This window comes from Mauremys reevesii, linkage group 21, assembly GCF_016161935.1.
Source record: "Mauremys reevesii isolate NIE-2019 linkage group 21, ASM1616193v1, whole genome shotgun sequence".
NCBI classification, from domain to species: Eukaryota; Metazoa; Chordata; order Testudines; family Geoemydidae; genus Mauremys; species Mauremys reevesii.
Window position 1 is genome coordinate 2,365,210 of NC_052643.1, and position 70,792 is coordinate 2,436,001.

The 70,792-nt window shown below is 50.2% G+C and overlaps 2 protein-coding genes and 1 long non-coding RNA gene across 4 annotated transcripts in view; 1 reads left to right on the forward strand and 2 right to left on the reverse strand.

Moving 5' to 3' along the window:
• Positions 1-17,728: 17,728 nt before the first annotated feature.
• Positions 17,729-41,094, forward strand: LOC120387923 (kinesin-like protein KIF17). 2 transcript variants are annotated; one of them, XM_039509325.1, is made up of 5 exons: positions 17,729-18,200; positions 23,161-23,262; positions 28,504-28,693; positions 36,335-36,787; positions 40,922-41,094. In XM_039509325.1, exons 1-5 carry the CDS (start codon positions 17,970-17,972, stop codon positions 41,035-41,037), a joined length of 1,092 nt encoding a protein of 363 aa, XP_039365259.1. In that variant the 5' UTR covers positions 17,729-17,969; the 3' UTR covers positions 41,038-41,094. The 2 variants fall into 2 exon arrangements, with proteins under 2 accessions (XP_039365259.1, XP_039365260.1); XM_039509326.1 differs by lacking the exon at positions 40,922-41,094 and adding an exon at positions 37,455-37,557.
• Positions 41,095-41,786: 692 nt separating this feature from the next.
• LOC120387924 (uncharacterized protein DDB_G0287625-like) lies at positions 41,787-43,216 on the reverse strand. The gene is made up of 2 exons (XM_039509327.1): positions 43,071-43,216; positions 41,787-43,040 (listed from the first exon to the last, which is right to left on the reverse strand). Exon 2 carries the CDS (start codon positions 42,887-42,889, stop codon positions 42,161-42,163), a length of 729 nt encoding a protein of 242 aa, XP_039365261.1. The 5' UTR covers positions 42,890-43,040; positions 43,071-43,216; the 3' UTR covers positions 41,787-42,160.
• A 27,113-nt stretch (positions 43,217-70,329) lies between these two features.
• The window catches only part of LOC120387678, a 3,544-nt gene continuing 3,081 nt past the window's right edge, over positions 70,330-70,792 (reverse strand). The window contains exon 3 of the long non-coding RNA XR_005590293.1: positions 70,330-70,581. This is a non-coding gene — a long non-coding RNA (uncharacterized LOC120387678). The remainder of the gene's footprint in view (positions 70,582-70,792) is intronic.

A 70,792-nucleotide genomic window follows, 5' to 3' on the forward strand; every position in this document is an offset into this window, starting at 1 on the left:
GGCAAAGAGGGAGTGACCATCCCCTCCACATACCCCCGCCTCCAAAGGAGGGAACCGCCACAGCTGGGAGGTGACCTGGGAGGCACAATGACTCCTGGCTCTGGGTGTGAGCTGCACCGGGGTGTGGGGAGCCGGGTGGGAGGTCTTGGTACCTGAGGTTGCACATGGCGACCACGGAGTTGGAGAGGACGGAGCTGGGCGCAGAGTCCAAGGGCAGCAACTCAATCAGCTCCTGTGGGACCCCAAACATTGTGTGAGATTCGGGCCCCACTAACCCCCAGGCACTCCCAGAGACGACGCTGCCAGCACCCTTACACAGCCAGCGGGATCTCCCCAGCACAGCTGGGCCCTGTCCTCCCATATCCCTCCCTCCTGTCAAACTTACCCCCTCCCAGCCACCCCACATCTCCTCACCCTCTCCTTCAGCTGTCCACCAGCCCCATGAGTCCTCACCTGCCCCTAGTGATTATGCCCCAAATTTCCCCTTCGTTGATGCCCAGTCCTCAGCCAGGCAGGCCCTGCCCTCTTCTGCCCCTTCTAGCCCCACCGATCTGCCCCTTGGCCCATGGAAGGCCCCTTCTCATTCCATGTCTCCTGCCTTCCCACCAGGTGCCCGGGCTGTGTTTTACTCACTGCAATCCCCTCTGCCAGGGCAGCTTTGGAGCTGGGCAGCACATGCAGGGTTGGCACAAAGGAACTGGATCTGCTCCGCCATGTCCTGAAACTAGCAGGGTGGGATGGGGACAGCCATGCAAACTGGCTCCTGGGCTCACACGCTCCAGGGAAGGCTGGAAACCCCTCCCCAGCTCCCATAACCAGCTCCTCCTCCAGCACAGGCAGTCAGGAAACAGGACAAGGCCTATGCAGGGATGGGACCCCCGATTGTACGGGACAAACACATCCTTCTAGGGGTCCCGGATCCTAGGGGATAACCATTCCCATTGGGGCTGTGGATCATCTGGGACAAGCCTCCCCGTAGGGAGCTGGGATGGGATGAGGGGCAGGAAGTACTCGGTTCCCGCTCCGCTGTGTAATGTTTGTATCTTGTCTCCACCTTGGAGATGGTCCATGACGACCCTCCAGCCAGCTTCCACCATAGTCAGATCGTTGTCGTCCTCTGGGGACAACTTCTCTGACTGGTCTCTGAGATCACTGCATCAGGAGAGACTCCTGCTGCTGGGGGAAGGAAGGGAAAGGACAGGGTACGGCAGAGAGAGATGGGTTAATGTTCCCTTCTCCCATGTATGGGCCCTGTGGCAGAGAGGGTCTCACACTGCTTCTCCCTCAGACACCTCTGCCCCAGACCTCTTCCACAGAGGGCTCTGCACTCTCATGTCCTCCCTGGGAGATGCCACCACCCACTTGCCAGCAGCCCCCCACCATGCCCTGCTGCAGGGGCAGCTGTGCAAATCCTGCTGGCATCAGTAGGGTCGCATGGCTCAGACCAGCCCCCTTGGCTGGGATCCCCCAACAACTCTGACAGAGCAACAAGGCACAGGGTATGAACAGTCTCTTACTTCTCCCCATGCCCAGGGTTCTGCTCACCTGCAGTGGCCTGCAGGTAGGGAGCTGCAGCTGTCCCCTTGGGATCAACCACTCTCCTGACCTGGGGAGGCGGGGAGGTGTCCAGGGAGTGGGCAGAGTGATGCCTCCTGCTGGCCCACTGGGGCTGGGCTCCCGGGGGCTGGCCTTGAAACAGAAGCAAACCCAGGGATGTGTTGCCTGGCTCCTGTCATGGGCTGGGTCCTGTCTGCCTAGCCAGAACTTGGGCCACCTCCATCTCTGTGTGAACGCCTCCCCCCACCCACTTCATTCACTGCTCCAGGAGCTGGTATCCTGCTGCTCAGGAAGGCCGGGCATGTCCACCTCCTGGACTGGCCAGGAGCTGCTTCCCCATCATGGGGGACAAAGGAGGCCGCTCCTACTGGAACCGCTGGCAGCTGCCTCCTTGGCTCCAGGGCCACCTGCAGAGCCTTCCTCCTCAGCATCCACTTTAGCATATCCATCCTGGAACTGAGCAGGGAGCAGCTGTGAGTCTGGGGCAACACAGCCTTTTGCCAATGGGACTGTCTGCCCTCCAGGTGGGCACTGGGATCTGCACACATGGCAGCAGCTCACAGGACAGGCTGCTCCCAAAGCTCCCCCACACCGTCCATGGTGCTGGGACAGCAGAGTCGCATCCATTCAGAGCAGTAGGGTCAGGGACTGACACCTGCAGTTAGTCAGAACAAGCAGCTCCCTCCTCCAGCCCCAGGCCACACTCCTCCATCCCCCCAAGCCTAAGAAGGAATAGAACCCAGGAGTCCGGGCTTCACCTGGGAAACTTCCCTGGCTCCGATTCAGAAGGTCCAAGCCATGGGCTATGGAGTGCCTGGGTTCCCATTGATTTCAGCCCCTCGCAGCATCTGGCCCCCCAGCCTGGGGAACAGCCTCCTACAAGGGAAGGGCTGGGAGCCGTATACCTGGGACATTTCCAAACACACTGGAGCTGGCTCTGGAGCAGGGGTGGGCAAACTTTTTGGCCCGAGGCCACATTGGGGTTCCAAAACTGTATGGAGGGCCGGGCAGGAAGGCTGTGCCTCCCCAAACAGCCTGGCCCCCGCCCCCTATCTGCCCCCTCCCACTTCCTGCCTCCTGACTGCCCCCCTCAGAACCTCCGACCCATCCAAACCCCTCCTGCTCCTTGTCCCCTAACCGCCCCCTGGGACGCCACCCCCTATCCAGCCCCCCTGCTCCCAGTCCCGACTGCTCTGATCCCTATCCACACCCCTGCCCCTTGACAGGCTCCCCGGGGCCCCATGCCTCTCCAACCCCTCTGTTCCCTGTCCCCATGCCCCTATTCACACGCCCACCCCGACAGGTCCCCACAGGACTCCCACGCTTATCCAACCCCTCCTGTCCCCTATCCTGACCACCCCAGAACCTCCCCCATCCAACTGTGCCCTGCTCCTGTCCCCTGACTGCCCCAGAATCCCCGCCTCTTGTCCAACCCTCCGGCCCCCTTAGCATGTCGCTCAGAACAGCATGTCTGGCAGTCGCCGCCTGGCGAGCAAGATACACTGCTGCTCTGCTTGGCAGTGTTGGAAAATCATGGTGCTAATGAAGCCTGTTGCTATTAGGCCTGAGTAAACCAAAGTTATGCTATGCTTGTCCAAACTGTGTTGGAAAGCTTACAGAACTTATTAGACTGAAGGCCGTGTATCTACCTAAGTCAGCTATTTCGCTTATCAGTTTTGTTTGGCTCCCCAAGTATATGTTGGCTCCCCAAGTGTGTGCAGCTGTGTTCACATGTATGCATCCAAAGTATCTAGTACAAAGGGTCAACGGATGTATCTTGTGTCCCCTTCAGAATGACAAATGTATCCTCAACAGATGTATCTTGTAGCCCCCACAAAATGATATATGTATCCTGCATATCCAATTATCCCTAATAGAGACATGTACAGGGTCTATAGGTCAACCAAATGACGTGAGACAAACGTAGGCTAAGTTGTTTGTTACCGGCTATAAAGGTAGGCCGCTTGGCCATGAAAGGTGTGTCTCTTTCTCTGGCACTAGCCGAGAGGAACACCCGCTCAGCTGACCGATCAATAAAGGGTGTGGTACTTGTCTTCCTGTCTCCGTGCCTCCTTGGTGTAATTAGGTAAGCTCCAGGGAAACGAGCCCTTTGGCTAACAGCAGGACCGCGCAACCCGCCGCCCAGGCGCTGCCTGCGTGGCTGCGGGGAAGGGGACAGCAGGGGAGGGGCCTGGGACTAGCCTCCCTGGCCAGGAGCTCAAGGGCCAGGCAGGACGGTCCCACAGGCCGGATGTGGCCCGCAGGCCATAGTTGCCAACCTCTGCTCTGGAGAATACCCTGCAGGAATGTTCTGCTCATGTCCCCAGTGAAAGGCTCCAGAGGGCTGTGCTTGGAAATCACTCTCTCACTGGGGGGATGCCCCCTCCCATTTCTGCCCCACCCCGGACATAAAGGGGAAGTGACTCAGGAAACAAGAGCCGGTGCCAGGCCTAAGCAGACTAAGCAATTGCTTAGGGCCCCAAGCAGCTCAAGGGGCCCCCCCATGTGCTTTTTATTATAAGAACTTGCCTCTTTTAGTGGCAGGGGGCAAAGACATTCCTGCTTAGGGTCGCCTGGCTAGCAATGGGCTAGCACCCACTGTGAAGGACATGCTGAATGGCGCTCACTTGCTGCAGGAGATGGAGTGCTGGGGCGGATGTTCTGATGCACTCTCTGCCCCCCTCCCTTCTCCTCGCTCTCCGACCCCAGTGCGGGCTGGAGGGGGCCCTGCCCTGGCGGGTTACACTGCCTGCCAGCAGGGCAGGGTGCAGACGACAATGTCAGTGAACACAGAGCAGGGCTTATTGCCGTGGGACAGGTAAATTCAGGCCAGCAGCATGGGGCCAGAACACTGATCCCATGTGTGGGGGGACGACCCCCCCCATCTCATGAACCCCAGCACCTGACACCCATTCCTGAAGCCTCCCAACCTCTGGGCTGTAGGGAATGGGGACCCAGTCCCTCTGATGGGAAATTGTGGCCTGGGTTGGAGCAGCCACTGGCTCAGGGTCACTAGAGGAGCCAGTGACAGAGCCAGGGATGGAACCAGGAGTCCTACTTTCCAGGTCCCTGCACTAACCCCCACAGCACACTGCCTCCCAGAGCCGGGAATGGCAAGCAGGCCCTTACTCCCTCTCCTCCTGGCTTAGAGTGAGGGTGGGATCTACCGTAGTGCCTGGCGCGGGGATCGGGGGTCAGCACTCCTGGCTTCCACGCTTGGTTTCATTATTGACTTGTGGCCTCTTGGGGAACTCACTCCCTATCACTGTGGCTCAGCACCCATCTGTAAAATGGGTTCTGATACTTACCTGCTCTTGAACGAGGCTGTGAGATTCACCCAGGGGAAAGTGCTCTTGGTGCCACACCCAAACACATGGTTTTATCGGCTTTTGTAGCAAGAAGGCGCGGCCTCCCACCTGTCAGAAGGGGAGAGACCCGAAATCACCCCCTAGTGGGCAGAAACAGGCCACTTGCGCCCTCCCCAAAGCAGAGGGGCGGGACAGGAAGCAGGACTATAAAAGGCCAGCCTCCTAGCTCAGTAGGAAGAGAGCTGCCAGAGGAGTAGGATGTCTCTCTCTTCCTTGCTGCCGGAGCCTAGAGCTGAAGGAGATGGCTGCCCGATGAGAGGAGTTACCTGAATTGCCGGAGACCAGCAACGCCGATGAACTGCCGGGGCTGCCATTGGCTGTTTACCCAGTGGAGACCGAGGACAACCCCGGAACCCAGGTGCCCCAAACTGGGGCGGATAGGAAGGAGCCCAGGGACACTGAATAGGGTTCGATCATGGAACTATTGTGAACTGGCTACTGTGTTGTGGGTGGATCCCCGCTGACCTAGTGGTGAACTACCCTGCCACTAATAGGGCCCTGGGCTGGGACATAGTGGAGTGGGAGGGCCTGCGTCCCTTTACCCTGGGCACCCTACCTGTGAAGGGTGGCCACCTCCCTACTAAAAGGCCAGGCGGCCTGAATCAGCCTGAATCGGCGCCCACCGGAGCTAGCGTGCCAGGAGCATTTGCTGTCGCTCCCGGTTGGGAGCTAATTCCCCACCCTGAATTGCTGGGCCATATTGCACGTACTCAGCCTGAAACGCCCTGATTGAGGGACTGGGGCAGAAAGACTAATTAAGGCCTGGGCTGATTGCTGGCCAGGCCTGCTAACTGCCTTGATTGAGGGACTTGGCAGGACTAACTGTTACTTGGACTAATCACCAGGTGGACTCACTGGCTGTGAGCTGTGCCCTGCTTGCGAAGCAGCGAGGAGGTGCAGCCTCCTGCCCTGTCAGAAGGAGAGACACGTGCACCTCCTTACAGCTTTGGATGGCGACCAGCAGGAAACCAGTCGGGACTCTTGCCCCAGAGAACAGCCATCCGCTGTCCTTCTGAGCTCAGGGGATTTAACGGATCTGATCCAGGCTGGAATAGCAGGAGCTGCTTCAGATCTCAGCGATATTGGCGGAGTAGGAACTGGGCTGGCGACCTGCACTCTTGCTCCCTTCACACTATGCCTGGCTCAGGCAAGAGCATTTGCCTTTGTGCAGGAAAACTGTTTGACTTGATGTGACCAGTGCCCGTTTGGTCTGCGGACAGAGAGAACTGTTGATGTAAATGTGATAAAACAGTGAAGAGAAGCAGCTCAGATGACTTGACAATAAAGTTCAGGTTGAGTGGCAGTATCCCAGGCAACTGATACAGGTTGAGGGCTAGAGACGTTGTTTCTGCCCCTGCCACCACCTGCCAGCTTGGCCTACCACCAAGGTGTGTGACCTTCTAGTACAGGATACTGCTGCTAAACTAATATTTTAGTGTTTATTCACATAGACGCCAACTCCACGGGTGCTCCGGGGCTGGAGCAGAAAAAAAATAGTGGGTGGTCAGCACCCACCAGTCACAGCTGTTTGGCAGCTGGAGGAGAGGTTTGGGGAGGGCAGAGAGCAGCAGGTGGGGGGGGGCCTTGGGAGGCGGAGAGGGGGCAGGAAGAGGCAGAGCAAGGGTGGGGCCTCGGGGGGATGGGGCAAAGTGGAGGTGGGGCCTTCGGCCAAGCAGAGGTGGAGCACCCCCAGGGACAAATAAAATAAAAGTCAGCACCAATGTTAATTTGTCTAGGCCACTTCTCTCCCTTGTTTCATCAGTTTCAGATCACAGTTTGCCCATGACAGTGCCCGTTGTAACACTGCAAATGTGCTAGCAGAGACTTTCACAGCATAGTGTTTCCTGAGGGAAGCTGGCTGGAAGGACTCCGCCTGGGGGACTGTCAGAGAAGCCATGAGGCTGAAGAAGCCATGTTGCAAGCAGCCACAATAAAGCTGGAGTTTGTTAGTTATCCTGGTGTCAGAGAGACATTGTATATGGCAGATGATCCAGACACAGCAAAGCATTACACATGGTGCCAGTGGTAATAAAATCCTGGACAGCAGGACAGACCATTCAGAGCTGCACTTCACAGAGCAGAATACTTCTGCGAGTACACATTTTGTTTCACAAGACAAGACTGGGGTAACAGAAGATAGAGGGGCTGAAGCCTCCAGGGACGTTCATTCGGCAAGCTAAGACTTTAATTCCAGCATGGAAGAGCTGGAATGAGGAATTTAACCTTAATGTTACCTGATTGGAGAAAGCTGGAGAGAGATAAGTGAGTCTCTGCATGGAAATTCCCAAGCTCAATGCACCATAGAAGCAGTTTTGATACAAAAGCCTGTTTTGATACTCCTGTAACTCCAGGAAGAATGAAAGAATGGAAAGATGTAATTTCTTTCCTTGGTATCAAACAGCTGCAGAGGATGTAGACAAGTACAGCACCAATTGAAAAGTGCCAGCAGCCAGCTGCAGTTTTGGAAATTTTTAAGATTCAATTATAAGAGACAAAGAGTCCTGTGGCACCTTACAGACTAACAGATGTATTGGAGCATGAGCTTTCGTGGGTGAATACCCACTTCGTCAGACGCATTATAAGAGACTAGATAGCATGCAGGCTATGAGACTCATGAGTATAAGAACAGTTGCTGATGGAAGCTGGCTTAACTTAGAGGAAAAACTTGGTGATATGCAGGGCAGCAGAGCTATCCACAGAGAAGATTAGAACCCTGGCAGGGCAGTCAGCAGAAACTATCCATGTAATATATAAGAAAGGGAAAACAAAATCAGATACGTCAGCAGACAACTACAGTAGAGACACATGCAAATACTGTAGGAGAAAACATGCAAAACAGAAAGAAGTGTCTGGCTTATGGGAAAAAATGTTGTATCTGTGCCAATTTTAATAGTTTTGCAGCCAAGTGTTTGTGCAGAGAGAAGAAAAACAAACCCAAGGTATACACAGTAACTGAAAAGAGCACCAATGAGTATGAAAACAATTATGTGGGTGACCAAACTGCTGGTAAACACAGTGCAAGAAGACTCTAGAAAGCACCAGAAACTGTGGTCACAGACGATGAGACAGCAGTACCTCTTCTGGGAATCTAGGCCACCCAAGCCATGAACCTGATGAAAGCGCATCATGAGTGACTGGAGATACCTTGGATTGTATTACCTGAGTCCAGAAGATGATACAGAGGAAGTATAGAGACATGTTTCTGGGTGATGGATGGCTAGACAGTGATTATAAAATATAGATTGACACCAGTGTGAAGTCAGTTAAATTGCCATAAAGAAAAGTAGCCATTGCATTACTACAGGCACTGAAGGATGAACAGTGGAACCCACAGAATCATGGAAGTATATAGTCTGTAGAGAAGAGCACCGACTGCATAAGAAGACCTGTGGTGGTAAGAAAGCCATCTAGAAAAATAAGAATATTCCTAGATCCAAAGCCTTTAAACAAAGCTTTAGAATGGAACCATTTCCCTCTGCCTACAATTATGAACATATTACCAGATTTGTCTAAAGTGAGACTTTTTTCAATATGTGATGTAAAAAATGGATTCTGGAACATCAAACTGGATGAAGAATCCACTTAGATGACAACCTTTGCAACTCCATTTGGGATGTACCGATGCTTAAGGATGCCAATGGGAATCAGTCTGGCACCAGAGGTATTCCAGAGCAGACTGACCCAAGCATTGGAGGGCCCGATGGGACTCTCGACAATAGTAGACATTGTGCTGACAGTGGGAGAGGGTGACGATCCAGAACAAGCATAGCAAGATAATAACTACAAATTAAGCAGAGAAACATTAAATTGAACTTAAGGAAGCTCAGGTTGAGAGTAACCAAGTTGCCATATTTTGGACATTTGTTGACCATAAAACCCTGAAAGTAGACCCAGGAAAAGTGAGAGCAATTAGAGAAATACCAGGGATGTTAATGGAGTCCAGAGATTTCTGGGAATGGTCAATTATTTAGCTAAGTTTTGCAACCATCTCTCTGAGAGATTCATGATCCTGAGACAGCTGTCACATCGGGATTCCTTATGAGAGTGGACAGACCAACATGAGCAAGTATTCTGGAAAGTAAAAGAGATATTGGGAAGGCTCCCATTCTGAAATATTACAACCCAGAGGAACCCCAGAAGCTGCAACGTGGTGCATCCAAGATGGGTCTAGGGGATACCTTGCTGCCAAGGGGAAAACCTGTTGCATTTCAAGAAGACCATTGTCCTTGAACATTGTTCATGATGGAGAAGAGATCTGCTCAAATTGAAAAAGAATTGTTAGCAATACTTTTGGAATGAAAAAATACACCAGTGCCCTTACGGGACATACAATCTGACCACAGACCTCTCAAAAGCATTTGAAGAAAGCCATTACGTAGTGCACGAAAGTGCTTACAACAGATGATGTGGTGTCTGCAGAGGTACAGTGTACACCTCAAGTATTGCCCAGGCAGAGAGTTGGTATTGGCAGACATGTAGAGTCAGGCTTACCTGTCAGAAGCCAGCAGGAGGGATCCGTAGAGGCCAAGACGGAGAGAATACAGATGAACTTTTATCTATTTGAGAAGAACGACTGAGAGAGATACAGAGAGGTGCAGAGAGAGACAGAATGTTGCAGACCCTGAAATTCCCCTTGCCCCCCATAAATTGTTAATATATCTTGGAATACTGGTGAAATTCCAGAAGAGTGGTAAGGTGGCAATATTAAAAAAGGCAGCAGCAGCCAGAGCCCCGGGCCCTTTAAATCGCCGCCAGAGCCCCAGGCGGCATGGGCCAGGCAGCACTGAAGGGCTGGCTGGGGGAGGCTGACCCCCCCAGCCCCGCCCCTTCTGCCCAAGGCCCTGCCCCTTCTGCCAGGCCCCCATATCGGTAAGAGTTTTAAGTTACTTTCACCCCGGGTGATGCCATGCCGTACTTAAAACTCACAAGCAAAACAAACAACCATGGGGCCAGTCAGTCTCACCTCAGTCCCTGGAAAAATCATGGAACAGGTCCTCATGGAATCAATTCTGAACCACTTAAAGGAGGGGAAAGTGATCAGGAACAGTCAGCATGGATTCACCAAGGGCAAGTCATGCCTGACTAACCTAATTGCCTTCTATGATGAGATAACCGGCTCTGTGGATGAGGAAAGCAGTGGATGTGCTATTTCTGGACTTTAGCAAAGCTTTTGATACAGTCTCCCACAGTATTCTTGCCAGCAAGTTAAAGAAGTATGGGCTGGATGAATGGACGGTAAGGTGGATAGAAAACTGGCTAGATGGTCGGGCTCAACGGGTAGTGATCAATGGTTCCATGTCTAGTTGGCAGCGGTATCAAGTGGAGTGCCCCAAGGATCGGTGCTGGGGCGGTTTGTTCAATATCTTCATTAACGATCTGGAGGATGGTGTGGACTGCACCCTTAGCAAGTTTGCAGATGACACTAAACTGGGAGGAGTGGTTGATACGCTGGAGGGTAGGGATAGGACCTAGACAAATTAGAGGATTGGGCCAAAAGAAATATGATGAGGTTCAACAAGGACAAGTGCAGAGTCCTGCATTTAGGACGGAAGAATCCCATGCACTGCTATAGACTAGGGACCGAATGGTTGGGCAGCAGTTCTGCAGAAAGGGACCTAGGGGTTACAGTGGACGAAAAGCTGAATATGAGTCAACAGTGTGCCCTTGTTGCCAAGAAGGCTAATGGCATTTTGGGTTGTATAAGTAGGGGCATTTCCAGCAGATCGAGAGATGTGATCATTCCCCTCTATTCAGCACTGGTGAGGCCTCATTTGGAGTACTGTGTCCAGTTTTGGGCCCCACACTACAAGAAGGATGTGGATAAATTGGAGAGAGTCCAGCGGAGGGCAACAAAAATGATTAGGGGGCTGGAGCACATGACTTACGAGGAGAGGCTGAGGGAACTGAGATTGTTTAGCCTGCAGAAGAGAAGAATGAGGGGGGATTTGATAGCTGCTTTCAACTACCTGAAAGGGGGTTCCAAAGAGGACGGATCTAGACTGTTCTCAGTGGTAGAAGATGACAGAACAAGGAGTAATGGTCTCAAGTTGCAGAGTGGGAGGTTTAGGTTGGACATTAGGAAAAACTTTTTCACTAGTAGGGTGGTGAAGCACTGGAATGGGTTACCTAGGGAGGTGGTGGAATCTCCTTCCTTAGAGGTTTTTAAGGTCAGGCTTGACAAAGCCCTGGCTGGGATGATTTAGTTGGGTTTGATCCTGCTTTGAGCAGCGGGTTGGACTAGATGACCTCCTGAGGTCCCTTCCAACCCTGAGATTCTATGATTCTATGATTCTTGCAAGGGCAGGATGGTGCTGAGGCTCCCTGCTCTGGAGTCCAATGGACAATTGGGCTGGCTCTCAGTAGCTGGAGCAGGAGTCACTCCTTCTATTAGTCTCTAGGCTGCTGGTCTGTGCTGAGCTGAGACACGTCAGTGACCCAGTAGCCCGCACCAGAGATCAATGGGAAGTTGAATGGGCACCTCCCAGGTTGCAATGCTTCTCCCTCCGTTCCGCTCCACCAGCAGCCAGCAACCAGCAAAACGTAGCCAAACGCTTTGTCTCTGAGTTGTGGCTTCTGATTGGCTGTGGTAGTAGCTTCCAGTGTGTTCTATCTCCGCCCTGCGTTCCAGGCAGGGGTGACAGAGTCTCCCTAATAGTGGGGGGGCCATGAGCCCCTGTCCCCTCCATGGCCCTGCCCCTGCCCTGCCTCTTCCCCTGAGGCCCCGTCCCCCAGAAGCTGGAGCCAGGAAGGGGAGCCCAGGCCTTCCATCTGCCCCAGGCAGGGGGCCACCCAAGAGCAGCCACCAGCCCATGTCCCCACCCCGGACTCCCAGCTCAGGGCAGGTGGAGGGTTCACGGCGCCCCACAGCTGCCCAGGCTCCTGGGCCACTCTTACCCCGGGCCAGGCTCCAGCTTCTGGTTCTGACCTGGCCGGGGGAGGAGTAAAAGGAGGGGCAGGGGGTGGGCCCATGGCAAAAAGTGGATGGGCCATGGCCCCTTGGCCTGTTCCTTTGCCCCTGATTCAAGGCATTCTGGGAGCGGCATCCTGAGCCTCTGCAGCCACTGCTGCTGTAGTCCAAAGGTGAGTCCTCTCCAGGCTCAGAGTAACATGTCAAGGACAACCAGGTCCCAAAGTGTTACATGTAGGACCTAGGCAGAAACTCCAATCCAAGGGTCAGATTCTTTCCCCATTGGAGCGCAAGGGACAAAGGTAAAGGTGAAGCTGCAGCAGCATGTGATGGCTTTGCAGTGTGCTCCCCCAGAACCTTCAAGCCTCCCATCTCTGATCTGCAGCATTCAAATGGCAGAAACTGGATTGGAGCAGGGGACCATCTGTATTCCACCAAGTCCACCCATCAGTTCCTGAGAATTATCTCTGTGAAATCCATGTAAAAATTAATGTTGCTCCAAAGAGATGCCAAGTGATGTGCAGCTTCTTGCGACGCTGGACAAAATAAACAGCTGGCAAATATGCATAAAACCATAAACCAGTTGCCCTACGTGGGTCCCCCTATTTGTTATGGGGAGGCAGGACCTCGTTCCTTCCCTCCCTCGCCCCAGGGCAATGGGAGAGCTTGGAGAGAACCAGAGGCAGCTTTGTAGAGGGGAAACATGGGTGAACCACAGGAATCTAAGGGGTGTGGCTTATGGCAGGAGAAGCCAGCTGGTTGTTGGGGTGACCAAGGGGGGCTGTTCCCATCTTGCCTCGGCATCACCCCAACATGGCTGTGGAAAAAGTACACTCCTGCCCTTACCCCACTGCTGCTCCGTGTGGGCTGGAAACCAGTGAGCGGAGTGGAGACATTGCCTGTTCAGCAGGTGCACAGGAAAGAATATTGGGAGGGTATGTGGTATACAAAAGTTAAGCAACTGATCTTATAACTCCCAAGAGGGCTGAATTGTTGGGCACATAGCAATTACATGCTCCATTGGCCATAGGGTTATAACTTTTGGAAGTTCTGAGAATTTACAAACATAGTTGACACAGGAAGAAATATTTTTTTTAAATTCATAACCCCTGTCAGAGCTACCAACATAAAGGATTATGCCTTTGAAATATTGTTTAATTGAGAACCCGGCCTTTGTGCATTTGGCCTTTGCATAAGCTCTCAGTCAGGATTACTTCAGAACAATATGAACTTTGCACCACACACCATTCTTTATTCATGAGTGGGCAAATTATTAGAACACTGATGAAAAATTCAGTCTTTCAGTGAATATCAGTTTCAATTAAATTCAGTCTTTCCAAAGAAATTCTTTTGGAACTAACACTAAGGAGGAAAATGTCAGCCCCAAAGAAACCTTTCTGTGAAAGTGCAAAGAGAATATGTAAAACAGCTTTGAATGGAAGCCACCTTTCAGGGTTAACTATGGAGTCACTGCCCAAGATTTCATAAGACATGGCTTTCATGTCAGCTTCTCAGTGATGCACAGCTGATCTGACAGCCAGACATTGCATGGTACAGACCCATGGACACTGCTGACAAAAATCTCTGATCAAGAGTGCACAGGGATGTGCACATGTGGAGTGGAGCACCCTATGGACAAAACATCTTGACGAACTCCAAGTTACTGTACAGGTAAGTAACCTCCCCTTCTTCAAAGTGGGTGGCCAAACTTGGCTCCTCTTGACCAGATCTCAAAGGAGCTTGCTCAGCTGCTATGAAGGTACTTTCCTTCAGACAGGAAGGATGGCCCAGTGCTGATGGTATTAACCTGGATCTCCCAAGTCCCAGGCTTAATTTCTCGCTTGCCCACAGGTTTCTTTTGTGACCTTGGGCAAGTCACTTAATGTCTCTGTGGCTCAGTTCCTCATCAGTAAAACAGGGACAATAGTACTGCTCTACTGCACAGGCATTTCATAAAGATAAATATATTAAAAATTAAGAGGTGCTTACATGCTATGGTAATGGATGGACCATATACAATGAGGACTCAGGTTTCCTCAAAACCTACCTATTAGTGTTACGGGGAAGCTGAGCTCTGTTCAGCATCTGGCCCCAAATGTGAGGCTGAGCCCAAGAAAAATCTGGCCCTGATTTCTTATGAAAATCTGGCTTTATCTTCCAACTGGTCTAAGTAACTGCACAGTTTCCCTGGATTTGTTTTAACACAGGCCCATTAGATACTTGCTACCTTCATTGTGCAGTAGCACTAAATAAAGACCTTAAATGTGGAGTTTCTCGCTATCTCCCTAATCCTTGTTTCACTTAGTATTAGCTACAGTTAAATCTGCCTTAAAATGCTAATCTTTTTTTAATCCTTTTTTTAATTGCTTCATTTGCTGGAGAATAGCTCTGGTGAACTGGGACCTACAGTGTTCTGAGGGCCAGCTGCATAAGCTATTGCTTGCAGGCAGCACTCCTCAAGGTACCAAGTCCAGCGTTGGTTAACTCTCTTTCCTGACATTTGGGCTTGGGAAAGCACACTGGCCGACTGGTGCCCGTCAAGAAGATGGGTCTAGTGGGAAACTGGTTTAATAATGAGATCGGGGCTCTGCACCAAAGGGTGGCGGGACGATGGAATTTGTCTTTATTTTTCTATTGGTAGAACGAGAGCTGAGCGTGTTTGGAGAAGCATCAGACCATGGCCCGTGCATGTGCTTCAGCAGGGCAAAGGACAGCCTGCTCTATAGTCCTAGTCTACTATAATACACCAGCTCCTTCTAGTACAGCCTGTCAGGGTGACCAGATAGCAAGTGTGAAAACTCAGGACAGGGGGTGGGGGGTAATAGGAGCCCATATAAAAAAAAGCCCCAAATATCAGGACTGTCCCTATAAAATCGGGATATCTGGTCACCCTACTGCCTGTTCAGTTCCACTCCTGCAGTGTCTCTGCTGCCTGGTGTGACGGTGCTGCCCGTGGGAGCCAGCTGAGGTCACTCAATCAGGGTGAACTGCAAACCAAACGGGGCAGACAAACCCCAAAAGCTGGTGGTTATTCCAATACTTAGATTTACCAACCAGCACAAAACAGCTTCTACAGTACCTTACTGGTCACTTAGAAGTCCAAACCACACAGTTCCCTTAAAGTGCCCAGCCTCAGGCCTCTGTCCAGACACACCTGTCAGATATGATGATGATTCCTAAGAATCTTACTTCATCATATAAGAGAAAAGGTTCTTCCAATCCCAAAGGATCAGCCACATACCCAGGTCCAATTATAACTTAGATCTTACCCAAAATACACGCTATAGCCAATTCTTATTAACTAAGCTAAAATTTATTAAAAAAGAAAAGATAGAGAGTGTTGGTTAAAAGATTAATCTACAGACAGACTTGAATTCAATTCTTGAGGTTCAGATACACAGCAGAGATGAGCTTGTAGTTGCCAAAAGTCCTCTTAGAAATAGTCCATAGGTTATAGTCCAAGTTCCATATTCAGGGTGGCTCCAGTCAATGACTGGGGATCTCAATCCTTATGGCTTAAGGTCTCCCCCTCTTGAAACCCAAAGCAGATCTGAGATGAAGCAGGATCGTGTCCCAGGCTTTTCATACATTTCCAGCAGCCTTTCGGCCTGAGAAAACAATAGGCTCAACTCCTTCTCCCAAACATCCTGGCAATTAGCACAGAGTAATTTACCCATTAAACAGTTCAGATACAGGTTAGCACAACCTTCAAAGAGACACATAGACAATAATACTATTTTACTCAAGTATCATTATAAATGTTAATATTCCTTTTTTTTGATCTTTGAATTAAAACTATAGCAATGGACAAGACTTGTTTGCTGCCATCACAAGACCTGAGCAAACATCTCCCCTTCTACCTCTAACAATGCAGACTTGCATTTCAAAGCTCTAGTCATTTACATATCTTCCTAACCCGTCCTTAAGGTTCACCCATGGGTCAGGTCAGTCTATGAGTTAATTAACTCTTTCTGTTCCTGTCATCTTTCAATGAGATATTATATCACAGTCATAACGTCACACCTGGGGCTCCCTATTTTATTTTATTTTTTGATGCTCTATGGGTTGCACTGTGAATCTCAACCATTACCATTACACTGTAACTGTGCCTGTGCCCTGTCTCCCTGGCTACTTTTTTGTGTGCCCAATGAGTCTGCACTTCCCAAAGCCCCATTCTTCCCCGCTGTTCTGTATGGCACAGACCTGTAGGATTGCTTCCCTGTGCTCTGCTTTAACTTAGGCCTGATCTACACCTAAGGCTGACCTAGCTACAACACTCAGGGTTGTGAAAAAAATGTCCGATGTAGATAGGGTGACCTAGTGTCTACATTACCGTGCTACACCCATGTTGGTACAGCTGTAGCACTTACAGTGCAGATATTCCCAAGTAAGAGTGTGATAGCAGCCAGAGGCTCCAGGCAGGGTGGGTGCCGTGCTAGGGTTCTGTCTATGCTACCACATAGAACCTTTTTCTGAAAGTGCAAAGAGAATATGAAAAACAGCTTTGAATGGAAGCCACCTTTCAGGGTTAACTATGGAGTCACTGCCCAAGATTTCATAAGACATGGCTTTCATGTCAGGTTCTCATTGATACACAGCTGATCTGACAGCCAGACATTGCATGGTACGGACCCATGGCCACTGCTGACAAAAATCTCTGTTCAGGAGTGCACGGGGACATGCACATGTGGAGGTGGAGCACCCTATGGACAAAACATCTTGGAGAACTCCAAGTTACTGTACAGGTAAGTAACCTCCCCTTCTTCAAAGTGGGTGGCCAAACTTGGCTCCTCTTGACCAGATCTCACCAGGAGCTTGCTCAGCTGCCATGAAGGTACTTTCCTTCAGACAGGAAGGTCTATAAATGACTGGACTCTGCACCACATGCCCTTCAGCATGTAGAGGGAAGGTTCCCTCTGTGCCACCACAGCAGGAGTGTGGCTAAAGTGTGGCCCATATGACAGCTCGCCAGGCCCTCGCTGGTGCAGAGGGTGCTCGCTCCCTGGGCGCTGGAGTGCTGACTGCTCCCAGCAGGGCAGGAGTAGGGTGACCAGATGTCCCAATTGTATAGGGACAGTCCCGAGTTTTGGGTCTTCTTCTTATATGGGCTCCTATTACCCCCACCCCCATCCTGATTTTCACACTTGCTGTCTGGTCACCCTAGGCTGGAGGAAGTGGCCTGGGCTGTCCCTGCAGCTCTTTAATCAGGTTGTGGCCTCCTAGCCCCAAATAACCTAGACAAGCCAGACTTCACCCAGCATCCTGAGGGGTGCTGCGCCGCGCCTGCCCCTTGCACTGGCCACTGCCACCCTGTGCCCTGCTGCACCCCACAGCTGGAGGCTGCGACATTCCCTGGAGAAGCCCCTCACCCCACCCACTCCCCGTAGAGCCCAGGGGGCAGCTCCGCTCAGCCAGACCAGGGGCCTGCCGCGGCATTTCGGCAGAGAGCGGGGATGGGAATTGGGTGACGCTCCCTCGCCCGGCCCCTTGGGAGGGGGGGAGCCTTGCGGCAGAGAGTGCGGCGCGCCGTTGCGCGACGCTCCTGGGCCCCTTGGTAACGGCGAACGCCGCGGCGGGGGCGGGGAGCGGAGCTCGGCGCTGCTGCCCCGGCCCGGCTCCGGCCTGGTCCAGATCGACTCCGCCCGGTTCCCCCCTCCCCCACCCGACCCTGGGGCCATCGTGCGTGCTGCATCCCAGCCCCCCAGCCCGGGCACAGCGCCTGGCGCCCCCTAGCGGGCGGGGCCCGGGCAGGCTCCGTGGCGAGCTGCTCCCTGCTCCCTGCCCGCCCGCTGCTTGGCGCCCCTCGAGCCGGGCTGGGGCGGGGAGCCAGGCTCGCCCGCTCCCGCCTCTGCCTCCCGCCGCCCCGGCCGCCCACGGGGGTGAGCCCCGTGCCAGGCTCGCCCCAGCTCGCCAATGCCCTTCCCACACTCCTGCCACTGCCGCCCCACTGCCCTGAGCGAGGCTTTCTCCCCATGCCAGGCTCTCTCCAGCGCCATACACAGCTGCCCCTGCCCTACTGACACTGCCTCCCCACTGGGGCGAGCTGGGATCGTGCCCCCTGAGCCGGGCTCGCTCCAGCCGTCCCGCGCCGTTGGAAGCGCCTCTGCAGACGGCAAGGTTGTCCGGTGATTTCGGACATGGCCTCGGAGGCGGTGAAGGTCATAGTGCGCTGCCGGCCCATGAACGAGCGAGAGAAGGCGCTCAGCTGCCAGGCCGTGATCAGCATGGACAGCCCCCGGGGCCAGTGCTTTATCCAGAACCCGGGGGCCACTGACGAGCCCCCGAAGCAGTTCACCTTCGACGGGGCGTACTATGAGAGCCACAACACTGAACAGATCTACAATGAAATTGCCTACCCGCTGGTAGAGGTGAGTGAGGCCAAAAGTGATCTATGAGCCACAGAGAGTCTCCATGGAGAATGGGTGGCTTGGGAGATTGGCAATGGCCGGCAAGGCCTTTCCATCAATTACTGCAGAGTTAAGGGCCGGCCCTAGGTTTTTTGCCACCCCAAGCAATTGCCAAAGCAAAAAAAAAAAAGGGTCCGGAATGCCATCCCTGAAATTGTGCTGACCCAAGCACGTGCTTGGTTTGCTGGTGCCTAGAGCCAGCCCTGGCACAGTTTAAACTTTCATTAAAAAATCCTACAAAGTTTTAATCTTTATGGTTCTGAAGAAAACCCACTGAATGTGACCTCATGCTGCACTGTCTCCTTGATTCATAGATTTGAAAGCCAGAAAGGACCATTGGGATCATCTAGTCTGACCTTCTATATAACAAAAGCCATGAAACTTCCCCAAAATAATTCCTAAAGCAGATTTTTTAGAAAAAAAATCAATCTTGATTTGAAAATTGTCAGCGACCCTTGTAAATTGTTTGATGGTTATTTACTCTCATTGTGAAAAATGTACATCTTATTTCCAATCTGAATTTGTCTAACTTCGACTTCCAGTCATTGGGTTGTATTATATCTTTCTCTGCTAGACTGAACAGCCAATTATAAATATTTGTTCCCTATGTAGGTCATTACAAACTATAACCAATCACCCCTTAACCTTCTCTTTGTTACACTAAATAGATTGAGCTCCTTGCATCTACAGTAGAACCTCAGAGTTACGAACTGACCGGTGAACCCCACACCTCATTTGGAACGAGAAGTATGCAATCAGGCAGCAGCAGAGACAAAAAAAAAAAAAAAAGCAAATACAGAACTGTGTAAACATAAACTTCTAAAAATAAAGTCAACATTAGAGGTCCTTTGCACTCTTCTGACAACTTGCAGCCAAAAGGGCTATCTGGACCCGCTGATCTTAAAATGTCTCTTTAGTAGCTGCTGTTCAACATCCTCCTGAGAGATCTAGTAGTGGAATGGAAAGAGTGTAATAATCATCATATGATGAGACTACATCATCTGTTTTTTCCCAAGTACTGAACAGAAATATTTATTGGTAATTTCTACATTATTATTGATAATTCTACCATTTGAATTTAGCAATGAACGAATACCATGGTCAAGATTCTTTTATGCTTCTAATATACTCAAAAAACTCATTCTAACTTTGCTTAAATATACTTGCCATAGATTTCTCTGTGTGTCCCTTTTCTTAACTTCTGGTTTATATATATATTACTATCAACTTCCCCCTTCTTTAATTTATTATGTATTATTTTTTTCATTTTTTATAGCTGCTTTCACTTCCCCTCTAAACCAAGTCAGTTTTTTAATCAGTACGATCTTCTTCCTTAATTGTCGCTTTGGTGGCATCTAATAAAGTGTTCTTAAACAATTCCAAAATATGATCGATCATATTTTTCTAATTAAATTTTTCCTCCCAGCTGATTTGGCAGATAATTGTTTGCAGCTTTGTGAATGTGGCCCTTTTAAAACACAAAGTATACATATTACTGGTTTGGACTTTATTCTGTTTGCACATTATAAATGTGACCAATTCACGGTCACTTGTACCTAAGCAACCATTAGTTTTTAGTTCTGTGATCAGTCCCTCTTTATCTGTCAAGATGAGGTTTAATACAGAGTCCTCCTGTGTTGATTGCAACACTTTTTGAGTTAGGAAATTGTCATCTATAATATTTAGAAATTCCAAGGATGTTTTAATACTGGCAGCCAGTGGGGATTAGCCACTGGGCCAGTGGGGCCTGTGCCCAGGAGTTCCAGCCAACTGGGGGACCCCCGGAAAATCCGCTGCCACCGGTGGAAGCCCAGAGGCCCAGCTGCCAGCGGGCAGGGCTGGGAAGCCCCCGCACCCTGACCCTTCTTCATGGCAGCAGAACAGGGTGGGGGAAGTCCCCACACACACCCCACCACCCCTCCCCAGCAGCAGCTGCTGGGCACCAGGGCAAGCCACCCCACCCAACCTGCCCTCCAGCAGAAGTGCTAGGTGGGCAGGGCGGGAGAAGCTCCAGTGCCCCAACCCTGGTCCCCCATACCTGGACCCCCACTGCGGCCCTGGGACAGCGAACCACAGCCAGTGGGAGTTGCGATCGGCCTAACCTGCGGATGCAGCAGGTAAACAAACCAGCATGCCCCTGGCGCTTCAGGCCAAAGGTTGCCAATCCCTGCACTACAGTAAACTGAAGAACATTAGCATAGTATTTCTCCTCTGCTCACTCAAAGGCATCTCTGAAGCTGGCAAAGGAGGGGATGACCTCAATCAGCAGGGGTCTGGGAGGGCTTCACAGCAGGGGGCTGAGCAATTCACCAGGGCTTTGCCCTTTTCCTCATTTACAGCTCTTCGCAGCCTCTCTCCCTAACCATGTTTCAGTCTCTGGTGAATTGGCATGTGGTTCATTTTTTTCAAAATCTCTGTTTAGTTATTATTGCCATTGCATCTGGGGAATCTTGCATTCAGTTTTTTTAAAAATCAGTAAATCCGTCACCCAGTGGTGATTCGTAAAGTTATATCTGTTTCATGTCTTGCTGAGATGGGAAGGAAGGAAGGAAGGAAAGGTCACTCCAGGGCCAGCTCTGGTTTTTTTGCTGCCCCAGGCAAAACAAAAAAAACAACCTGGCAGGCCTGCTGGAGCGGCGAACAAAAGGAAAAAAAAAAAACCCTGCGGAGCGGCAAAGGGGAAAAGAAAAAAAAAAAACCTGCGGGGCGGCCAGAGCGTGGGTGCAGGGGGACTCCAAGCCCTGCAGACATGCCCTGGGCAGCAGAGTGCGCACCCCGGCTAGCAGGAAGGAGAGAGAGAGAGCAGGGGGACAGCCAGGGCTTTCTTCAGCAGGGCCCTCACCACGCCGCCTGCCAGGAGGGCTCTGTGCCACTCAGGGAAGGACGCAGGCTGCCCTGCTGGGCTTGCTACAGACCTGGCACCGCTCCCAGCAGGGCGCTCCCCTCCTCCGCACTGCCACCCCCTACAAAAAGAAAAAAGAAAAAAACCTGTGGGGGCGGCCGAAGCAGTGAAGCAAAAAAAAAGGATTGGAGGGAAGCCGCCCCTTGGAATCTGCCGCCCCAAGCACAAGCTTGCTCGGTTGGTGCCTGGAGCCGGCCCTGGGTCACTCCCTCCTTTAGCCAGCTTTGCAAAGGATGAATTTGAGTGAGTAGATGAGAAATAACATTCTTATCATTATTCTAGGATGAAGACTTCCCTTTTAGCCACAATCAGCTGGAGTTCCATTTGTTTCTCCGGTCCTCAGAGTATCTTCTGATCTGCAGCAAAAGTATCCTAATTTTCTATACTATAATCAATGGGCCCTTCCTGTTTTGACCACCTCTGTTCTGTCAGCCCCTGGGGTGTGAGAGAAACCAGTGCATTTATACAGCAGTGAAATATATTTTATTTTATTCTCTTAGTCTATGGCCTGAGCTAGGAAGCTTGTCTTTTGCACCTACTTTTCTTCCGCTTCAGGTTTATTTTTCTGGGTTTTGGATGAGATGTAAAACCAAGTCCTTGGTTTGTAGAGATAAAGATCCCATGGGACTTTCCAGAAGAAATTCAAAATTCCAGCTCAGGTGCTTGTGTTCCATCCACCTACAGATGACATTGCAATTTCTTTGCTCACCCAGCAGTTTCTCGCCTTCCCTATAAAAGCACTGTTAGGTGATAGAATAGAATCTTAGTAGCTTGATTCAAAACATGTGAAAGACGAAGATAATGGCTATTATCTTTATTTTTTTCTTGAATTTTCCAGGGTGTTACTGAGGGCTACAATGGCACCATTTTTGCCTATGGCCAGACTGGCAGTGGGAAGTCATTTACCATGCAGGGCATTATGGACCCTCCCACACAGAAAGGCATAATTCCCAGAGCATTTGAACACGTTTTTGAAAGCGTACAGGTATGTAGTGACATGAAATGGCTGCTGTAGCAGGGACTGTAGTCCAGATCCTCAAAGCTATTTAGGTACCTAATTCTCATTGATTTCAATAGGAGTTATGTGCCTAAATATCTTTGAGGATCTGGGTCTATATGTTATAAGCTATTTATTAATAGGTTTTCTACAGTATTCACTGCCATAGTATCTGAGCCCCACAAACATTAATGAATTTATCCACACAACCCTATGGCAAGGTAAGGAAGTATTATCCCCCATTTTACAGATGGGGAAACTGAGGCACAGAGCGGGCACATGACTTCCCAAGATCACACAGGAAGGCTGTCACTGAGCCAGGATAGAACTCTGATCTCTTGAGTTCCTCCTCAGTGCTTTAGCCACATTCTTCCCACCCCAAATTATCAGTAGGGTAGCAGGAGACCTCCTGTCAACTTGCCAAGAACTTCACATGATGAGTACATGAGCACTGAATGCAGTTCTGGTTGGCTGAGTGTGTATGATTCAGTAATGGGCATATGTAGAGTCCAACAGAGTCCTTGAGATTTGGGACTCAGGTGCTGTTTATAGCTCTACCACATTTACTGTGTGACTTCTGGCAAATTGGTGTTTCTCTCTCAGCCTCAGTTTCCATATCAGTAAACCAGGATAATGCCTAAATCTTAGGAAGTTGTGAGGCTTAAATCATTAATGTTTATAAAGTGCTATGAAGCCCTCTGCTGAAGGGTGCTAGAAAAGGACAAGATACTTTTACTCCAAGCTGAATGTTCTCGATGCTGTGTATTTACCAGTGTAAACGAGCCCCTCACACTAGGTCTACACTTCTCAGTGTCTATGTATTGTATGGCAGGAGTTTACAATCTGAAAGGTCCCATATAATGTGAACTAAATAGTTAATCTGCAGACTAAGTATTTTCAAAAAAGCCAAGGGGGGTTAGGCACCCAACTGTCATTGACAGTCAATTGGAGTTTAGGTATCTAACTCCCTTAAGCACTTTTGAAAAACTTCCCCTAAAATCCCATCTCTTGTTTTTGTACAGTGTGCTGAAAACACCAAATTCTTGGTGAGAGTCTCTTACCTGGAGATCTACAATGAAGACATAAGAGATTTGCTAGGAGCCGACACCAAGCAAAAGTTGGAGGTGAGGAGATCATAAAGTAATTATGGCTAAATGAGGATATGCTTTAATTTGCTCTGACTGCTATCAGGCATGCCTAATAGAAATGCGGGAGAACCCAGCAGAAACTTTTTGCAGAAACTGAAACATGAAGCATTTGGGATGTGACAAAAACTGTTCTTATTATGTTTAGTGAGTTTTATCTACAGTCTGGTCCCATTCCCCCAAATCTCATACTTTCCTTTATTGTGTGAGACCCAGTTTGAATACACTCTTGTACATGAAAGTAGAGTGTGCTTCAAATCAATGTTGAAAGTTATCATCAATGTGTTTTTACCCTGACAAAAGGTTAGACTCAGCTGCTCTCCGCAATTGATTTCAAAGTTCTTTATTCTTGATGGTGGCTATTAGAATATGCAACTCACAAGACCAAACTTACTTCTGTTATTTTACGTAGGTATTTGAATTTAACTGAACACGTACAAAAGAATGCCTGTGACTGGTTCCTGCCACCTTTGGCATCAATTTAAAATGCAATACAAAAATAATTACAAAACCACACACACACACTCTCTCTCTCTTGTGGGATCTGAGCCCAGGCCCTGGAAGGGGTGTGTGCATGCATGCATGCATTTTCCTTTTTTAAAGGGGACGCTTTAGGTGGAGCCCTGGCCGGTAGCCACTGGACTTGACCAGAGCCATGGTGGAGTGGCAACTCCTGGTCCTGGGGTTAAAAAATAGCTCTGTAGAACTGACCTTATTATCATTTGTCACTCCACCAATTTTTGTGTGCAAACTTTACCAGCAGTGACATTTTCTTCCAGTTCATTGATAAAGATATTGAGTAGCATTGGACCAAGAACAGATCCCTGTGGAGCCCCACTAGAAAGGCTCCAATTGCGTGATGAGTCCCCATTTAGAAGAGCTTGTTGAGGTCTATCAATTAGCCAGTATGCATAAGGGCTGCAGGACTGGACCCAAGGTCCTAACTTTGGGCTAGGAGGTGGGAATCTGCCTCAACTTTACAGGGAGACATGAAAGGAGTTAGGATGCTGAAAGTGGACACATGGAAAGAAGGGGTCAGGAGAGAGGATACACAAGATCATAGGGAAGGGGAAAGATGTAATGAAAACAGAGATGTAAGAATGAGAGGGATTGTGCAAACCCTTAAAGTGAGGCTGAATTGCTCAACTTAGAAGGAGAGGGGAGCCAGAGAAGGGATTTGTAGGGGCCTGGAAGAACATTAGGTTATGTCTAGTTAGGAATATAGGACACCTAACTGGATGGACCATTGATCTTGTCCAATGTGGCAAGTCCTATCTTACAGTGTCCAGTTCCAGATGCTTCAGAGGAAAGTGCAAGAGGTCCCCAGTGGACCATTATAGAATAGCCTGCACATAGGGGAAGTTTCTTCCTGATGCCCATAAGTTAGTGTCTGGTTCATGCACTGAAGCAGGAGGGTTTCTGTCCCTTATCCATTTTTAATCTTATCTAATGTGACTGTGGATGATCTTCTTATCTTTAAAAATGGCTGATCCTTTATTGACAGGATACTGCAGAGGTACAACTCCCCATTGGAATGCATGGGAAAGGCAGGAAGTTTCAAAGATGTAGTACAGTAAAATTAATACAATTAATTCTTTTGATTGTTGTTTTACAGTAGCTTTGCAAATCTCTGCCCTTCCCATGCATTCTTGTGGGGAGCTGCATGTCTTCTCTTCTAATTTACATGCCAGCAAGATTGTCAGTATAAGGAAAACCAAGGTACTAGCACCATCTGCTGCACAGAAATGTTGAAACTGTGACAGAACTTTAGCATGTGCCTGGCCCTATAGGGGTGAAATCCCTGGTGGGTCCCTATTTCCTCCCTCTGCAGAGAGTGTGTGTGTGTTTAGGGAGAAATAGGGTTCAGTATTTTAGAAAGAGCCTCCTGCACATTCCTGCTTTTTGTTCCACATCAATAATGACATTGGTTTCCATGATGACTGCTGTTGGCACAGGCAGGACAGTGCTTGGGCAGAACTGTTTCCACGGTAACACACGCTGGTGACAGCTTCTGGCTGTAGCTGCTTTAACAGAATAATTAAGTGAGTCAGTGTCCTGTGGAGACCCAAAGCCTAGGCAGATCTTCTGCCCCCTGCAGCCCTACATGTTTCTCCTCTGAGATCCCATTAGTATTATTAATTGTATTTGTTTCCTTTTAATGTTGGTGACTCCTGGCCACCCCTGCACCCCAGGGACTCACAGTCACTTGCCATGAAATAAAGCCCTGCAGAGAACAGGCCTCACTGAGCTCTGCTTGGAAGACATCACACTCAGTTGAAGTGCAGTGTCAAGTGAGTGGAATGTCCTATTCCCCTAGTAGGCTAAGTACAGCTTCCTCCCATGCAAAGCAGTGCCATTCCTTCAGCCGATCAGAGATGGGCATTGGTGAGGACTTCGCCAGGGACTAAGCTTCCACAGCACTCCTAACTTTAGCCATCCCAGTCACCTGATATATCACAGTTAAAAGCTATAGTATAGATCAGGGGTCAGCAACCTTTGGAAGTGCTGCGCCGAGTCTTCATTTATTCTCTCTAATTTAAGGTTTTGCGTGCCGGTAATACATTGTAACGTTTTTGGAAGGTCTCTTTCTATAAGTCTATAATATATATAACTAAACTATTGTTGTATGTAAACTGAATAAGGTTTTAAAATGTTTAAGAAACTTCACTTAAAATTAAATTAAAATGCAGAGCCCCCCGGACCGGTGGCCAGGACCCAGATAATGTGAGTGCCATTGAAAATCAGCTGGCGTGCCGTCTTCGGCACACGTGCCATAGGTTGCCTACCCCTGGTATAGATTGACCTAACCCTGATCCTGTAACTCGGTTACCCAGGCAGCCCAAGGCTTTAGCTTGGTTAGGGAACATGGCTAAGGTCCTACCTACACTACAATTTTTAACTCTCTCATAACCTGATTCTGTTCTATTCTAGATAGGTTCTTATGGTGCATTTATCACAGTAGTGTCAGAGTGCTTTCCAGCAGTGCATTAAGCAAGGTGACTAACATCTGTCACATATCTGAAATCACATCAGGATAACCATGTTGTAGCTTGGTCCCCCGACTCAGTTATTTTGTGGTGTAGATAGGGTCCTAGTTGTCAGTTCAAATGATGATGGCCATAACTGTTTGCAAATGATTTCAAATACATTTAAAAGCCCCAATGAGAATGGAGCCTAAGTGGTGTTTGTGATCCTAGTGGGCTATTCTGATCACTTTTTCCTGTGATGGATTTGATGGATCACGCAAGGCTATAAAAGAAAAAACATGTACTTTAGTAACATCTTTTATGAAAAGTTCCCTCTGCGGGAATTTTAGTTGCTGGGAGGATTCTATTAGAGATTTAATGTATTGGGGATATCTCTCTCCAGAACAGGACTTTGGAGTCACCAAAGAAAAACTGACACCCAGATTTTATACTTGTCCTGAGCATGATGGGCAGGATTTTGAGAGTTTAATCAATGCCGTGTAGATGCCCATGTGGTGTAGAGGGATCAGTAAAACACGTAATATCAGTATCCCTCACTATTGTGTCTCAGGGTTTGTCTACATATGTCAGGGTTCCCTCCCTACTCTGAACTTTGGGGTACAGATGTGGGGACCCACATGAAAGACCCCCTTACGCTTATTTCTAGCAGCTTAGGTTTAAAAACTTCCCCAAGGCACAAATCCCTTCCTTGTCCTTGGACGGTATTGCTGCCACCACCAAGTGAGTTAGACAAAGATTCAGGAAAAGGATCACTTGGAGTTCCTATTTCCCCAAAATATCCCCCCAAGCCCCTTCACCCCCTTTCCGGGGAGGCTTGACAATAATATACCAACCAATAGGTTAACCAGGTGAGCACAGTCCAGACCCTTGGGTTTTTAGGACACTAAAAACCAATCAAGTTCTTAAAAGAAGAACTTTATAATAAAGAAAAAAGTAAAAGAAGCACCTCTGTAAAATCAGAATGGAAGGTAATTTTACAAGGTAATAAGATTTAAAACACAGAGGATTCCCTTCTAGGCTCAACTTCAAAGTTACAAAAGCAGGAATAAACCTCCTCTTAGAATAGGGAAAAGTCACAAGCCAAAACAAAAGATAATCTAATGCATTTCCTTGCTATTACTTACAATTTTTGTAATCTTAGATGCTTATTTCAGGTAAGGTTTTAGGAGATTTTTTTTTCCTTCCCTGGTCCTTCTCTGTCGAGAGAGAAATACAAAGAGAACCCAAACAAAACCTCCCCGCAGATTTGAAAGTATCTTCTTTCCTTATTGTTCCTTTTGGTCAGGTGCCAACCAGGTTATTTGAGCTTCTTAACCCCTTACAGGTAATGGAGGATTTTATGCTACCCTTAGCTGTATGTTTATGACAACATACCACTTAAGTCGATGTAAGCTATGTTGTTTAGGGTGTGAACACCCGAGCAACATAAGTTACATTGACTTAAAGCTGTGTGTACGCTTTGCTATGTCACCATGAGACACTCTCCCAACAACATAGCTTCTGCCTCTCATTGTGGTGGAGTAATTTTGTTGATGGGAAAGTACTTTCCTGTCAACGTAATGCATCTTTACCAGATGTGCTACATCAGCACCGCTGCAGCACGGTAGTGAAGACAAGCCCTCAAACTCTTGATGTAGTCAACTCCCTATAACCAGAGACACGAGCCATTTGCTGTGGCAGATGAAAACCTTGACATATCTTCTTAATGTTTGAAGTTGAAGACGCAGCTATGGGGCAGCTCAGAGTAGGGAGCAGGGCACCATGTGACACTGGAGATGCCTGAGCTAAGCAACAAACTCTTGACTTTAGTTCCTGTTGCATATAGTCTGTTTCCTGGTTACTGCCAAATAGAGCTGCCTGCTACATTACAGCTGTGTAATGGGGTGGGGCAAAGCCTAATTATTGAGCACCTACTGAGCACGGTGCAACCTCCAAGTTGGTGGGAGATGTGGGTGCTCAGCAGGTGCACAGCACCCCTCAGGAGTTGCTTCAGAGTGCTGTTCTGTAGCTGGCAATGAGATTTTTGCTGTAGTGTCCCATTATGCACATAACTGCTTTTTCCTCTTTTCATATGCAAAGCGTGTGCAGTCCTCGGGCTCCTGGAAAGTTTCCAGAGTGGTCTCTGGAGTTTCAGAGTCTAGTGGTCCTACTGTAACCTGTGTTCATGGATCCATAGATTTTAAGGCCAGAAGGGACCGTTCCGATCATTGTGTTGTGCTCTTCCTGCTTGCAGCTGAAGGAGCACCCAGAGAAGGGGGTGTATGTGAAAGGACTCTCCCTGCACACCGTGCACAGCGTGGCCCAGTGCGAGCGCATCATGGAGACGGGTTGGAGAAACCGAGCAGTGGGCTACACCCTGATGAACAAGGATTCTTCCCGCTCCCACTCCATCTTCACCATCAACATGGAGATCTATGCTGTAGGTAGGTGCCAGATTCCTGGGTCAGGCCTTTGGGAGACTGAGCATAGAACCAGCCTGTGCAATCTGGTGGATAATCCCAGAATAAAAACTGGTGCTTGAATACAGCTGAGCAAATCGTTGATTTTTCTGTTCTATTGCTGAACCACAGTATCTGTGGGGAAAAAATCGGTTTGTTTCTAAATGAAACTGAATGGTTTTTTTGAGTTTTTTTCACCAAAACAAAAACTGAAAACATTCCATGTGGGTCCAAATTAAATGTTTTGAATGTCTGTTCAAATGGACATTTTCAAAATGTTTTGTTTTGATTTTTTCTAAGGTATTTTGACCTTTTCAAAAATGTTGTTGTCTGGTTTTTTTGGCCAAAACAATTTGTTAAATTTGACCAACATTTGCAAACGGTTTCAGAGCCCTTGAAAAATGCATTTTTCAGTGACTGTATTATTTGCTGAAAATTTTCCCAGTTCTAGTCTTGAATGATTTTAGGTCTAGAATGAGAGCTGTGCCTTGGCACCAACATTCACTACAATGCAAAGTGACTGAGTATTTTTTAAATGTCTTTTCCCTTGCTCACCTGTGGAGGGAGGGGGACAAGTGTCCTACACATTGTTTGGGAGCATATTTCCCTCTGTTTTTCTTCTAAAATCCTTATTTGATGCTGTTGAGAGCTGCTGGCCTGACAGCCCTGGTGCCTGAAGGCCACACTTGCACTTGGAATTCATAGATTGTAAAGCTGGAAGGAGCCATTATTCTCATAGAATCAGAATCATAGAAATGTAGAGTTGGACAGGACCTGGAGAGGTCATCAAGTCCAGCCCCCTATCCTGAGGCAAGACCAAAAAAACCTAGACTATCCCTGACAGGTGTTTGTCCAACCTATTCTTAAAAAGCTCCCATGATGGGGATTCCACAATCTGCCTTGGAAGCCTGTTCCAGTACTTAACTATCCTTATAGTTAGAAAGTTTTTCCTAATATCTAATCTAATCTCCTTTGCTGCAGATTAATCTAATTACTTCTTGTCCTGCCTTCACTGGACATGGAGAAGGAGAGGTTACTTACCTTTCTGTAACTTGAGTTCTTCAAGATGTTTTGTCCTTATGAGTGCTCCACTGCAGTACGCATGCACACCTCTAACTAGTCTGACCTCCTGCTTAACACTGGCCAGAGAACTTCACCCAGTTCTTCCTGCACTGAACCTACGAACTTTTGATTGAACTACAGCATATCTTTTAGACAGATACCTAATCTCAGTTAAAAGATCCCAGGGAAAGAGAATCCCTAGGTAGTCTAATCCAGTGGCGAATTACTTTCACTGTCCAAAATTTGTGCATTTTATTTCCGGTTTGGATTTTCCTGACTTCTGCTTCTAGCCACTGGACTTTCTTTACTCAATAAAGTATGGCTAGAAACAGGGCAAGTTGCCCCTAGATATCACCATGCCAGTGTGTCTCAACCTGACACACCTGAAGGGCCACCTTTAGGAGTGAGAGAGGAGTTCAGTCTCCCATGCTCCATTCAGTCCTTGGCCTCTGCTGAGTGCTAATAGTCTGGTTTTATTTCCTTCATCTGTTCTCCATTCATGGGAAATTTGCACAATGTCTTCCAACTGTAATTGCAGATGCTGCTGATAGTCCCTCATTTCCATGTATAAAGAATTTACTCACCAAACATTTACTGAAAATGGGGGAATGAGGAGTGACCCTCAGAATAACCCAATTAGCTGATCACGTGGGTGTTAACCGTGCCTTGATTTGCTGAACCAGATCCTGCTTCACCAACTTCTATAATATGGGACCCTCAAATCCTGACGTTAGCCTAAGAATCAAAAGTAAATGCTTACTCTCCTCTCGTGTTCCAGATAGGGCTTGGGTTGCAGTCTAAGTTGGAATTATTTGTCTTGTTTAGAGGCTTTCAAAAAGTGGTACCTCTGTTTTTGCAGCCCAAAGTAACAGGGTGAGAATGGCTTGTCATTTAATTAACTTATTAGGGAAGCCCCCTGCATTCCATGGCAAGCTGGGCCTAAATTCTGTTTCAGTGTCTCTGGATTTTGCAGTGCTGTAGTGCAGCAGACTGGAAATTCTGCATCCGTTTCATTTACATTTGAGATTGGACGTTTTTACTGGCTTTAACATGACAGTCATAATCCAAACAGTATAGTGGCCTCTGCTGTTTATTTTGAAATTAAATTACATTTGTTTTACACTTTGCTCATGTTTTCAGTTTTTATGCCTCAAGATTTGTTATTGGCGATCCAGAGCAGCATAGTAGAAGATGGAGGAGAGAGGAGGGTGAAATATGATATTTTGGCAGCTGTATATTGGACAGTCTGAGTTTGGGGCAATTGGGGAGGTGTAGGAGCAAATTTGGGATTGTGGAATAAGCACATTAGCTGGATGTTTCTACTTAAATGACCGTCAGTCAAATAGTTAACAAAGTTGATATTTAAACTGTCATCTTTAGGTTTCAGATTGGACCCCCATTAAGATGAATGGGGAAGATCAAGCTGTCTGCAGTCTTGGGAAGAAACACAGCATCACTTACTTATAGTTCATATTTTTAAGATTCCCTTCACAACCATGAGATCTACAAAGACTTTTTAATGCACGTTTAGATTCCAGAGTGAAAATATGCAGCAAATAGTAGATTCTGTGGCTGCAGATTTATGAAATACACAGGTCCCTTCCCATTAGTCCAGTGTTTCTCAAACTGGGGTCGCCGCTTGTGTAGGAAAAGCCCCTGGAGGGCCGGGCCAGTTTGTTTACCTGTCCCGTCCGCAGGTCCGGCCGATTGCGGCTCCCACTGGCCACGGTTTGCCGCTGCAGGCCAATGGGAGCTGCTGGAAGCGGCGCAGGCCGAGGGACTTACTGGCAGCCCCCATTGGCCTGCAGCGGCAAACCGTGGCCAGTGGGAGCCGCAATCGGCCGGACCTGTGGACATGACAGGTAAACAAACTGGCCCAGCCCTCCAGGGGCTTTCCCTACACAAGCGGCGACCCCAGTTTGAGAAACACTGCATTAGTCCTCTCTGAGCCTTCAAAGGAATGGTGCTTTCCCCCTTGATTTGGTGGGAGGGAAGAAGTTTTAGACTTGTCTCATGCTTCTGCTGCCAGAATTAGTTGATGGACTAGAAGAGAATTAGACAGTGACAGCCTGGCTTTCCAACCTGCTTGCAGGCATTTTAGCAAGAGTCTGGGGACTTGTTACACCAGGGAAACTAACCCAGTAGTTGTATTGATTGAAACAAACAAGCTCCTTGGGTACAATTACTGGCAGGAGCCAAAACAACTACTTAAATTTTAATTGCCAGTTGCTACTTACAAACCCCCACTCTTCAGAGAGTCCATTTGCCCCAGGGCTCAGAAAGGACAGTCAGAAGGGGTGGCACTATATTCAAACTCCACCTATTTTCCCCAGTTTCACCCACAATCCCTGAGCTGCCAGATGTTTCTGCCAGAATGATCAGTGATGAAATAGCTAGCAGTGCTTTATGTCATAATCATTAGGGTTCAGTGTCAACACTCCACTGTGATGAATAGGCAGTTAACTTCTTGGAGCTGTTGTTTCTGTCTGTCTAACTGAGAACTCAGCTTTCACAGAGTGCATCAGTTTATGCTTTGTTGACATTTGGAAGGTTTTCTTCACAGCCTTAATGGCTAGAGACTAATTTTTTGAAATGAAAGTTTAGATTTTGCAGATATTGATGGGGCCATCACAGTAGTGCTGACCCTGTCGAACCCTTGATGCACTCCATTGTCAGCCTCATGCTGTTCTAGCAGCTTGTGGCCAGTTTTACTCTTAAACCTGGGTTTGTGATGGCTGGGAATAGCAGGGAAAGGGATGTTTGAAATGAAGGATGATCCAGCACTTAGGGTGGTAACCTGGCACATGGGAGACCTGGATTCAATTGTCTGCTCCGTCACAGACTTCTTATGTGGCCTTGGACAGGTCATTTAGTCTCTCTGGACCACAGTTCCCCATCTGTACAGTGGGATACTAGCCCTGCTCAGCTTCATGGTGGTGAGAATGAATCCATGAAAAATCATGAGGTGCTGAGATACTGTGATAATAGGGGCTACATTATCTACCATAGGTAGAGTTTGCAAAGTCTGACTTCCTAGCCTACTTTTTATTCACTGGAGAATCACCCTCCTTTTGTTTTATTTTCCTTAGTTCATTGAATGAGCATTTGCTACTTAGCTAGCACCTCAGATGCTGACTGGCAGAATGGGGCTTAGGAGGACTAAGACAGTTGTTTTCCACCTAGTGAGTTACTTGAAAAAGAGACAAATGCGTACCTTTAAAAACACCTTCCTTCTGGCTCAGAGTGCTCTGTATGCTCCCGAGAGTGGGGTAATTTATGGAGGTGCTGAGAGTCAAATGGTTCAATACACCCCGAATGAATCCGAGCACATTGGAGTTCTGGGGTGAAATTCTGGCCCACTGAAGTCTTTGGGGCCAGGTTTTCACCCTGACCTTTATCCTTCAGTCCCTAGTTAGCAGAGGTGGGCAGCATTCCCGCGCCCTGGATGGGGAAGGAGTGGCTCACATTGGAGAGAAATCCCCCTGGCCAGACTGGCAACAAAGCTGATAGGTTCTGCAGGGAACTGCTTGCAGCTTTTCTCAGTCAAGAGGATAGTCCTAGAGTTTAAGGCCAGAAAAGATCACCAGATCATCTACTCTGACCTGTATATCACAGGCCCTCAACACCACTTGGCACCAGCACACTAAACCCATCATCTGAAATTACACCAAATTATTACAGCCCACAGGAGACTAGCCTGTTCTATGCCACAGGTGTAGATTACACGGGACTGAGCTGCACCAGTGCCTGAGGCCCCACAATGGCAGGGAAATGATTAAGTGAGAGAGACCCACTCAGCTCAGGGGCTTCTTAATTAACAGAGACTTGCCCAGTGTTCAGACTTTCTGGGCAATTTGCAACTTGTGCAGTTTCAGCTTCTTTTGATCTTCACTCTACTTATTTTTGCCGACTTTTCTGTCCCTATTTCCCTTACCCAAAATAAGCAAACAGAAAATAACAAACTGATAACCACTTTGTTCTCCAGCCAGCACATTTAAAACTCACTTAAAATCACTACCAGCATTTCAAATCAATCAGCTGTGCACAGATCCTGCTTGATTTCGCCACCGTGACAGTTTCGGTCACAGAGACTCCCCCTTGAGACCCCACCTGATGTGCTGAGACTTCCTCTGAGCCCGTTTTCCTGCCAGCTTGGGACTTCAGTACGCTGTCTTGTTGAGCCAGACACACTAGCCTCCTGCAAACACAGACCCAGGTCTGAACCAAGTCCTCCAAATAGCTGCAGACTTAACTGAAAACAGCTTAAGAAGTGCTTCTGTCTCTAGCACCCATACATCGAGCTCCCATTGGGATCCTAAATCCATTTTACTCTGTATAAAGCTTATACAGGGTAAACTCATAAATTGTCCACCCTCTATTACACTGTTAGAGAGATATGCTCAGCTGTTTGCTCCCCCAGGAATTACTTACTTACTCTGGGTTAATTTATAAGCAAAAGTGATTCTTTTAAATAGAAAAAGTAGGATTTAAGTGGTTCCAAGTAATAACAGACAGAACAAAGTAAGTTACCAAACAAAATAAAACAAAAACACGCAAGTCTAAGCCTAAGACATTAAGAAACTGCTTACAGATAAATCTCACACTCAGAGATGTTCCAATAAGCTTCTTTCACAGACTAGACTCCTTTCTAGTCTGGGCCCAATCCTTTCCCCTGGTACAGTTCTTGTTCCAGCTCAGGTGGTAGCTAAGGAATTTCTCATGACTGCAGCCCCTTTGTTCTGTTCCACCCCCCTTATATAGCTTTGGCACAAGGCGGGAATCTTTTGTCTCTTTGGGTCCCCAGCCATCCTTCTAAATGGAAAAGCATCAGGTTTAAGATGGATTCCAGTACCAGGTGACATGGTCACATGTCTTGGGAGACCCCAAGCCTTCATTGTTCCTGGCCTGACTCACAGGAAGGCTTGCAAGTAAGCAGAGCTATTTACAACCAATTGTTCTAGTTGATGGGAGCCATCAGATTCCAAACCACCATTAATGGCCCACACTTTGCATACTTACAATAGGACCTCAGAGTTATGTTTCATATTTCTAGTTTCAGATACAAGAATGATACATTTATACAAACTGGATGACCACACTCAGTAGATTATAAGCTTTGTAATGATACTTACAAGAGACCTTTTACATGAAGCATATTCCAGCTACATTATATTCACACTCATTAGCATTTTTTCATAAAATCATATGGAGTGCAACGTCACAGTCACCTCAGAGTCCTGGCCCACCCTGTCCACTATCCCACCTCTAGCTATGGACATTGCTGCTGAAGCTTTAGAGGAAGGTGATCCCTCCCCTCCAAAAAAAAAAAAATAAAAAAATACAGAATACATGGGCGTGGGGGGAGGAATTCCTTCCTGAGCCCATTACACTTAGCATTATTGTGGGGTGAAAGGTAGGAAGGAAATGTTACAGAGGGGAGGGTCACTTCCTGGTCCCTGGTAAACAAGGTGTTAACTTCAGCTTAGCTCTTGGCTTCCTCATGCAGTGGTACTCAGGGGGAGAGCTGTAAATTGGTTGCTTAGGAGGGAAAGGGGGCAGAATCCTTTTAGGAAGGTCAGGCTCAAGGGACTGGGCTGAATCCCAATCTGGGGAGTTTTCTTGTTTTCTGCTTATACTTTCCATTGTCCGTTGAGGAGGAGCAGACTTTGACAGTGCACGTCTCTCCTCCTGCTGAGTCATTTCACCAGCTTCTAAGCAGTGAAACTTGAACCTTGGAGAGTGTTTGCAGCCCCCCTTGGGATGCCAGGAACCCACATGGTGACGTCTTGATAGTGCTTGTTTCCCTGGTGAGGGGCACTTCCTGTGTCTGTGCACCACAGGCAGCCCTATGAGCATCACCATACACTGAGGCAGCTTTGATTCAGGCCTAGAGAGAAGCTGTAGGCTGGAAATTGAACTAAATATTGCTTCCAGGCTTCTTGGTTCCCCCAAGCCTTTCCCGGTAGTCCACTTGAACGGATCCTTCTCTCTGGCCATTCACATCCTCTGCTGCTTGTACTGCCCATGTGTTTCTTCCAGCCATGCTGAATTCCTACCCCATTGACTCTTGACTCTCATTTCCATTCTCCCTTATCTCCACCCCTTTAACTTCTCTCTCCCTGCCTGGCATTGATCATTTAACTCCATGAAACATCCTGGGGGACATAGTTTGTATGAAAGAACCTGTACAAGGTAAGAGTCCCAATCCTGCACGGTGCTGAGTGTCTTCTGCAAAATTCTGTGTACCCTCATCTTCCATTGAAGCCTATGGGAGGTGAGAGTGCTCACGGGATCAGAACCTAAAGCGGTTCAAGAAGTTTTGCTGTGTATTCTGGGAACCAGGGCCCTGATTCAGCAAAATAGGTAAGCACATGATTTCAATGGGACTCAAGCCTGTGTTAGAAGTTATGCATGAGTATATGTGCTCTTCTGAATCGGGGCCTATGTGCATATGAAGTCTAGGGCCCAAATTGATATGTAATGCCTAAGGGCAAGAGGCCTGGTCCTTGTCTGGTGAAGTTGCTTCTTCTTAAAAGAACCCAATCCCACATTGTTTTCTTGCAGATGAGAGAGGGCAGGATCACCTGAGGGCTGCAAAACTCAACCTGGTGGATCTGGCTGGAAGCGAGAGGCAGTCCAAAACCGGAGCCACAGGGGAGCGTCTCAAAGAAGCCACCAAAATTAACCTCTCTCTCTCAGCTCTGGGCAATGTCATCTCAGCCCTGGTAGATGGCAGGTGCAAACACATCCCCTATCGAGACTCAAAGCTGACCCGGTTGCTGCAGGACTCCCTTGGAGGAAACACCAAGACCCTCATGGTGGCCTGCCTGTCTCCTGCTGATAACAACTACGACGAGAGCCTCAGCACTTTGCGCTACGCCAACCGGGCAAAGAACATCAAGAACAAGCCCCGTATCAATGAGGATCCCAAAGATGCTCTGCTGAGGGAGTATCAGGAGGAGATCAGGAAGCTGAAGGCCATTTTGGCTGAACAGATGAACACAAATAACTTGTCAGGTATGATGCCCTTGAACTGCTCCAGAGTTGCTTTATCATTGGCCAGAAAATTACACCTTAAATATACAGAGTGCACATTGGCATTTCTCCCCAACCTCCCTTCTGCCTATTGGGGAAGGCTCTCTTCAGCCCAACACCAGCAGCTTTGGCCTTTGAGTTGGGTGGGAGGGATAGGGGTAAGGATGGGAGCAGTCTGTTTTCAGATGGGGGGAGACTTTAGGGAGGGGAGCAGCCTCTAGGACCCATCCTCCATACTGCTGGATAGGAGCAGCCTTTCATGTAGGGGCTAAGACTCTATGGCCTTTCTTCCTTCCCCTGCCCCAGCCAGAACCAACCTTCAAGAGAGCAGGCAATGTCCATGCCCGCTTTGCCTCCCTACTGTTGATCCTCCCCTCCTGGGCCTGAGGTTATGTTAGGTGGCCACATTAAGTGGTACTCCTGCCTTTTCTCTCTGAGGATAAGTAAGGGAAGGGAGCTGCATAGGGGCTATGAAGCTTGAGAAGCACAAGTTCACAAGATCACTGCTCCATTTAACCAGACATCTTGCTTGCATCCCGTAGCTTTAGGCTTGGGTGAAGAGGCAGCATTCTCCAGCCGTTAGAGCAGAGGACTAGACATCAAGACTCTTAGGTTCTGTTCTCAGCTCTGATGCTAATTCTCTGTCTAGGGCAAGTTGCATAATATTTGTGTGCCTCAATATCCCCATCTGTAAAATGGGGGTGTAGTGAGGCGGCCTGGCTCCCGACCGCCCCAGAGAGAGAGGAACCAGAACAGCCACCTCAGTGGGCGGAGCCGCCTCAGTGGGCGGAGCCACCGCCGCCTGTTCCCGCCCCGGAAGTCAAGGGGCGGGACAGGAAGTATAACAGCCCGGCCTCAACCCTCAGTTAGAGCCCAGCGGCCGGAGAGGACGGACGCTCCTGTTCAGGCTCCTGACTGGCCGAGCCTGCCCAGAGCCAGGTACCCGGACGCGGACGGACCAAGCCTCCCTCAAGCAAGGTACCCGGACGCGGACGGACCAAGCCTCCCTCGAGCCAGGTACCCCGAGGTGGACTGGCCGAGCCTGCCCCGAGCCCGGTACCCCGATGAGCTGCCCGAGCGTTCCCGTGACCCGAGTCCAGAGGAGCAGCCCGACTTAGACCGCTTTCAGCACACCGAGGAGCCCATGATATGGGACCCCGCTGCCGAACCCAGCGACGAGCAGGTACCCGAGGAGGGGGAGATGGAATGCAGCCCGGGGGTAGCTGAACCCTGTCCGGCTGAGGGCACTGACGTGCCCATGTCAGTGTGTTGCGGCCAGGATCCCCACTGACTGCAGCGGATCCACGCCGCTGTTAGGGCCCCGGGCTGGGACACAGTGGAGTGGGTGGGCCTGTGTCCCCCCTGCCACCCCACTCACGGGTGGCAGCCTCCCCCTCCTACCAGCGTTCAGGCAGAGAAGCCTGCACTTACCTGGGCTTCCTGAACTGCTGTCACAGCTCAGTTCCTGCTACAAGGACCTGAGCCTTGAGCTATTGTTTGTTGCCCCGCCCTGACTGAGGGCCTGGGCCTCCTGAGACTGATGCCGCTGCTTAGCTCCTGCTACAAGGACCTGAGCCTTGAACTATAGTTTATTGCCCCACCCTGGGGCTTACTGACTATTGTGGCTTAGTTCCTGCTACAAGGACCTGAGCCTTGAACTATAGTTTATTGCCCCACCCTGGGGCTTACTGACTATTGTGGCTTAGTTCCTGCTACAAGGACCTGAGCCTTGAACTATAGTTTATTGCCCCACCCTGGGGCTTACTGACTATTGTTGCTTAGTTCCTGCTACAAGGTCCTGAGCCTTGGACTATTGTGTGTTGCCCCACCCTGACCTAGGGCTGGGCTTACTGACTCTTGTGGCTCAGCTCCTGAGACAAGGACCTGAGCCCCTGGGACTATTGTTTGTTGCCCCACCCTGACCTAGGGCTGGGGATTACTGAACTATTATTATTGCTCAGTCCCTGATGCAAGGACCTGAGCCCTGAACTGTTATTGCTCAACTCCTGACGCAAGGACCTGAGCCCTGAACTGTTGTTGCTCAGCTCTTGACGCAAGGACCTGAGCCCTGAACTGTTATTGCTCCGCTCCTGATGCAAGGACCTGAGCCCTGAGCTATTATTGTTGCTCAGCTCCTGCTGTAAGGAGCTGAGCCTAGAACGGCTGTGTTTGGTGCCCCGCCCTGATTAAGGGCCGGGGCTTAGCTTGTTAACTTTGTGTTACTACTCAGCTTGCAGGGGACCTGAGCTCCCTGGATTCTTGGGTGCTGCCCCGCCCTGAGCTAGGGCTTGGGGCTTACGGCCTCGGTAACTGCTCAGCTCCGGCTGCCAGGACCGGAGCCTAGACCTAGTGTCTGCTGTCCCGCCCTGACTGAGGGCTGGGACTCATTGTAGGAACTGTGTGCCTTCTGTTCCGCCCCTGCTTGAGGGGCAGAACCCCAAAACCCTTCAGAACCCGGAGACTGATAGGGGCCGAGTAGTGAGGCGGCCTGGCTCCCGACGGCCCCTGAGAGGGCACGGCCCCAACCTCGGACTATTACACGGGGTGAGAATGATCCCCCTCCCTGAGTGAATAGCTAGATGAAAACCAGGGACAGGAAGACTCCAATTAGCACTGTATTCCAAGCATCTCTCACTCTTGCATTTACTGCCATAACCCTTTCACATCACTGCAGACCTGTACTGCTCTCAGAAATGTGATCCAGTGTCCAGGGAACAATGTCTTTCTGTGTTGAAGGGTTTAGAGTGTCCTACGCGGTAAACTACTTCCCACTGCCAGTCTGGCCACAGGCAAAGATCATACCATTGTAGCCCTCAGTTACATCCTGGAAAATAATAGTAATAATATCTAGACTAGACTAGAATTATCTTCAGCCTTTTACATACTTGGAACCAAGCTGTTTAAAACTCTGTCCTTCCACACAGCAGTGACTTTCTCTCAGGTGCAGCCCCAGCACAGAGCATTCTCTATCAGTGTGGACTGTATCCTATTAGCACATTTTAAAGGAATGTCTAGGCCAGAGGTCTCAAACATGCAGCCCGTGGGCCACATGCGGCCCCAAGGTTATTTTCTGAAGCCCGCGAGGTCCTCGCAGCCCCCCCCCCCCGCCGCCCTCCCTCAGCATTCAGCTAGAGCGGCTCCGGCCCGACGCGCACCGGGGGCAGGGTAGGCTCCCTGCCTGCCTGCCCTGCCCCCACGCCACTCCGGGAAGCGGAAGGAATGTGAGGGAAGAGAGGTGCAGGGGGGGGGTGTTGATGTTGCTTCAGGCACCGCCCCCAGCAGCCCCCATTGGCTGCAGTTCCCCATTCCTGGCCCTTGCTCCCCCACGTTCCAGCCGCTTCCTGGAGCGGAGCAGCATGGGGGCAGGGCAGGCAGGCAAGGAGCCTGCCCTGCCCCCCTGGTGCGTGCCGGGCCAGAGCCCACTCCCCGAGCCCCTCCTGCAGTCGAACCCCCTGCCCTGAGCCCCTTGCCGCACCCTGCACCCTGACCCCCTGACACACCCCTCCTGCACCCCAACCCACTGCCCTGAGCCCCCTGCTGCACCGTGCACCCGACCCACTGCCCTGAGCCCCCTGCTGCACCCCTCCTGCACCCCGATCCCCTGCCCTGACCCCCGCCACACCCCTCACCCCTCCTGCACCCTAACCCACTGCCCTGAGCCCCCTGCTGCACCCCGATCCCTGCCCTGACCCCCTGCCGCACCCCTCACCCCTCCTGCATCCCACACCCCAACCCACTGCCCTGAGCCCCTGCCACACCCCATGCCCCTCCTGTACCCCCTGGGGGCAGGGAGGGGCAGAGTTGGAGTGGGGTTTCGGAGAAGGGGTTGGAATGGAGGCAGGGAAGGGGTGGGAAGAGGTGAGGCAGAGGCGGGGCCTCATGGAAGGGGTGGAGTGGGGGCGGGGCCGAGGACAGCTCGGGGGAGGTGTCAGTAATGCAGCCCTCGGGCCAATGTACTAATCCTCATGTGGCCCTCGTGGTCATTTGAGTTTGAGACCCCTGGTCTAGGCTGACACATTCCCTATCATCTGTTAGCCTCTTTCTGTTGGTTAGTTGCCAAATGATCTGTGGACAGTCCTCTGTTGTATGTGTGAGTAATCTTTCTCCTTTCCTTAGGTCTGTTACCTGCTGAGACTGCTCAGCTGGAAGTGAAGCCAGCTCTCCTACCTGAACCCCAGCCAGATGTCGAGGCAGAGAAGCAGCTGATCAGAGAAGTAAGCCAGGGAGCGTGACCCCCAAGTTACTTCCTGCTGGGGGTTGTCCACTTTTACAATCCTCAGCACAACTGTAGTGCAAGGGGAACTGTGTGACCTTGGTACACCTCTCCCCACGCACCTCAATCTTTGGTCTTGTACCATAGACAAAACCTGTGTTGTTGGAGACCATGTTACAATACCACTGTTTCCCAACATTGTTTCATTTTGCTTTGGAGATGGGATGGAACTGGGTTCCCAGCTTGGGTCAATTTGCATTGTAGAAGTGCCTTAGCTTTCAGCACTCCCTGCCATTCTAGTGTGGAATCTCCTGTCAGCAAGGGGCTCGGCGAATCTGATCTGACCAACTATTGGGCCAAATCCTGAGCCTCCTACTTGCTTCTTAGTTAGACTAAACTCCCAACGACGTCAGTGCTGCTGGTTGCTTAGGTGATCATTAATGAGATATAGAACCTTTCGGTTCTTCTTCGAGTGCTTGCTCATATTGATTCCAGTTAGGTGTGTGCGCGCCGCGTGCACATTCGTTGGAAGATTTTTACCCTAGCAACACTCGGTGGGTCGGCTGGGCGCCCCCTGGAGTGGTGCCGCTATGGCACCAGATATATACCCCTGCCGACCCATCTGCCCCTCAGTTCCTTCTTACCGCCCGTTTCGGTCGTTGGAACAGTGGAGCGCGGCTTAGCTGACCTCCACTTCCCTAGCTACTCGTAGTTCTCTCGTTCCTTGTTGTGTATATAGTTAAAAACTTTTTATATAATTCACTTTAGTTTATTACTTTATAGTATATTTAGTATAATATTAGTTAAGAGGGGTTTGGGGAATAGCCCCTTCCCCGCACCCGGTGCCGGGGCCCATGCCCGGTTCACCAGGTTTCAAAACCGTGCTTGGCCTGCCGCAGGTCGATGCTGACAGGAGACCCACACGACTCCTGTCTGAAGTGCCTCGGGGAGTCGCACCTGACAGCTAAGTGCCACATTTGCAAGGCTTTTAAGCCAAGAACAAAAAAGGAGCGGGACATTAGGCTAAAGCAGCTCCTCATGGAGGCGGCTCTCACGCCTCAGCCTTCAGCACCGAGCACTGGTCACTCTTCGAACAGAAGCACCTCCTTGGCACCGGACCGCAGCGGTACGGCCAAGGCTCCTCAGCACCACCCGTCGCTGGCACCGAGGCCGGCTCGACGCCGCTCCCTCTCCCCGAGGTCGAGAAAATCTAAGACTCCTGCTGCTTCCGTGCCACCTGCACCGCAGCCAGAGAGCTCATCCAAGTCGGACCGCCCGGCGCCGACACCCGCCACGGCACCGACGACGTCTGCACCGTCAATTCCGGTCCCACAAGGGCCATCGAGTCTGGTGCCTGTCAGCTCCCCGGCTAGACCCGTGGTAGAGCTTAATATCCCGTCCATGCCGGAGACGTTCTCAACGGCGAGGGATCTGATTTTGATGACAGAGTCGATACTGCCTCCGCCCCCGGCACCGCTGGTGCGGGCGATACAGTCTATAGGCAAGCCGGCCTTGATTCGGCCACCCTCTGTTGGCACAGCAGACCGGCACCGTTCTAGATCATGGTCCCGCAGACGTTCCAGGTCCCGACGGCGCTTCCGCGCCCGTCGCCGCTCGCAGTCCCGGCACCGTTCTCCTCTGCGGTACCAGTCGCACTCGCTGCTCCAGTCAGCATCCCGGTCACCGGCCCGATATTCTCGGCACCGCTCCAGGCACCGTGACTCCCGTAGCCGCTCCCGATGCCGAGCCTCGAGATCGCGGTCGACCTCCCGGCACCGTTCCAGTCGCAGGTCCCGATCTCGTTCCCGGTACCGGTATGCCTCCCAGTACCGGTATCTGGTGCCAAGTAGAGCTAGGCCTGCTAGAGACATGGACTCTGCTCAGAGCCTCTCCGCTCCTCCATGGCCTTCCAGGCATGCTTCAGAGTCGTCCCGCGCGGACAGCTATTATGCACAGGACCGTGAGTCTGATGTGCCCACCGGGGTCTTCCAAGAGGGACAGGCCCAGGACCTAGGCCCACACCTGTGGTCCTTCTGGACGCCTTGGGCGTACCACCAGGCCCAAGGGGCACCAGTAGTTCCGTCCCGCTCAGCACCATCAGAGCACCAGGTGCCAGAGGTGACAATCAGCCATCCGCCTCCCGCTGGTACAGAGGAAGCTCCAGTCCACCCACCGGACTCCCCAGTCCCACTGGAGCAGGAGGTTGCTCAGGAGCAAGAGGCCATGCAGGACCCTCTCGTCCCAGGTGTCTCCTCTTCCTCTTCTCCAGATGAGGCGGTGGCAGGGACATCTTCCTCGGGCCCTCCTCCAATCGACCTGAGGGCCCACCAGGACCTCCTCAGGAGGGTAGCACTCAACATGAACCTCCAGGGAGAGGAGGTCCCAGAGGCGGAGGACCCGGTGGTGAGCATTCTGTCGGCGGATGCTCCCACCAGAGTGGCCCTACCGTTCATTCGTACCATCCAAGCCAATGCAGACAATATATGGCAATCGCCGGCCTCCATCCCACCTACGGCCAGGGGAGTCGAGCGTAAATATATGGTGCCCTCTAAGGATGCAGTATTTATATGTCCATCCTCCTCCCTGCTCACTGGTCGTTCAATCAGTTAATGAGAGGGAACGCCATGGCCAGCAGGCGGCAGCCCCAAAATCGAAGGAGGCTAGGCGAATGGACCTGCTCGGCCGTAAGGTGTATTCAGCGGGCGCCTTACAGCTCTGGGTGGCGAATCAACAAGCCCTCCTCAGCCGCTATAATTACAAAACATGGGTGGAGGTGGGGAGATTTACGGAACTACTCCCTCAGGATTCCCGCCAGGAGTTCGCGGCCTTCTTGGAGGAAGGAAAAAAGGTGGCCAGAACTTCCCTCCAAGCCTCGCTCGATGCAGCCGACTCAGCAGCCAGGACTCTGGCCTCAGGTGTTGCCATGAGGCTGTGACGGAGCGATTCTGGCGGGACCCAACTGAGAGTGCCAAATCAGGACCAATTGCTTAAACAGGGCGGTTACAGCCCTAGGCTGGGGTTTTTCCACCTCTAAGGCAAACCAAACCAGCCAGACAAAAAGGACTTTGGTCTCACCCCACTGGCTAACCACAAGTCACACAAGCAATTTCCTTAGACACTCCAGTCTCCCAGTATCACCACCAGTGCACTCGTCCTGGGGATAAATGGTTATGAAAACCAACACCCCAATAAAAGAAAAAGGTTCCCTCGATCCCAAAGGACCAAGCCCCAGACCCAGGTCAATATACACATCAGATCTTACCCACAAATCACGCTGTTGCCAATCCTTTAGAATCTAAAATCTAAAGGTTTATTTACAAAGGGAAAAAGGTAGAGATGAGAGGTAGAATTGGTTAAATGCAATCAATTACATACAGTAATGGCAAAGTTCTTAGTTCAGGCTTGCAGCAGTGCTGGAGTAAACTGCAGGTTTAGATTAAGTCTCTGGAGAGCATCCCCCACTGGGATGGGTCCTTCAGTCCCTTGTGTAAAGCTTCAGTTTGTGGCAAAGTCCCTCCAGAGGTCAGAAGCAGGATTGAAGACAAGATGGAGATGAGGCATTAGGCTTATATAGATTTTTCCAGGTGTAAGAATCCCTTTGTCTTCACTGTGGAATTTTACAGCAAAAATATGGAGTCTGGAGTCACATGGGCCAGTCCCTGCATACTTTGCTGAGTCACAAGGCGTGTCTGCCTTCTCTCCATGGGTCCATTGTGTCCTTAATGGTCCTTAATGGGCCATCAAATAGGCTAGGCAGAGCTAACACCAGCTTGTCTGGGAGGCTTCCCCCAGAAGCACAGCACAAACTTGAAATACTGACAGCATGGAGCCAACATTCATAACTTCAACTAAAAATGATACAGACATACAGACAGCATAATTATAACCAGCAACCCATAACCTGGTCTTAGACACCTTATATGACCCCCTTTACTTAGGATTTGGTGCCACTACAGGACCTTGGTTGCAACCCATGTTCTATATGGTCCCCATTTATATCAATAACGTCACACCCCCAACGCAAAATTGATGCAGGAAGGGATGACAAAACATCGCTGACTGCATCCCAAGAGCCCCCTTTCCTTGGGTCTGTCTCACTACAGCTAGTGTTGGGCTAGAGGCCGCACCAGTGTATAACAGAAATGGTTTATCAAAGTCATGTTCAATAACATGAATGGATCTCTTTACAAACTTAAGGTATAACTTGGTTAGCTTTTGCAGCATGGTTCCTGTATGTTTCATGTGATCTTGCCAAGAGCTAAAGAAAACAGCTACTTTATCCATACCAGCCTTGGCCAATGTTTTGAACCCAATTAACATTAAACCAATGTAGATATTGATGTTGTTCATAGTACAGGACTCTTGGCATTTAGCCATGAAAGCAATATGGTAGTGTGCCTCAGTTTCCCCTTTCATATAGCACATCAGGTCTGGAATGTATTTTGCCCTGTGAAAAGTTCCAACATTGTTTACATGCATTAACTGTGAAACATCAGTATAGCAAGGCCCTTTAACATAAAGTGTGTTTTCATGTATTCCTTTCAACATGTTTAAGGGATTTTTCAAAAGATTAGGCACATTGTACATTGTTACAGTCCTTGGCAATAGCAACACATTAGTTACAAAAATTAGCATCAGCAATAACAACAAATTCATTGCAAGTGTCCATTTACAATCATATTTGTCATGCCATACCCTTGGCTCAATACCATTGGAGATTGGGCATTTTAGGGTTAACCTGTGGCTTCCCTTTGCAAAATTCAGTCTTCTCTTTCCTTCTTGTCCTGCAGGATTAAACCCTGATTTCTCTTGCTTAACAGAGATCACCGGCTGAGGGGGTGGGCCCTCTGTGCTAACAGCTATTAGCAAGTCTTTCTTCTCCCTGCCAGCCAAGTAATTCGCATCAACACAGACACTAGCTTTTAACTTCTTAGCTGCTATGGATTCCACGGCTGGACTTTGTCTTACAGAGATACCACACAAATCCAAAGAGTCTGAGGGTGAGAGCTGGCTTGCTCTCCCCTGCCTCCTCAAGCATTCAGCCATAAAACTGTTCTGCTTTGAAAAACCAGTAACTGAATCTGTCCTCAGACCCTGAAGCACAGACTGCTCACTTACCGATTCAGCATGGAGACATTCCTGTCCCAACAGCATTGTCTCCCCAACAAGCTGGCCACACACAGCCAGGTGGTTATAGGGCTGCTCAACTTCCTTAACAGCTTCTACTCCACCTGAGACCTTTTCAAAGCTGCCCACACTGGATCTCTCAAAAGGAAAGTCAGTGGATCCATTCACAACAGAAAATTTCTGGCTGTTAGGAACTGAAACTTTCTTGATTAAATTACTTTTACACCCTTCAGTTGCAGTAAACTGCTTGCACAGGCTACCATGAGGATTCCTTTCCCTAGGAGCTTCTCTAAGCAGCAATTCACCCCTCTCAGAAATTCTGCCCTTCCCCTCTTCACCTAGGGCTTGCTCTAAAGGAACACTTCCCTGAGCAACCACAGATGCTACAGACTTTCTAGATAACAGGTCAGAAGTAGTCTCCTTCCCTTGGCCATGAACCAGTTCAGGAATCTTTTCCTTCTTGCTACAAGTTGTCGAACTGTCAGTCGGTAACACAATTAAATCACCTTTATGCTCTCCTTGTGCCCTGGCTGGGGTATCACCCTGATCAGACAGAGTTGCTGCACCCTTTTCCAACCACACATTAGCAACTGGCAAACTACAAGCACCAGAATTGTCTGTTCTCTGGGATTTTGCTATGACACTAACTGGATGCAACCTAGTTACAGTGCCATTCCCCCCAGCAGACATAAACTTAGGACCATTCCCTTCCTGGGCTTTAGCTGTATTTACAACCAACTTCGAGACAACTGAATCACCCTCAACCATTACAGGCTGACAGGCACCTTTTGTCTGCTCCACAGACACAGAAGAGCCGGAGACACATTCTCCTTTACCAGACACACAGCTTGGGATTTTACTTCCCTTGTCCCAGCACACAGGGCTGTTCACAGACAACTGCTTGGAGACTGGGGTAGCTTCCTTTATAGGCAAGTCAATACTCCTGACAGACACAGGCACATTCCCTCCACTGTCACATTTCTCCACACAGGAAACAGGTAAGGGATATGGACACTCATCTTCCACTATCCCTCCCTTCCCAAATTGCTGATTAGACAAAGCCATTAGCTCACAAGGCTGCCTAGTCTTCTGCAAACTTTCCCTACCAGGCACATTGCCTTTCCCAACAGATAAGCTGCTGCTTTTTTCACTACACTGAGCGACTTTTAGCAAATTACAGTTACCCATTTCAGGTTTACTTCTACAAGCTGCACTAGCCACCAATCCATTACCCATTACAAATTTACCCTCTCCTTCCTCAGTTAGGGATTTAACCTGACCATCTACTTTAATCTGCTCCTGAGAAACATTTTCCTCACCAATGAGATCTTTCTGCTCTTGATCTAACTCCAGATTCACTTCTGAGACATCAGACAGACATTCAGAAACTTCATTCCCAGACACACTGCTTCTTGGCACAGACAAACCTTTGGAGCAACCCACCTCAGGCAAATCATTGCCCACACTAGACACAGGTTTAAGATCATTCCTCTCCTGTGACTGGCTACCTGGATTGAACAAAGCTTTGACATTTTCCCCAATTAAAAGATCTTTAGGCAATAACTTCCTGACGCCAGCTATCACTTCATGCTGAGCCCCATTCCACTCAAGGTGGATTCTGGCTAAAGGCACACGGACAGTAAACTCACAGAGGATCACAACATTCACACTCTGATTTGGTAAATAATCTTCCTCTTTGACCAGATCTGCTTTAACAAGAGTGATGTTAGAAGCCATAATTTGCCCTAAACAGCTTTTACCATTGACTTTTACACACTCTATGAATTTTCCATTACCATTCCCATCCATAGCACTGGCACAATTTATGGGGCCACCCCCTACTGAACACACAGTAACAGCATTGACATAAAAGGTGGCATTGTTGGGGTACATGTGGTTACCCCCAGACAACTGCTCAGAGTGATACAACATACCAACATTGTTACAAACTGGACTTTCAAGAGGATACAGTCTCTGCTGTTCTTCCATTGCTTTTTTGACTTGGAGTTGGAGTCTAGCTGTCTCCTGTTGCATCTGTCGAGTTTTCTCCTCAGCAGCCAGCAGCTCCAGACGCCTCTTACGAGCTTTTTCTTCTCTCTTAGCAACTTCTTTCTTTCTCTCATCAGCCTCTTTCTCCATTCGAATTTCTGCCAGTTCTTGCTCATAATCAAACTGCAGGCTGTCTCTCAAGGCTTGCAGTTTCCTTGCTTTTCCCGATGCTCTTTGTCTCATGGTCACTGATCTTTAACCAACCAAACTCTCAATCCCAAAGTTAAAATTTGGATAGCGTGGGGTTCTGACCCAAAGCTTAATTGACCTGGTTCTGTGGATCCTGCCGACTACGCCACTGTGACGGAGCGATTCTGGCGGGACCCAACTGAGAGTGCCAAATCAGGACCAATTGCTTAAACAGGGCGGTTACAGCCCTAGGCTGGGGTTTTTCCACCTCTAAGGCAAACCAAACCAGCCAGACAAAAAGGACTTTGGTCTCACCCCACTGGCTAACCACAAGTCACACAAGCAATTTCCTTAGACACTCCAGTCTCCCAGTATCACCACCAGTGCACTCGTCCTGGGGATAAATGGTTATGAAAACCAACACCCCAATAAAAGAAAAAGGTTCCCTCGATCCCAAAGGACCAAGCCCCAGACCCAGGTCAATATACACATCAGATCTTACCCACAAATCACGCTGTTGCCAATCCTTTAGAATCTAAAATCTAAAGGTTTATTTACAAAGGGAAAAAGGTAGAGATGAGAGGTAGAATTGGTTAAATGCAATCAATTACATACAGTAATGGCAAAGTTCTTAGTTCAGGCTTGCAGCAGTGCTGGAGTAAACTGCAGGTTTAGATTAAGTCTCTGGAGAGCATCCCCCACTGGGATGGGTCCTTCAGTCCCTTGTGTAAAGCTTCAGTTTGTGGCAAAGTCCCTCCAGAGGTCAGAAGCAGGATTGAAGACAAGATGGAGATGAGGCATTAGGCTTATATAGACTTTTCCAGGTGTAAGAATCCCTTTGTCTTCACTGTGGAATTTTACAGCAAAAATATGGAGTCTGGAGTCACATGGGCCAGTCCCTGCATACTTTGCTGAGTCACAAGGCGTGTCTGCCTTCTCTCCATGGGTCCATTGTGTCCTTAATGGTCCTTAATGGGCCATCAAATAGGCTAGGCAGAGCTAACACCAGCTTGTCTGGGAGGCTTCCCCCAGAAGCACAGCACAAACTTGAAATACTGACAGCATGGAGCCAACATTCATAACTTCAACTAAAAATGATACAGACATACAGACAGCATAATTATAACCAGCAACCCATAACCTGGTCTTAGACACCTTATATGACCCCCTTTACTTAGGATTTGGTGCCACTACAGGACCTTGGTTGCAACCCATGTTCTATATGGTCCCCATTTATATCAATAACGTCACAGAGGCGTATCTCATGGCTTCACGTTTCCAACCTCCCACCCGAGTTGCAGTACACCATCCAGGACTTGCCGTTCGATGGTAAAGGCCTCTTCTCGGAGAAGACTGACCCTAGGCTGCAAAGCCTGAAAGACAATAGGGTCATAATACGTTCGCTAGGCATGCACACACCAGTGACCCAATGCAGACCCTTCCGCCCCCAACCTCCCCGTCCATATTTTGTGCCTAGAAACAGGCAGGACTTTGACAGGCGGCACGGCCGAGGTGGGTGTAGACACCAGTCAGGACCCCAAAGGGCCAAAATCAAGGTCCCTCGAAACCACCAGCGGGACCAAAATCTAACTTTTGAAGGTGCGCCCGAGGACAGCGTACCAAGTACAGGCCAGGATCCTTCTCCTCCCTTCTCCAACCATCTCTCCTACTTCCTCCCGGCGTGGTCCCAGTTAACCTCGGACCTCTGGGTCCTACGCACGGTGGAATATGGATACCACCTCCAATTTGTTTCAGCCCCACCCTCCCACCCCGTCCCTCTTCAGGGACCCCTCTCACGAGCAATTCCTCTTGCAAGAGGTGCGGTCGCTCCTCACCATGGGAGCTATAGAGGAGGTGCCAAAGAATGAAAAGGGCAAGGGCTTTTACTCCCGTTATTTCCTAATCCCCAAGTCGAAGGGTGGTCTCAGACCCATCCTAGACCTGCGAGGACTCAACCAGTTTATGGTAAAGTTGAAGTTCCGTATGGTATCCCTGGGGACCATTATCCCATCCTTGGATCCTGGAGATTGGTATGCCGCCCTCGATATGAAGGACGCATATTTTCATATCACCATTTTTCCTCCGGACAGGAGGTACCTCCGTTTCGTAGCCGACCATCAGCACTTCCAGTTCACAGTCCTGCCCTTTGGCCTTTCCACAGCCCCAAGGGTATTCACGAAGTGCATGGCCGTGGTCGCTGCATATCTCCGCCGACGTCGGATACACGTGTTTCTGTATCTGGACGATTGGCTCCTCTGGGGGACCTCCGAGACACAAGTCGCCCAGCATGTGGGCATCGTCAGGGACCTATTCACTCATCTAGGCCTGGTGATCAATATAGAGAAGTCCTCTCTGGTTCCCACACAGAGGTTAGACTTCATAGGAGCAACCCTAGACTCCAATCTCGCCAGGGCCTGCTTACCACAGCCGCGGTTTCAAGCAATGGCAACAATCATCCGCGGTCTGCAGAATTTCCCGACGACCTCGGTTCGCACTTGTCTCGGTCTCTTGGGCCACATGGCAGCATGGACGTTCGTAACCAAGCACGCCAGGCTCTGCCTCCGTCTGTTACAAACTTGGCTCAACTCGGTATACCGCCCGAGCAGGGACTCAATAGACACAATAGTCACCATTCCCCCGAGCACTCTAGGCTCTTTAGACTGCTTGCTGGCTGACTCCCTCCCTGGTGTGTGCAGGGCTACTGTTCCATCCGCCTCAGCCCTCAGTGTCCCTGACGACGGACGCGTCTTCTCTCGGCTGGGGCGCGCACCTCGGGAGCCTTCGTACACAAGGCCTCTGGTCATCTCAGGAGCTGACACTTCACATAAATGTCTGAGAACTGAGAGCAGTCCGCCTAGCGTGCCAGGCGTTCCTGCAACATTTACAAGGCTGCAGTGTCTCAGTGTTTATGGACAACACAACGGCCATGTACTATATTAATAAACAGGGAGGGACTCGATCTTCCCCCCTTTGTCAGGGGACCATCAGACTCTGGGACTTTTGCATAGCCCACTCGATAGGCCTGGTAGCGTCCTTTCTCCCGGGGGTTCGGAACACTCTGGCAGATCGACTGAGCAGGTCATTCCTCTGCCACGAGTGGTCGATACACCCGGATGTTATTCATTCGGTTTTCCAAAGGTGGGGATTTCCCCACATAGACCTGTTTGTTTCCCGCGAGAACAGGAAATGCCAGATGATTTTTGTGGGGTGAGACTCATAAGTGATGAAGGTTTGGGATGGCAGTACTGTTCTCTGAAACACAACAAAGAAAGAGAAAAGGCGACACTTCGACTGTGCGCCTGTGTGGAGCTAGGAGACTCTCTGACATGGAAGGTCAAATCAAGGCTGCTCGTGGCTCAGAAAGCTCTGCCATTCAGTAACTAGCTCAAAGAGAGGAGAAATTAGTCCCTGAGATTCTCTAGCCCGTGGTTATGAAAGGATTTGTCACAAGAATCCTTAGCATTCTAGGGCCTCTCTCGCTCACCTCTTTGGCTTTACAAAGAAGCAGCTTCTTCATTAAATAATTCTAAGTAAAGCAGGGGGAACAGAGCCGGGGGCAGGGGAGGGTCACCTGCGTGCCTCTCAGCAGGAGGAACAGTGCCAGGGACGAAGGGGTTCACCCACACGCAGCCCACATGCAAGGGGAACTGAGCCGGGAGCGGGGGCAAGGGTCGCCCGTGCGCCCCTGAGGCAGGGGGAACAGAGCCGGGGTTGTGGGGGTCACCCACATGCCCCTAAGGCACGGTGAACAGGGACGCGCACACTCCAGAGCCAGGGGCGGGATCACTTTGTTGCCGGCACAAAGGCCTGAGGCGACAGCAACAGTGGTTCGTTGCCCGGAGTGCCTCGCTCCAATTAGACACACCAGGGTGGAGAAGCAAAAAAAGGTTTATTTTGAGATCTCAAAGCGCACGTGCTCGGAGACACAGACAGGTCTCAGATCAAGCACACCCCATACAAGCAGCTCTCTCTCTTTATACATGATTTTAGCTAAGCATGTCTATTACCCCCAATGCCCAGCTCCCCTCTTCCCCATTCTTCCCTCCCTTCGATTTCCCATACATCAAGCTCATTTTAAAGCTCCAATTATATTGAGCTGTTTAAATCATACTTGGCAAAAACATATTATCTCGTTAGTAACTTTTCTTGACCGGTCATTCTGTTTCACTCCCTTCAGCCAGGTGCAAGCAGGCTGTATAATTGCCTCCTGGTACTGATAACTAGTTGCCACACATTCCATTCTTTCCATCTAGCCTGTGGAGTTAATTAAAGTCTAAACATGGAAGCGGTTCGGACAAGCAGAGGCCTAATACAGGGAGCCTTCATTGGCACTGTCATTTTCCACCCTTCTGTCAACACTGGGCCATGCCTGGTGCCACCAACAATTCCCTCCTTTGAGAATACTCAACAAACCTTTGGCTGAGTGTTCTCATATACTGTGGACAAAACGTAATTGAGTTCTATGGAGCTGGGGCTGTCAATGAGAGGGTACATAGGGAGCTTCGGGGCACGGGGGGTACAAAGTTTACGGAAGAGCAGTTAGAGAGATTAAACTCTTGGGCAAAGCAAATCTTCAGGTTCTCATACGTATTTGACTCTAACTTGTTAGGGATTCCCCTCCATCCCGCATGTGCCTGGGGAGAAACGGGAGTTAACGAGAGGAGTGTTCCCATAGCAAAGAGTAACATTGTGGCAAACCCTAGGCCTGGATCCATACTGGGCAAGTGATCCTAAGGCCTAACAATTACAATTCCCCAAATACCCACAAAATTACTACTACTAATAACAAGCAGATTAAAAACAAAAGGGACCAAGCCCACAGGTTAGGCTGGCCCTGTCAAAATAAACACAGCCAACGCTCAGAGTGTTCACGGGGAGTGTGCTGTAACTGTCCAAAGGGGTCACAGGGCATTCCCAGCAGGCCTTACTGTCGCCTGAATAACAGCTTAAGTCCCAGATCGTCGTTGGCAGTCTTCTCCGCAGGTTGGACGGTCCACCGTTCAGGAGCTGGCACTGCTTTCAGACGGGAGTAGTGGATCCAGTTCTTGTATCCCTCGACCTTTGCTGCTGTGTGGGTGATCAGCAGGACGGTGTGAGGTCCCTTCCACTTCTCTTGGAGAGGCTCGTCCTTCCAGGTACGAACGAGAACGGAGTCACCAGGCTGCAGGGAGTGGACAGGGGCATCCAGCGGGAGAGGCTGCAAATCTTTGGTATACCTGTGGAGAGAACAGAGAACAGCAGACAGAGAGCACATGTACTGAGATAAGAAACCGCAGCCTACCTCCCACTCCCCTAACAGAACCGGTGTACCATTCATAGGCCATGCCCTCCCAAACATAATCTCGAAGGGACTAAGCCCTAACCTGCCCTTTGGGAGAGCATGAACTCGGAGCAAAACAAGGGGTAAGGTATCAGGCCACCGAAGAGAAGCCTCTTGGCAGACCTTTGAGAGATGCCGCTTGAGTGTCTGATGTAGTTTCTGTAGTACTGGCCGTATTAGGCTTTTAGGTAGGAGGATTTTTCCTTCTGTGGAGTGGAGCCATCCCTCCTTTTCCTGGAGCCCAAGGGAGTCGGCCAGATTCCTTTCTTCACAAGAGTACTGAGGGGCTGGGAGCTCACCCACTGATGGGATGAGGGCATGCACATGGGCCTCCTCAGCTTCCAATGGTTCCAGGGTGGCAGCCCGCTTGGCTTCCCTGTCGGCCCTGGCGTTGCCCTTGGCTACGTCCTGGTCTTCTCTTTGATGGGCTTTGCAGTGCACCACTGCTACCTCTGAGGGGAGCTGCACCGCTTCCAGAAGCCGGAGAATCTGTGTCCCATGCTTGACCGGGGACCCCTGAGCTGTAAGCATTCCTCTTTGCTTCCAGAGACCTGCATGAGCATGTAGCACTCCAAAGGCATATCTGGAATCAGTAAAAATGTTAACTCTTTTTCCTTTTGACAGTTCGAGTGCACGGGTTAAAGCTACCAATTCAGCCAGCTGGGCTGACGTTCCGGCAGGCAAACTTTCCGCTTCCACAGTCTCATGGAGAGTTACAACAGCATAGCCCGCCCTCCTTTGCCCATCTGTAACAAGGCTGCTGCCGTCAGTGTACCACTCATACTCTGCATTGGGGAGTGGCTGATCTTTTAAGTCTGGACGGCTGGAGTACTGGGCATCTATGATTTCTAAACAGTCATGTTCCTGCTCCTCTGTCTCTGGCAACATAGTGGCTGGGTTGAGGGAGGGGCAGGTCTGCAGGGTAACTTCAGGATTTTCTAGGAGTTTAGCCTGGTACCGAGCTACCCGAGCCTGCGTGAGCCAGAGACCACCCTTAGTGTCCAGCAGGGCTTGAACCATATGAGGGGTATACACCTGCACAGTCCCCCCCAAAGTCAGTTTCTCTGCTTCACCAAGCACTAGGGCAGTTGCCGCGACAGCTCGCAAGCAAGCTGGCCACCCCTTGGCAACTTGATCCAGTTGTTTAGAGAAATATGCCACAGGACGTTTCCAAGTGCCTAATAATTGAGTAAGCACCCCTAGAGCCACTCCCTTCCTTTCATGCACATACAGTTGAAACGGCTTAAAGATGTCTGGCAGACCGAGTGCCGGGGCTTTCATTAGCTTTCGCTTTAACACTTTAAATGCCTTGTCAGCTTCTGAGGACCAATGAAAGGGGTCGTGATCCATTCCCTTAACACATTCATACAAGGGCTTAGCCCACAGTCCAAACTCTGGGATCCATATTCTGCAAAAGCCTGCCATGCCCAGAAAAGCCCTGAGCTGTTTACGATTGCTTGGGACAGGAATTTGACAGATTGCTTCCTTCCTCTCATTTGAAAGCTGTCTCTCCCCCTATCTTATGTGAAATCCTAAGTACTGTACTTCTGAGAGGGCAATCTGAGCCTTGCTCCGAGCTACCCGGTATCCTCAGAGCCCAACAAAGTTCAGGAGGCTCACAGTGGCGTGGAGGCAAGGGGTTAATCCCACAGCCCCAATTAACAGGTCGTCCACATACTGCAAGAGGAGGATCCCGTCCGGAGTATTCCACTCCTCCAAGTCTTTGGCCAGAGCCTGGCCGAAAAGCGTAGGGGAGTTCTTAAATCCCTGAGCTAAAACAGTCCAGCAAAGCTGCTTTTTAACCCTTCGGTCGTCTTCCCACTCGAAGGAGAAAATCTCCTGAGATTGTGTGTCGACCGGAATTGTGAAGAAAGCATCTTTCAGGTCTAGGACCGAAAAGTGGGTGTACTGCCCTCCTATAGATGCCAACAGTGTATACGGGTTTGGAACAAGGGGGTGCAGAGTCTTAACCCATTCATTAACTGCCCTCAGGTCCTGGACCAGCCGATAGGTGCCATTGGGCTTTCGAACAGGCAGGATGGGGGTGTTCCAGGCTGACTGGCATTCTCACAGTACCCCGTACTTCAGAAACTGATTTATAGTTTCCTGCAGCCCTTCTCTGGCCTCCCTCTTGATCGGATACTGCTTGATCCGCACCGGACCTTTTCCTGGCAGGAGCTGAACCTTAATGGGGGTGTGATGTGCTGCCTTTCCTGGGACCCCCGATGCCCATACTAAAGGAAAAACCTGGTCCTCCCACTGGCTCCACTCTGGGGCTTGCATGGCTGAGGGCTCAACTGCAAGAGTCATTATCCAGGCATTCTCTGGGGGCAAGGTGAGAGTGATTTCATCTTGGGTGAAGTGCAGGGTGGCACCTAAGCGACAAAGCAGATCCCATCCCAGTAGAGGCGTTGGGCAGTCGGGGAGGTAAACCAGCTTGTGGGAGAGAATTTTGTCTCCCAAAGCACATTCTGCTGGGGCATACACTGGACATTTGATTCCTTTTCCTGTAGCGCCGACCACAGTGAGGGAATCTGCCACAGGCAGCTGAAGGGGTTGATTTACAGCGGTTCGAGCTGCTCCAGAGTCTACTAAAAAGTCTATTTCCGAATTTCCCACCCGCATTTTTACTCGGGGTTCCGGGGGCAGGATAGTCCGTCTCCCCTGACACCCCTAGTCTTGATTCTCTGCCATCATAGGGGTATCTTCCCTCTCGGGGCACTCATTTTTCCAGTGTCTCTCCTTCCGGCATATGGCACACTGATTGCGTCCCAAACGCCTTTCCTGTGAGCCAGGGCGCCCACGTCCACGGCCTCTCATTCCCCGGCCCCTTCCACCACCTTCCTGAAACTTCCTCTTGTCACTGGCCTGTACTGCTGCAACCATCATCTTCACTTGCCTTTTTTCCTTCTCTCCCTCCCTGAGGCTGTAAACCTTGTTTGCAGTTTCCAAAATCTGTGCCACAGACATGCCCATCAAATCCTCCTTTTTCTGCAATTTCCTTTTAATGTCAGGGGCAGCACGGCTGGTAAAGATACCTTTTATAATTGCCTCAGTTGCTGCATTATCAGGGTCTGCGTTAGTGTTTTGCCGAATGGTATCCCGGATGCGCTGCAGAAAAGCGACCGGACTTTCCTTAGGCTCCTGTATGAGCTCATAAGGTTTGGCCCAATTGTTATGGCGAACAGCTGAGCGTCGGAGTCCTAGCAAGAGCAGCTCCTTGTACACAGTGAGGCGGGTCTGACCATTAGGATCATTAGGATTCCACCTAGGATCTGCTAGGGGGACCATATTGGCAGGAGTGGCAACATTAGCCGGATCCCGATCATGCCTTAGTTGTGCTTCTTCTCTTGCCTTAGCTATAACCTGATTCCTCTCCACTTCAGACAACAGGGTCCTCATAAGGATATTACAGTCATCCCAGTCAGGCTTGTGACTGGCAAAACATCCCTCAAAAACTGAAATAAACTTGCTGGGATTCGTGGAGAATTCCCCTGCCTGTGCCTTAAAGGCTGCTAGGTCCACTGGGTTAAAAGGCACATGTGAGTAAACTAGCATAGTAGTGGCCCGGCGCCCCTCCGCTCCCGGGCGGGCCACCACAGTCTCAGTAATCAACGGATAAAGTCCCACTGAAGGAGCAATCTCTGAAACCTGAGGCACCTGGTCTTTATACGGTGGGGGTGTAGGAGCCGAAGGGGACACCGACTCTGCCATTACAACCGGGGAGGGGTTCGGGGGACTAACAACAGTGACTGCCGAGCCTGTCGGAGTCAAATTACACTCTTGCAACAGATCTGACCTATCTCTCAACAACATAAACAACTGTGCATACATAAATTCATTCCACTTATTCATTCACTGACAAAACAAAGCTAATTGAAGGATCGTGTTGTAATTAAGTGATCCCTCCGGTGGCCACCTTTCCTGGCCCTCTAGCTGGTACTGAGGCCAGTCTACTGTACAGAATCTTTTCAGTTTACTTTTAGTCAATGGATCTTTTTCAAACACTTTCCAATTCATCAGAATGCATTCTAAGGGTGTACACCGTACCCTGCCTGTACTCTGTCCCTGCCCCATACCTATGGGAAGACACTGGGCGTCCCCAGGTCTTAACAGGCAAACAAAAGGTTAACAGCACTGGACTGTTCCTACCTTATCCACGAGACCGGTTCCCCACCGTCGCCCGTAGCTGCTTCTCCACTATCTGAGCGCATTGCACCGTAGTGCCCTCCGGGGTCGACCACACCGCGTCTCCGCCGAGGCCCCCGATGAAGTCACCGGTGCGTGCTGGGCATCGGTCGTCGCCGCAATCCGTCGACCTCCAGGAGGGGTCCGGGCAAGGCTAAATTTAGCCTCAAGCCCACCCAGGGACGCCAAAACTGTTGCCGGCACAAAGGCCTGAGGCGACAGCAACAGTGGTTCGTTGCCCGGAGTGCCTCACTCCAATTAGACACACCAGGGTGGAGAAGCAAAAAAAGGTTTATTTTGAGATCTCAAAGCGCACGTGCTCGGAGACACAGACAGGTCTCAGATCAAGCACACCCCATACAAGCAGCTCTCTCTCTTTATACATGATTTTAGCTAAGCATGTCTATTACCCCCAATGCCCAGCTCCCCCTTTCCCCCCCCCCTTCTTCCCTCCCTTCTAGTTCCCATACAGCAAGCACATTATAAAGCAGCAATTATATTGAGCTGGTTAAATCATACTTGGCAAAAAAACATATTATCTCGTTAGTAACTTTTCTTGACCGGTCATTCTGTTTCACTCCCTTCAGCCAGGTGCAAGCAGGCTGTATAATTGCCTCCTGGTACTGATAACTAGTTGCCACACATTCCATTCTTTCCATCTAGCCTGTGGAGTTAATTAAAGTCTAAACATGGAAGCGGTTCGGACAAGCAGAGGCCTAATACAGGGAGCCTTCATTGGCACTGTCATTTTCCACCCTTCTGTCAACACTGGGCCATGCCTGGTGCCACCAACAACTTGCACTCCCTCAGGCAAGGGGAAAAGAGCTAGAGCGGGGGAGGGGGTCGCCCTCGCCCCCCTCAGGCAGGGGGAACTGAGCCAGGGACAGTCGCATGAGCTCCCCTCAGGCAGGGGCAACCGAGCCGGGGGATTTCCCATGTGCCCCTCAGGCAGGGGCAACTGTCCCGGACTCACAGATCGTGCCCACTCATGGCCCCGTGCGGCCCTTCTCGGGGGTCCACTCTCTCTCGGGGTCAGGCCCCTCCACCTCCTGGAGCCACACCTCTCTGAGCCTTAGCACGTCTGTCTGCCGTGCGCCCCCTCAGGGAGTCCACGTGCTCTGGACCCCCTGGGCCTCTTCACCCCCGAAGGGGTTGATGCAACCCTGTTCTCTAGACCGGAGTGACTCTTAGCCAGCATAAAACAGGAGGGTTTATTGAGAGTTGAACACAGCACAGGAAACTCTCAGGGCCTCAGTCCTGGCCTCTCACAATAACAGCACATCCCAGTCTCCCTGCATCCAGGAGGGCTCTGCCTACTTCCCCTCACCAGCCCCAGCCCCGAGCCCCCCTGCTTCCCAGCTGGGCCTCCGATATCCCTGGCCTCAAGCCCCGCCTCTGTCCATTGTCTTCTCTCCAGTAAACAGGGTCGTAAACAGGAAGGCCTGGGTCTCCTCTCCTCCCAGCTCTCCTCTGGCTGGAACCGGCTGGTCAGGTCACCGGGGTCCTCTCTCTGCAGCCCTTTGTCCTCCCACTGGCCAGAACCGGTTGTGTCTCCTGAGCTGGGGTCCCGAGTCCCTCTCCCGTCCTCTGTAACAACAAACTCCCTCTCCCCTCACCTCGTTAAACCAGTAACATCCAGGGACATTGAGTCCCACCCCCTGTGCATGCAAACCACTGGAAAACACAGAAACCCCAAGAAAACCCCCCACTTCGTCACAGCAACCAAGCCCGGGGGCTTCCCGTGCACCCCTCAGGCAGGGGGAACGGAGCCAGGGAGGGTCACCCACATGCCCTTGAGGCAGGGGCAACCAAGCCAGGGGGTTGCCCATGTGCCCCTCAGGCAGGGGGAACCGAGCAGAGGGGGTTGCCTGCGTGCCCCTGAGGTGGGGGAACCGAGGCAGGGGGGTCCCCTGCACACCCCTCAGATAGGGGAAACCGAGCCGAGGGGGTTGCCTGCACGCCCTTCAGTCAGTGGGAATGGAGCTATTGGGGTCACCCATGTTCCCCTCAGGCAAGGGTAACGGAGCCAGGGGGGTCACCCACACATCCCTCAGGCAGGGGAAACAGAGCTATTGGGGTCACCCATGCACCCTTCAGGCAGGGGGAACCGAGCCAGGAGCCTGTGAATTTGGCTGCATAGAGATAATCATGCAATTTCTTGGTCAGAGCCCACTTTAATGCTAAGAACTCTAGTTTGTGAACTGGCTAGTTCTTTCAATGATACTAGACTCTTACTAGCATAGGCAACTGGTCTCCATCCATCTGGATGTTCTTGGTAGAGGACTCCTCCAAGTCCTTCCATATTAGCATCATTGTGTAGTAGATATCTTCTTTTAATATTGCCAAAACTAATGCACCTGGTGCGTGCTACTTTATCTATTAACATCTGAAAAGCATTCTCACAATTCAGAGTTCACCAATCTCCAAAGGATTCACTGACTTGGTAGTAGTTGGCATCTGGATGCAGAGCCTGGCCTTTTCCTATGAGGAAATACCCCAATGGTGAGTTAATGTAAGGGTCAACAAAGGTCAGTAATTCCCTCTACAAATTGCCTATAATAATTGCAGAATCCCAAGAAAAAGATGGTTACTCACCTTTGTAACTGTTGTTCTTCGAGATGTGTTGCTCATATCCATTCCAATTAGGTGTGCACACGCCGCGTGCACGTTCGTCGGAAGATTTTTACCCTAGCAACACTTGGTGGTTCGGCTGGGGCGCCCCCTGGAGTGGCGCCGCTATGGCACCGGATATATACCCCTGCCGACCCATCCGCCCCTCAGTTCCTTCTTGCCGGCTACTCCGACAGTGGGGAAGGAGGGTGGGTTTGGAATGGATATGAGCAACACATCTCAAAGAACAACAGTTACAAAAGTGAGTAACCGTCTTTTCTTCTTCGAGTGCTTGCTCATATCGATTCCAATTAGGTGATTCCCAAGCCTTACCTAGGCGGTGGGGTCGGAGTGAGATGTTGCAGAATGCAAAACTGCTGAGCCAAAGGCTGCATCATCTCTGGACTGTTGGACCAGAGCATAATGTGAAGCAAAGGTGTGGACCGAAGACCAGGTAGCTGCACGACATATCTCCTGGATAGGTACACGAGCCAGGAAGGCGGCAGATGAAGCCTGAGGCCTGGTAGAGTGTGCGGTGAGGTGGCTCGAGGGTACATGAGCCAAGTCATAACAAGTACAGATACACGCTGTTACCCATGATGAGATCCTCTGGGATGAGACAGGTAGACCCTTCATTCGGTCTGCCACTGCAACAAAGAGCTGGGACATTTTACGAAATGATTTTGTCCGCTCGATATAAAATGTGAGCGCTCTACGGACATCCAGGGAGTACAATTGTTGCTCCCGTTGTGATGAGTGCGGCTTCGGGAAGAAGACCGGAAGGAAGATATCCTGGTTGACATGGAATGCCGATACCACTTTAGGGAGGAATGCCGGGTGTGGTCGTAACTGCACCTTGTCCTTGTGGAACACAGTATACGGTGGGTGCACCGTTAGCGCACGAAGCTCGGAAACTCGTCTGGCCAATGTAATGGCTACGAGAAAAGCTGTCTTCCAGGACAGGTATAGAAAGGAGCATGTTGCCAACGGCTCAAATGGGGGAGACATATGTCTGGTTAGAACCAGGTTGAGGTCCCATGTTGGGGCAGGGCGTCGTACCTGTGGGTATAGGTGCTCCAGGCCCTTAAGAAATCTAGAGACCATAGGGTGTGAGAACATGGAGCGGCCACTCCACCCTGGATGGAAGGTAGAGATGGCCACCAAGTGCACCCGCAAGGAAGATACCGCCAGGCCCTCCTGTTTGAGAGACCAGAGGTAATCCAAGATGGTGGGATCGAGGCCTCAGCGGGGGTAACACTGTGTGTCCCGCACCAGGAGGAGATGATTGTTCCATTTGGCCAGATACATTGACCGTGTGGAAGGCTTCCTGCTACCCAGGAGTACTTGCTGTACTGAGGCAGAGCAACGCCTCAGCCATGCAGCATCCACGCCTTGAGGTGAAGGGCCTGCAGGTCTGGGTGGCGAAGTCTGCCGTGGTCCTGCGTTATGAGGTCTGGGTGGAGTGGCAGGGTAATCGGGTTGGCTAGTGACAGATCAAGTAGTGTGGTGTACCAGTGCTGCCTGGGCCACGCTGGAGCAATCAAGATTAGGTGCGCTCTGTCCCTGCAGAGTTTTAGCAAGACCTTGTGAACCAGCAGGAACGGCGGGAAGGCATAAAGCAGCCGGTTCGTCCACGGCATCAGGAATGCATCCGAGATCGACCCTGGTGAGAGGCCTTGGAAGGAGCAGAACATCTGGCATTTCCTGTTCTCGCGGGAAACAAACAGGTCTATGTGGGGAAATCCCCACCTCTGGAAAACCGAATGAATAACATCCGGGCGTATTGACCACTCGTGGCAGAGGAATGACCTGCTCAGTCGATCCGCCAGAATGTTCCGAACCCCCGAGAGAAAGGACGCTACCAGGTCTATCGAGTGAGCTATACAAAACTCCCAGAGTCTGATGGTCTCCTGACAAAGGGGAGAAGATCGAGTCCCTCCCTGTTTGTTTATATAGTACATGGCTGTTGTGTTGTCTGTAAACACTGAGACACCGCGGCCTTGTAAATGTTGCAGGAATGCCTGGCACGCTAGGCGGACTGCTCTCAGTTCTCGGACATTTATGTGCAGGGTCAGCTCCTGAGGTGACCAGAGGCCTTGCGTACGAAGGCTTCCGAGGTGCGCGCCCCAGCCGAGAGAAGACGCGTCCGTCATCAGGGACACTGAGGGCTGAGGCGGATGGAACGGTAGCCCTGCATACACCAGGGAGGGAGTCAGCCACCAGTTTAGAGAGCCTAGAGTGCTCGGGGGAATGGTGACTATTGTGTCTATTGAGTCCCTGCTCAGGCGGTATACCAAGTTGAGCCAAGTTTGTAACGGACAGAGGCGGAGCCTGGCATGCCTGGTTACGAACGTGCATGCAGCCATGTGACCCAAGAGACCGAGACAAGTGCGAACCGAGGTCGTCGGGAAATTTTGCAGACCGTGGATGATTGTTGCCATTGCTTGAAACCGCGGCTGTGGTAAGCAGGCCCTGGCGAGATTGGAGTCTAGGATCGCTTCTATGAAGTCTAACCTCTGTGCGGGAACCAAAGAGGACTTCTCCATATATTGATCACCAGGCCTAGATGAGAGAATAGGTCCCTGACGATGCCCACATGCTGAGTGACTTGTGTCTCGGAGGTCCCCCGGATGAGCCAATCGTCCATCTACGGAAACACGTGTATCCAACGTCGGCGGAGATATGCGGTGATCACGGCCATTCACTTCGTGAATACCCTTGGGGCTGTGGAAAGGCCGAAGGGCAGGACCGTGAACTGGAAGTGCTGATGGTTGGCTACAAAGCGGAGGTACCTCCTGTGCGGAGGAAAAATGGCGATATGAAAATATGCGTCCTTCATATCGAGGGTGGCATACCAATCTCCAGGATCCAAGGACGGGATAATGGTCCCCAGGGATACCATACGGAACTTCAACTTTACCATAAACTGGTTGAGTCCTCACAGGTCGAGGATGGGTCTGAGACCACCCTTCGACTTGGGGATCAGGAAATAACAGGAGTAAAACCCCTTGCCCTTTTCGTTCTTTGGCACCTCCTCTATAGCTCCCATGGCGAGGAGCGACCGCACCTCTTGCAAGAGGAATTGCTCGTGAGAGGATCCCTGAAGAGGGATGGGGTGGGAGGGTAGGGTTAAAACAAATTGGAGGTGGTATCCATATTCCACCATGCGTAGGACCCAGAGATCCGAGGTTAACTGGGACCACGCCGGGAGGAAGTAGGAGAGACGGTTGGAGAAGGGAGGAGAAGGATTCTGGCCTGTACTTGGTACGCCGTCCTCGGGCGCACCTTCAAAACTTAGATTTTGGTCCTGCTGGTGGTTTCGAGAGACCTTGATTTTGGCCCCTTTGGGGTCCTGATTGGTGTCTACGACCACCTCGGCCGCGCCGCCTGTCAAAGTCCTGTCTGTTTCTAGGCACAAAGTACGGGCGAGGAGGTTGGGGGCGGAAGGGTCTGCGTTGGGTCACTGGCGTGTGCATGCCTAGCAAACGCATTATGACCCTATTGTCTTTCAGGCTTTGCAGCCTAGGGTCAGTCTTTTCCGAGAAGAGGCCTTTACCATCGAATGGCAAGTCCTGGATGGTGTACTGCAGCTTGGGTGGGAGGTTGGAAACCTGAAGCCATGAGATACGCCTCATGGCAACACCTGAGGCCAGAGTCCTGGCTGCTGAGTCGGCTGCATCGAGTGAGGCTTGGAGGGAAGTTCTGGCCACCTTTTTTCCTTCCTCCAAGAAGGCCGCGAACTCCTGGCGGGAATCCTGAGGGAGTAGTTCCATAAATCTCCCCACCTCCGCCCATGTGTTGTAATTATAGCGGCTGAGGAGGGCTTGTTGATTCGCCACCCGGAGCTGTAAGGCACCCGCCGAGTACACCTTACGGCCGAGCAGGTCCATTCGCCTAGCCTCCTTCGATTTTGGGGCTGCCGCCTGCTGGCCATGGCGTTCCCTCTCATTAACTGATTGAACGACCAGTGAGCAGGGAGGAGGATGGACATATAAATACTCGTACCCCTTAGAGGGCACCACATATTTACGCTCGACTCCCCTGGCCGTAGGTGGGATTGAGGCCGGCGATTGCCATATAGTGTCGGCATGACTTGGATGATACGAATGAACGGTAGGGCCACTCTGGTGGGAGCATCAGCCGACAGAATGCTCACCACCGGGTCCTCCACCTCTGCGACCTCCTCCACCTGGAGGTTCATGTTGAGTGATACCCTCCTGAGGAGGTCCTGGCGGGCCCTCAGGTCAATTGGAGGAGGGCCCAAGGAGGATGTCCCTGCCACCGCCTCGTCGGGAGAAGAGGAAGAGGAGACACCTGGGACGAGAGGGTCCTGTGTGGCCTCTTGCTCCTGAGCAACCTCCTGCTCCAGTGGGACTGGAGAGTCCGGTGGGTGGACTGGAGCTTCCTCCGTACCAGCGGGAGGCGGACGGCTGATTGTCGCCTCTGGCACCCAGTGCAATGATGGTGCTGAGCGGGACGGGACTACTGGTGCCCCTTGGGCCTGGTGGTACACCCAAGGCGTCCAGAAGGACCACTGGTGTGGGCCTAGGTCCTGGGCCTGTGCCTCTTGGAAGACCCCGGTGGGCACATCAGACTCGCGGTCCTGCGCATAATAGCTGTCCGCGCGGGATGACTCTGAAGCATGCCTGGATGGCCATGGAGGAGTGGAGAGGCCCTGAGCAGAGTCCATGTCTCTAGCTGGCCCAGCTCTACTCGGCACCGGATACCGGTACCGAGAGGCATACCGGTACCGGGAACGAGATCGGGACCTGCAACCGGAACAGTGCCGGGAGGTCGACCGCGATCTCGAAGCTCGGTGTCGGGAGCGGCTACGGGAGTCACGGTGCCTGGAGCGATGCCGGGAGCTGGAGCGATGCCGAGAATAGCAGGCCGGTGACCGGGATGCCGACCGGAGCCGCGAGTGCGACCGGTACCGGAGAGGAGAACGGTGCCGGGACTGTGAGCAGCGACGGGAGCACCGTCGGGACCTGGAACGTCTGCGGGACCGTGATCTTGAATGGTGCCGGTCTGCTGTGTCGACAGGGTGGCCGAATCAAGGCCGGCTTGCTTATAAACTGTATCTCCCGCACCGGCGGTGCCGGGGGCGGAGGCAGCATCAACTCTGTCATCAAAATCAGATCCCTCGCCATTGAGAACGTCTCCGGTGTAGACGGGATAGTAAGCTCTACCACGGGTCTAGCCGGGGAGCTGACAGTCACCGGACTCGATGGCCCTTGTGGGACCGGAATCGACGGTGCCGACTTCGTCAGTGCTGCGGCGGGTGTCGGCGCCGGGGGGTCCAACTTGAACGAGCTCTCTGGCTGCGGTGCGGGTGGCACGGAAGCAGCAGGAGTCTTAGTCTTTCTCGACCTCGGGGAGAGGGAGTGGCGTCGAGCCGGCCTCGGTGCCGGCGACGGGTGGTGCTGAGGAGCCTTGGCCGTACCGGCATGGTCCGGTGCCGAGGAGGTGCTCCTGCTTGAAGAGTGACCAGTGCTCGGTGCCGAAGGCGGAGGGGTGAGAGCCGCCTCCATGAGGAGCTGCTTTAGCCTAATGTCCCGCTCCTTTTTTGTTCTTGGCTTAAAAGCCTTGCAAATGTGGCACTTAGCTGTCAGGTGCAATTCTCCGATTCACTTCAGACAGGAGTCATGCGGATCTCCTGTCGGCATCGGCCTGCGGCAGGCCGAGCACGGTTTGAAACCCGGTGAACCGGGCATGGGCCCCGGCACCGGGTGCGGGGAAGGGGCTATTCCCCAAGCCCTTCTTAACTATATTATACTAAATATATTACAAAGTGATAAACTAAGTTGAACTATATACAAAGTTTTTAACTATATACACAACAAGGAATGAGAACTTCGAGTAGCTAGGGAAGTGGAGGTCAGCTAAGCCGCGCTCCACTGTTCCAACGACCGACACGGGCAGTAAGAAGGAACTGAGGGGCAAATGGGTCAGCAGGGGTATATATCTGGTGCCATAGCGGTGCCACTCCAGGGGGCGCCCAGCCGACCCACCGAGTGTTGCTAGGGTAAAAATCTTCCGACGAATGTGCACGCGGCGCGCACACACCTAATTGGAATCGATATGAGCAAGCACTCAAAGAAGAACTCTTCAATTCTTTCAAGGTTTTGGGTCTTGGCCATGCCCTCAAGGCTTCCAGCTTATCCAGATCTGCAGCAGCTCCATCTCAAGAGATTATATGCCTATGTACTTTACTTTTTCCTGACAGAACTGGCATTTGTCTAAAGATAGTTTCAATCCTTGTTCCTGCAGGCAGTCCAGCACTTTCAACAAGCATTCTTCATGCTCTTCCAAAGCATGACTGAACATTATCAAGTCATCCAGATACACCAGGACTTCCAGAAGGTTCACGTCACCATCCGTCTGCTCCATTCATCTCTGGAATGTGGCCAGGACCTTAGATAGTCCCTGGAGTATTCTCAGAAATTTGTAGAATTGTAATGGACAGATGAAGCCTGTCTTTTCCCTATTAGCTGGTCCCATGGATACCTGATAGTGTCCACTTCTCAGATCCAAAATGGAAAACCAACAGCTTCCTGTCAGGCAGTCTAAGACATCATCCACTCTTGGGGGTAATATACTGGTCAGGGATTCCACAGATATTCAAAGTAGGATCATCTATGCAAATGTGTACATCCCATTATTTTTTCTGGCCACAGCAATTGGGGAGGCATAAGGACTTCTAGAGTTCCTGATGATTTCTGCGGTCTTCCAAATGTCTGCCACCTCTGCAGGTACTAGTGTCATCAATCGTTCAGGGAAAGGCCTATCATTCAACTGAATGTGATGTTCAACTCCCTTGACACAACCCACATTCCACAAGTGGAGAACACTTGGGGCCTTTGTTTCCATTTTAGTCTCTCTTTCCATGCTCAAGGAACTGGGGATTTTCCAAAGTTCAACTTCTCTGGGTCAAATATGAGTATAATCTTTGAGCAGTATGGGCCACTGTTGCAGCCAAGTATATGTGTACTACCGCAGTTCCCTGAGGGATAGTGATTGGGTGCTCAGTTTCCTTAGCCACTGGTAGCTTTACTGACACTTTTATACAAGATGAGGTTTTGGCTATGCCTCTCTTCACCATCAATCCGCCCAGCAGCACATCTGTATCTGAAGCTTCACTCAGGATTAACTGATTGGTGGCTATCTGATCCACTTGAGCAATTCCATCCACTAGATGGGTTGTCCTAGCAGGAATAGTAACCGGAGGCCTATATCTTAGTTTGACCATTCCCACTGGGCCTTGAAATCTACACTGGTCTAGGTCTCCCCCTTTAGCTTGATATGCTTCTAAACACAGTGCATGGATCTCCAGGCTTTGTGCTTACTTAGGTCCAGAAAACTCTTTGCATAGCTGAGCCATGGCTGCATGTGTTCCTATTATACAAGGCATTTGGTCTGGATATCCAGTGGGTGGACAGATCAAAGCAAGAGTGTCTCTCTCTTTCTCAATTCCAACCATATCCTTTGGGAATTTTAATTTCACTAGCACGTATCCTAGGTATGGCTACTGGTCATCTAACCTCCAGACAGTCAACCTGATTAGGGGCTTCAGGGGCAGATGGGTCAGATGTTGCCAGTAAAAGGGTTTGAAGATGACAGTGACCTGAGAGCCACCATCTAGAACAGCTGTACACTCTATTCCCTTAATAATAACCCCAACCTCAGACTTTGGTCCACGCAGTTCTACAGGCAAGCCTGGCATAGCTGGAGGCAAAGACTCAGTCTTTGAGTTGGTGAGAAGCGAAGGTGGTTACGGGACCCATGATGTTCCCTTACCTGGTCCCTCCAAAGTGTCCTGCTGCCTTAAATCATTCCTCAGCTCTCCCAGGGTTTACAGGATTCGGACATCCTCATACATAATGACCATCTTCTCCAGTCCAACAACAGGAATGCATGGACTCCAAGAGGTGAGGGTTCCACCGGGCCCTATCATTTTCTTGACCCTTGCCTCTCTGGTATAGCTGTCCATCTCACCTTTGCTCTGGGAGTCGAGATACTTTCCCTCAGGTCATTTGCTGGAGAGACCACTACAAAGTGCTGTTTCACTGTCAGGACAGCTACTTTCTCTTCCAACTCAGCGATCTGTTTCATCATAAGGCTACTTTCTGGAGGGGAGTTATACAGAGTGGCTTCCAAAGTATACCTCTCATTTCAGTCTCTCAGGAAGGGTTATCTTCAGAATCCTGTCTCCCACTCCCTGACCTCTCTCATCTGTGTGGCAAAAAATGGGAGATTCCTCTTTCTGTCCTTTAATCGCAACTGGAACAGCATCAATCCAGTATGGGTAGCACCCTTTAACCCTTGCTCCAATCTGAGATAATCCAAATCACTCCCTGCAATTCCTATTTTACAGTGGGCCCTCTGCAGGAGTCATTCCATCCATGCCAGATATTGAGGTAGTTTCTCTCCAAGTTCCTGATGGGCAGTCTGGAATATTAACATAGCATGCTCTCTGTTTTCAGTGCTTTCAAAGCCCTCCAAAGATGAGAGGTATTCAGCAGCAGTTGCATCTGGATTACTGATCCTGAGTACCCTGATAGATTCAGGAGCAGGTCTTTGCAGACTTTCCACTAGTCTCTTTCTTTTTTTCCCTTTCACAGCATGTCCATTCCTGTTCCACCTGAAGAGCATGATCCAACCAGGCCTCAAATTCTTCCTCATGCGCAGTGATAGGTTTTATCCTTGAAAAGGTTCTTAGGCTCTACTAACTGCCTGGTTTCCTTTGCAGTCTTCAACTCCGCCATCAACTTGGGCTGCAGAACAGGTCTCCCTCCCTGCCCCAGAGACTGTGCCTGGCCAGATGGCACCAGGTTTACTGCAGTATCCACCCCCAAGCATTCATATCAGGAGCCACACATCCGTCATAACATTGGCTCAAAAGTCATGATATTTTTAAAAAATAGCTTTGGGGTCTTTGTCTTCTGGAGCTGTGCCCTTCAGGAATCACATTGGCATGTTTTTCACTGTCACCACGAGGGCTAGAAACTTACTTGTTAAAATAATGCTGAGAGTCCCATGTAATCGCATGACTCCAAGAGCTGAGACCTAATGGAAAGCTCCAAAAATTGCAAGATTTTCAATAAAATCATGAGAGTAGGCAACACTGTTACTGTCCTAGCAGGGCTGAAAACTGTGCTCTATTCCCCACCACTGGGGGCTTCCTTCCTTCCCACTGCCACTGCTAGTACCCACGCTGCAGCATGTGTCCCATTCCTCTTCTCCGAGCTATGCCCTGCCATTTGGGTCACCTCTCACTGTCTAGGACAACGAGGGTAGGCAGTGTCTTTTGCTGATCAACAGCAGAATATGCTGGCTTTCGGATTATGAAGCAAAAGCTGATGGGAAAGACACTCCTCACCCAGTGCTTTACAGCTAGGGCAGTGGTTCCCAAACTTTAACAACCTGTGAACCCCTTTCACTAAAATGTCAAGTCACGTGCACCCCCTCCTAAAAATGAGTATTTCCAGGGATTTTCTCCTTTACCTGAGTATAAATTATAAAAGCAGTGATCTTGGAAATATATAATTTGTTTTTATGACATGATTATTACACACTTTATTCATTATTATTTATCATTACAGATTTTTATTACATTATGAAAACAGCAACACTCTTCCAAGATCTCACTTTTGTAGCTTGTATCACTTTTATAAGACAAGGCTCCTATGTTTCATCAAGGAGTATCAGATGTGAAACAGCACAAAGGTATTTAAGAAGCCAACTCAAAGAGTTCTTCTTACACAAGCATTCAGGTCTTGAGCAGTCCAGGCAAACATGCATGTTACAACAAAGCTTAAACTTGCTCTTCATAATAATTTTAAAAACAATATTAGCTGCCTATTTAATTTTAAAAACAGCAAAAAATATCCACCTCCCTTTCCATTTCTTAAAAGTCTTGAAGTTTAAAACTTCTCAGTGTGATAGAGACATTTGCTTTGATCTGCTTAGCTCTTGGAAATCCAGAAGCTCCGGGCTGCTAGCCCCGTGATGCCAGGAGTTCCTAGGGACAGCTCTGTCCGCCATTAGGGAATTTTTTCCCCAAGAATCCTCTGTAACATTTCACGAACCACAGTTTGGGAACCACTGAGCTAGAGGGATAGTGGCCAATGTATGCAACATCTGGCAAAAATGCAAAGGAACATGAACTGTAAATATAACAGCAGTCAGACTGTTTGTTGTTAAAAGGCAATGTATTGTGATCATTAACCAGATGTCCTGCACATAAGATAAATGACTAAAATATAAATAGTTAACATACAGATTACAAAAATCTTTAACCTCTTGAACACAAGAACAGGAGCAATCATTTCTCACTGAACTGCAGTTTCTG

Bases quoted from the DNA above. Each gene is read 5' to 3' on its own strand.
- LOC120387923 (XM_039509325.1), top strand. From the start codon at position 17,970: ATGGCCTCGGAGGCGGTGAAGGTCATAGTGCGCTGCCGGCCCATGAAC. The intron at 18,201-23,160 runs GTGAGTGAGGCC...GTTTTTGTACAG, and splicing joins TTGCCTACCCGCTGGTAGAG to TGTGCTGAAAACACCAAATT. The intron at 23,263-28,503 runs GTGAGGAGATCA...TCCTGCTTGCAG, and splicing joins ACACCAAGCAAAAGTTGGAG to CTGAAGGAGCACCCAGAGAA.
- LOC120387924 (XM_039509327.1), bottom strand. From the start codon at position 42,889: ATGTCTCTAGCAGGCCTAGCTCTACTTGGCACCAGATACCGGTACTGG.